We start from the raw sequence: 72,089 nt of genomic DNA, 5'->3' as shown, positions 1-72,089 counted from the left end.
ATTGGTGAACATGGATCATTTCTTTCTCCACCCCTGCTGGTTTGTACAAATCTTCCACAAGGATGACTCGAGAAAGACCTTGTGCCGAGGAGATAGCAAGCGTGGCCAGGGAGTCAACATGGGTGTTTCCACTTCTGGCGACATGTAACAAGTTGGAAGATTCGAATCCTGACTGTAGGTGCCCCACCTGACTTAAGTACCTCTGCATTCTTTCGTCCCTCGCCTCAAATTCTCCTTTTACTTCGCCAACGACCACTCTCGAGTCCGAGAACATCTCTATCACTTTCCCGCCCATTTTCTGAACCATGGTCATTCCCATTAGTAGGGCCTCATATTCAACCTCGTTATTTGTGGCCGAGAATCCCAATCTTAGCGATTTCTCAATAGTGATCTTCTTGGGGGATATTAATACTATTCCCACCCCGGACCCCTTTTGGTTTGTTGCGCCATTGACGTATACTTTCCAGGATAGCGGGCCCTGTTGGGAGATCATGCCAACCGATTTTCCATCCATGTGTTGCGCTTCTGTCACTTCTTCCAATGGGGGTTTAGCGAACTCGGCCACCAGGTCCGCGAGGACCTGGCCCTTGACAGAGGTACGAGGCATGTACTTGATATCAAAAGCCCTTAGAATCGTGCCCTATTTAACAATCCTCCCTGTGTAATTAGCACTTCGAAGTATAGCTTTGAGTGGGAGCTGAGTCAGGACGACAACTGTATGCGCTTGGAAGTAATAGGGAAGCTTTCGTGTGCTCAGCACCACCGCCAAGACGGCATTTTCTAGTGGTAGATACCGAACCTTGGCCTCATGTAGTGATTTGCTTACATAGTAAACTGGCCGTTGTACGCCATTGTCAACTCGTAGCAATACCAAACTTACAGCGTAAGGGGCCACGGTGATGTATGCGAATAGGACCTCATCCACCTCAGGACTAGACATGATAGGTGGTCGCGATAGATATTCTTTAAGTTGTTGGAAAGCCAATGCACACTTTTTAGTCCATTCGAATCCTTTCCACCTTTTCATTAAGAGGAAGAAAGGTTTGCACTTATCCGCCGACCAATAAATAAATTGATTCAGGGTGGCAGCCATTCCAGTAAGCTTCTGGACCTTTTTGGGATTCCGAGGTGGTTGTAAATTGTTAATGGCTTTGATTTGATCGGGGTTGATCTCAATACCCCGGTGAGTCACCATGTATCCCAGGAACTTGCCTGATCCGACACCAAATGAACACTTGGAAGCATTTAGGCACAACCTATGTTTCCTCAGGATTTCAAAGATGCTTTCGAGGTCTATAACGTGCTCGGACATCACCTTACTCTTCACCACCATGTTGTCTATGTAGACCTCAATGCTTTTGCCTAACTGGGATTCAAACATTCTTGTCATCATCCTTTGATAGGTTGACCCTGCGTTCTTTAAGCTGAATGACATTACCTTATAGTAGTAGTTTCTAGTGGGAGTGACAAATGCTGTTTTTTCTTGATCGTCCAAGGTGAGTGGTATTTGATGATATCCCTGAAAGGCGTTTAAGAAGCTCATCCAAGGACGGCCTACCGTTGCATCTATCAATTGGTCTATCCGAGGCATAGGGAAGGGGTCTTTTGGGCAAGCCTTATTCAGATCTGTGAAGTCCACACACACTCGCCACTTCCCGCTCTTCTTCTTCACCACTACGGTATTGGCCAACCATTTAGGGTAAAAGACCTCCTTGATAGCCCTTGCCTTTTTGAGCTTCATCACCTCTTCCCTGACAGCTTCTGTATGTTCTTTGGATGGGCGCCGAGGCGATTGCTTCTTGGGAATGATGGATGGGTTAACGTTCAAATGATGGCAGATAAAATCTGGGTCTACCCCCAGAGCTTCATAAGCGTCCCATGCAAACACATCAATGTTCCTTTTGAGGAATACCAACAGCTCCTCCTTCTCTTGTGGGGGTAGTTGAGCCCTAACCTGAAAGAACTTCTCTGGATCACCACCTATGACAATTTTTTCCAAATCCTCGCATTTGGGCTCTTCGGCTGGCCCATGGGATGACGACTCCTGATTTTTTGATTGCTATAAGCCCCTTTCGGTAGTGGATGAGGAGCTAGTTTCGTGTTGTCGTGAGATGGCGGCCACAAGGCATTGTCGAGCCACAGGTTGATTTCCCACAATTTCTTCGACATGGCCCCCCGAGGGGTATTTTACTTTCTGGTGCAGGGTGGATGAAACGGCTTTCAGAGTATGGAGCCAAGGTCTAGCCACAATAGCCGTGTAGGGGGAATAGGCATCCATCATGATGAAGTTTACCTCCACCACTTCCGATCCAATCTGTACGGGTAGTCTGATTTGACTCCTTGGAATAACAGTCTTCCCCTCAAAACTAATCAGAGGGGAATTGTAGGTTGTCAGGTCCTCAGATTTTAATCTCAGCCCCTTGTACAGGTTGGGGTACATGACCTCGACAGCACTACCCTGGTCTACTAACACTCTCTTTACATCATACCCTCCTATCCTAAGTGTGACCACCAGAGCATCGTCGTGGGGTTGAATGGTTCCGATCTTGTCCTCGTCTGAGAAGCCCAGAACTAGTCGGATTTCCACTCTAGTTCTTCTGGGCTTTGGATCATCTCTTGGCGGGAAGTCAAGCTACGGACATTACTCTGGAGGGGCAAGAACCGGTCCTGCCAGGAGTAGCGAAGATAACATGGATAGTTCCCAAGGGCGGTCTTGAAGAATCATCCCTTCTAGGTTCCGAACTTGTTTGGCCCCCTCAGCTACTGGTGTGATGCAACAAATGTTTCAGCTTTCCTTCTTGGACCAGCTGGTCCAAATGGTCCCAAAAATTCCTACAATCCTCTGTAGTGTGCCCTTGGTCCTGATGGTACTGGTAATAAAGGTTCTGGTTTCGTCTCAAGGGGTTTCCAGCCATCTTGTTTGGCCATTTGAAGAACGGTTCGTTCTTAACCTTCTCCAGAACTTGGTGCACCGGTTCTCAGAACACTGCATTGACCGTCTGAGTGTTGGTAGGTCCTGACTGATCACCGAAATCTCTCTGTGGCCGGCTATTATTGTATTGGTTCGACCTGAAATCCCTCCTTTCCTGAGGGATAATCTTATCCTTTCCTTTACCCATTTGCTGGTCTTCCTCGACTCTCTTATACTTGTCAATACGGTCCATGAGTTGGCGCAAATTGGTAATAGGTTTTCCCGTTAGGGACTTCCTTAAGCCATGCTAGATCAGGAGGCCGCTTTTGAAGGTGTTGATGGCGACGTCTTCAAAGTTACTGTCCATCTCATTGTACATCTCCCAATATCTGTCCGAGTATGTTTTCAGGGTCTCTCTCTCTCTCATACTCAGGGATAGTAGGGAAGATAAGGGTCGAGGGACTTTGCTGCAGGTGATGAAGCAAGAACCAAATGCCTGGGTGAGCTCCTTAAAGGAGTTTATGGAATCGGCCTTCAAGCTATCAAACCATCTCATTATTACGGGTCCTAGGCTGGATGGGAAGACCTTGCATATCAGGGCTTCGTCTCTGGAATAGATGGCCATTCTCTAATTGAAGTGGCTCACATGCTTTATGGGGTCCGTCTTGCCATTATACATGGTAAACGCGGGCTGAGTGAACCGCCGGGGGAGTTCTGCTCACTCAATTCTTCGCATGAAAGGCGACTTGGAGATTTGATCCAACGCTTTGCCCATAGTGTCGTTTCCCACACCTTTTCGAAGGGGGCTCTTATGCCTACACTTGTGGTGGTGCTCCTCTTTGTAGGAGAAAGACTTGCTGGGTGGGGTCTTTGACCTTCATCTGTAGCTACCATCCTCTTCACCATTAGGGGAGGTGTCCGGGCTGGAGGAGGCTTGCCTTCGCTGTGCATGGCATAACTTTCTCTTCAGCTGGTCGACTTCCAGCTGCAGCGCTCTGGTATTCTCTTCTTGAAAAGATGACCCTTTCCCTGTTACTAGCTTCTTCCGGTCCGGGCATTATGCACACTCCCCTCTCGATCCCTTCTCTGCTCGAGGTTGACGAAAGGGTTTTGACGTTGGGATTATATGGATTCTGCCTGTCGTAGATTTGAACCTACCATGGTTAAACGTTGAGGTCACGAACACCCAAATATTCCTTCCCACAGATGGCGCAAATTGTAAGGACCAGCTTTAGACTTCTAGCCCAACGGATATATGGACTTAAGCCCAAAACAGCCCAAAACAATAAATTTGTAGAAAATGGGTTGGGAAACTAGGCTTGCGTGAACCAAATAACAAAAAAACAGGTTTAGATGCTAAAAAGAGAAAGATAATAGAAGTTTGTTAAGGAATAATGTTCTCGGATTGGTTCGAGGACGCTGATTCTTAGATATTTTATGCTTAAAGCTCTATTACAGATTTGTTTACAGTTTTTCTCCCCCCCCACCCCCCACCCCATAGAGGGTCTTTCACGTTATATAGCCCTCTTTGAACCATCTTGATCCTACACTTGTTGATCATCTAAGCCCTTACTTGAGTACCTGTTCCATTAGACACCCTCTTTGGCTTTCTGTGAGTTGCGTTCGCCGAGGTAGCACTGTTCAGAGGTCTTCTCCGCATAAATGCAACCAGAAAAGTAGCTATAGTGCATTTAATGCAGCGGTAGTAGTTTTCCCTTAGATACTTTTGAGTTTCCTTCCTTCTTGCACATTCATGAGACACGTTCCTATTGCTGAAACTTCTTGGAGGGTTACCTTAGTTGCTAGAATATGTGCTTGAGCTGTCTTTATCATATCCGAGGAGGAGCCTCTCCTCGGATCACATTCCGTTCATCCCTCATTTATAAGTCTCCCAGTGGGAAACCTTGATAACTACTTGCTTCTCCTCGGATAAAGGCCCAAGGCCCAACATGTCATTCTGGGCTTTTATCCCTGCACTACATATACAATATCAATTCACTATCATTGTTCGTGAAATTCTACTAAATACAACACAAAATAAAAAGAATAAATTAGTTCAATAATATCTCCTAAATTAATTAGGGATAGGTGCATAGGATCATTTAGCTCAATTACAATTTGTTACATTAATGATCTTCACATACGAAATATCTAAATAGAAACAATATAAAAAATATACTCATTGGTTAAAAAAAAAATAGCGAAAATTTGAATAATTTAATTTGTATGAAAGCTAACAAATGCAAAATCTAATTTTGATTCTAATCAAATTTTATTTAAGATTTGGTTTTATAAATATATATATATATATTTATTTATTTATTACCTAGGTTTATTTATATTGGACTCTTCATTTTCTACATTGAATTAACTCACTTGGCACAAAAATTAGAAAAATTTAGATTAGATGGGATACGTGGCACAAAATTAAACTCTAATTGAAATCCAATTTTTACGCTAAATTAATTCACTTGGCATAAAAATTTAAAAACTTAGATTAGATGAGACATATGATGCAAAATTAGACTCAAATTGAATTACAATTTGAAATCTAATTGGATTTTATCTTAACTTTACCTATATATATATATACACATACACACATATAGACTAGTGTGTAACCATTTGCATATGCACGAGTACAATTAAAAACAATCATAATTTTTTTGTTCAAATTATAACTTTTTTTTTTAGAATAGGTTCAAATTATGCATGATATTAGCTTACAATTTTTTTAAACCATACATTTTTAAAATATGTAATGGTTTCTCATTATATATATGATTTAGAATTTAATTAGACTTAGACTCTTCGGCTTTTACACCCAATAATTCACTTACCACAAAAATTAAAAAAAATTAGATGAACACATGGTGGAAAATTAAACTCTAATTGAAATTCAATTTAGAATCTAATTGGATTTGGACTTTTCAATTTTTACACTCAATAATTCACTTTGCATAAAATTAAAAATTAAATGAGACACGTGACGCAAAATTGAGAATTAAATTAAAATCTAATTGAATTTTATCTATGCTTTGGTTATTAATATATATATATATATATATAGATAGATAGATAGATAGATAGATAGATTGACTGATTGATTGATTGATTTTATGAAACAAAAACTTTCATAACAAACCCTAAATTAGTGGGAAAACATTTTTTTGTTATTTGGGCCATTTGGGAGTCTCAAATGGAAAAATAAGCCTCAAGTTTGAAATATACGTGGAATTGAGAAGAAAAGCGGTTAGCTCAAGCTAAAAGAAAGGGAAAAAAGAGAGTAAAAAGACAAGATTTGGTCAACTACGGTGGACAATGGTTGGCTGTTGTGAAACAAAGGTTACTATCGGAAGTTTTTTTTTTCTTTTTTTTAGGTAAAAAATTCTAGAAACGTTTTTTGCTTTCTTCTTTCTGCCGAAACAAAGTTATCATAAAGAATTAGGTAAATTTCACTAACATATCATGAGATTTGGACTAATACTAATTAGATCTATGATTTTTTAAAACTAGCTAATTTAGTCCCTAAATAATTAGTTATTTTTCTCAACTGTTTTAAGAACAAAATTGGTGTTAGAAACTAAACTAGTTAGTTTTGAAAAGACTTAGAGTTCGTTAGCATTAGTCCAAATTTCAAGAGGTGTAAATGAAATTTAACAAATAAATAAACAAAACAAACAATAGTATGTAAAAAAAGCAACCCATTAAAAATTTATATTATTAAAATAAGTAATGTTTAGATTTTATTTTGCAAAAGTTTATATTTACTTTGTGAGTTACTTTGATGCAAGTAATCTTATTTACTCGTAATAAAAAAGTCTGGGGGTTCAAGAAAGACCCAATGGTTCAAGTGCCTCTTGTGGTGCTTGGGTACCAAAGTTTGAAACCCCCACCCTAATTTACCTAGCAAAAACAAACCTCCCAAATGGGAAGATAACTTTGCATTCTATTTGGGAGCTTTGGAATCAAGCACCATGAACCTTGATTTGCGCTTGGATAAAAATGATATATAAACTTTCACATATTATAATAATAAATAAATAAATAAATAAAAAGCTTTAAATTGGGAATCTATTTCGTAACCATCTAAAAAGCTAGATTTTTACAAAATTTTCTGTATTAGTATTCAGTAATATACCAGATTATATACAAACATGAAATTATCAACTACTCCTTGATTAAGATACAATTGTCACTTGCGAAGAATTTAGAACTCAATTGTATTGTGTTGAACTTGAACCTTTCCTCTCCACTTATTGTATAGGAAAACAAAAATATAATTCATTCAGGAAATGGCGTGGGTCATTATGCATTGGACCTGTTAGGATGCGAACACATGTCAAGCACTTGCTATATGTCCACATCCTTATAGATCCAGTGTATGTACAAGAACACTAGATCCAAGCCTTGCCCATTTATCTAATTCCAAAAGGTTTGCGCATATATAACAAAACGTATGTATGAGACCAATCCTTGCCCACCCATCTAAATCTATAAGGCCTTGTAAATAATGATAATGGTGTAAATAGGTGTGGAGTTACTTCGAACTTTCTTGTTGAGCTCTGGGCTCTCAGAGATGGCCTTTGTTGCGTAGACAACGAATTGGATGCTAAGTCTATTGTTGACCTAGTTTCAGGTTAAAAACCCCCTAATAGCCTTGTCTTTTCTCTTGTTAATGATTGAGGCTATTGGCTTTTCCAAATTCCCCAATTGAGGCTAGTGCATTGCTTCAGGAAGGCAAATAGGTGTGTTGACTCTAAGCAAAGCCTTTGAATATGATGCCCTTATTTTGTATGATGCTCCTCTGCCCCAGTTAGAGGATGTTTTTTATTTTGACTTCTCTATATTGTATTCTAACTGGCAGTTCCTTGAATCTATGTTCCCCTTAGTTTTGTTTTATGAAATAAACACGAAAAAACATCCTGTGGCACGAATTACATAAGTTCTTTTTTTATTGGATAAATACGGATTAATATTAAACATAATAAATTAAGTTTCCTACAAAACTTTTAGGGGTTAACGAAGTGGATTACAAATAAATTGAAGGAGAACACCAAAAAATCATATAATTTTTTTTCCTTTAAGTAAGCATGCCCTCATAACGATTACCATTTTGATGGATGTGAGCAGACCCTTCTCCAAGTTATTCACAAGGGATTTATAGTTTTTTATTTTTATTTTTATTGGTTAAAATGTAAAGTATGACTTCTAAGTTTAATTCAGATTTATTTCGGTTATTTAACTTTATTTTTCTTCAATTGAGTCCTTTAAGTTTTAAAGTTATTCAATTTAGATATTTTATCTAATTTTGTCAAAAATTGCTGTTAAGTATGCAGTTAACTAATGGAAAAAAAGTATTTTATACAAAAAATTCTAAGATAAAAAGTCTATAAATATTTTTATTGATTTTATAGATCTTTTTTGTGTGAAAATAATATTTTTATAGGAAATTTTTTAACAAAATTGAATAATACTTGAATTGAATAAATTTGAAATTTAGAAGAATCATTTAAACGAAAGTAAAGTTAAAAAACTAAATTTTTAATTAAACTTAAAAGATACAATTTACATTTAAATTTTTTTTTTGAAGGACTTGGAGTGTACATATTTTCATTAAACCAAAAGAACATAATTATATGGCTTCAAAAAAAAAAAATATATATATATATATATAAATTATATTTTTCACAAGATTCACTAATATTTTAATGATTATCCCTAAGAGAAAATAACTCTCCATGTCACTCAATGGATAAAATAATGAAAATCCATATTTTTTTTTTTCGCACATTAATTGTTGGCTGTTGGTGATCCGAGAAACCCGAATTTTTGGCGCCAAATTCTAAGTGAAGTGAATAAAAATTCCCCCTACCACTTCAGCCTGCCCGCGGTCAGCTAACTTAACGGGCAGCCACTCCTCTCGTCAATCTCTCTCATACCTATCAATCTATCTATATGTGTGCTTATGTCACAGCACAGTCTCCTTTCGCCTCGGGTTCTCTTTCTCTCTCTTTCTCTCATTTGTAATAAAAGAACATTGAACACTGACACGAAATAAAATAGAATTGGTAGGACGGCACTATTTTTACAATAAATTTTAATTGTGAAATTGTTATTTGTTTTTATTGTTCAAGAAATTTGTGAATTTAGATTTAAAAGTCATTACAACGGAACACTTAAGGTCCGTTTGGTGGCTTATTTTAAGTAATTTTTTTGAGCATTTTAAACATGTTTATGTATATTTTTACAATTTTTTTACCCATATATAAAACAAAAATACCGTAAAACTACCCAAATAATATTATTCAAACCCCCTACCAAACATCCCTTATTATTATAGGAATAAAAAATTATTTCTTTTTTTTCCTCCTTTCCACATTTAAAGCGTATCTCACTATTTATTATCTTTTCTCTGTCTCCTCGCTTCTCCAAACTCTCTCTATTCCTATTTTTGATTTTGAGAGTTTCACTCGAATCTAATTCCCAAACCAAAGCAACCCTTTTAATCTTCCTCTCTCACCTTTTATAAAAATTAACCCTTTTTCCCTCTCTCACTACTTTCCCACCCAGTTTCATTATATTCCCTTATTATTATTATTCTTCTTCTATAATACACATCTCCAAAGGTTTTTTTTTGCTTTCTATTAAGTCAATCTTAAGATGGGGTTTTCAGAGCAAGCACTGCAACAAGCTGAAGCAGAAGATAAAAGCTGGGTTATTGCTGGAATTCCATTACGGGCTCCATTGAAGCCCATATATACGAAACCAGTGGAGAATGAATGGGAGGAAAGTGAGGAGTGTTTGAAGACTCCAACTGGGGAAGAATCAAGAATTCCAAAGCCTTTGAAGTGCCCACCTCCTCCGAAGAGGAAGAGAGTTGCTCCCATTACCAAGTGTAATTATCGTGGTGATCAAGTTAGCAAGGTGTACTACTTTGATCCTTCAGAGTTAGAATCTCTGTTTATTCGGAGGGATAGCTAGTTCTTTTGTTTAGGCATGGAAATATTTGGTTCTATGTTTGTTGCTTTCGTTTCTTTTTCTTTAATTTCTCTTGTTTTATTAGGCTTCTTGTAGTGAGTTAGGTTTAGGTAGGACTAGATGTTTATGTACAGGCTCTTATTATTAATAAAAATTGGCTATTTAGGTGATTTATCATTGTGGATCCTTGAAGAAATTCTTTTCTTTGTTCTCAATTTTTTTTTTTTTTTGAAGAAAACCTAAGAGAGAATTTTTTGAGAAGAAGATGATTGAATGACTCCATAAAATTAGATACAACACTTCAATAACATGTGTGCAACGAGGTTTGAATCTAAACACGTTGAGTGGAAGATAATTGAATGACTCATAAATTTATATATGTACTAGCTTCCAATAGCGTGTGTGCAACGCGACATGATTTGAATATAAACATTGAATGAGAAGAATGAATATTTTTATTACTCTTTATGAGCTTCGTGATATATATATATATATATATATGGTAAAATAAGAACAAAGTTCATTTCTTATGTGCTTTAACGTGATACACTGTTAAATTCAAAAAAAAATAAACCTTAATTATCACATCTATCGCGTTTTAAATGGTGAAATGGTGGTGCAAGTTCACATTTGTAAAGTGTGAAAAATGGGTGATGGTGGTGCAAGTTAACATTTGTAAAGAGTGAAAAATTGTAAAGTAAAAAGTACTATTTTTTTTTAATGGTAAAATAGGACTACTTTTGTGTTGTACATGGTGAAGGTATGAGATTTCTTTAAAAAACATTAAAATTTTTTTTTTTTAATATATATATTATTATCCTGTTCTTATTATTCGTCTCTCTCTCTCTATTGGGAACTGTTTATGTTCATGCGTACGAACTATGAATGGAAATGCAAGTCAAAATCAAGCTAAGCAGCTAAAAGTTGTTAAACTCACGCAAGCAAAAAAGTAAATATTTTTCAATAGGGTAATGTAAGAAGATGCTGCACGGATGCTACATAGCCAATTGACAAAGACAATTCCTCACTTGACGTTTATGTATAAGTACCTTTATGCTCTGCCATCATCCCCTCTTTAGACTTAAGAGAGTTTGGTCTTTGAGTGTCCCACACACCTATATGACCCCCCACCCACTTCGGACTCTATATAATTGGTGGGAAGGTTCTCTCTCTCTCTCTAACGCTAACTTTTCTCTGATTTCTCATCATAGAGGACAAAACACAAGTGGTAGGGAAAGATTAGAATCCTATGTAACTTGAATGGTTCTTATTTTGCACTTCCAAGCTCGATTTTTGAAGACCAATAATTGATACATTCACTTAACATAGTTTATTCAAAGTTTAATTTTTTGAAATAAAATATGGAACCCTTTATCATAAAGGTCGTACAAGACCATTTGTTTATGAGTGGATAATCAATAATGGTCACGATTGTCAAGGTGTATCTGTTAAAAGAGTATATGTGTGACTACTGACTAGGGGAAGTTCACCTACTAAACTGAGGTTTATTTTGTAGGTTAGAATAAATGAATTGGGATCGGAGCCATAAATGAGGCGATAAACACGACCTAATTGTACTTGTTATTTAGTGGGTCATTTTTGGATCATATTACTGGCTGGATGGATGTACTAAGTTGATTCCCATTATTGGAGACCACATGGAGGGGAACAAAGCTGTTTGGCAATTACCATGCACTACTGAATGCAAAGAGGGAACATACGAATTTTTAATGTATGTTTATGGTAGAATATACTAGGGGATAAAATTTGTTTTGGGTTGTTTTTTTCATGTGTGAGTTGGCTATGTTTATTTTTATTATCCATAAAGAGTTACATGTCATATTTATGCACTTATGTATTTAGTGGAAGTGATAATCAAACCATGATTATGGTTGAAGATTAAAAAAAAAAAAAAAAAAAAAAAGAAAAAGAAAGAAGACTAAAGTACATTTTTGACCCTTAAAGTTTGAGATTGTTTACATTTTGGTTCTTCATGTTTGATTTCATTTTTCTATATTGGTATTGTTGTCCATTTTCGTTAATAATCTAATGACACTGAAATAGACCCATATAAGTAACCTTCTTAATGGAAGACATTTATCTATCACTTAGCTATAAGATTACTAACAAAAATGGACTGAAAATGGACGGCATAGAAAATATTAAATTGAACTCAAAACATGAAACGTCAAAATAAAAATTTTGAAACCAACAAAACCAAAATGAAAACAACTTTTTAATTTTTATTAAGTGTGCTAGGCATACCAGACTTAGCCGAGAAGATTAAAGTTTAGACAATCACATGCTAAGTGTTCACTTTATGATCAGCATCACCAATTCATCTACAGCTTTCCCAGTGTCCACAAAATAATGGAAAGAAAGCTTAAAAGTGGAATCATCTTTGTATATATATATATTTTCTATCCTACACCATCATGTAGCCTGTAGGGGAGGATAAGATTTACTATGAAAGTTTTATTTTATCACGTAAAATATTAGTGCACTGGAATAAAAAGCTGGTGTGCAAACATCACTTCTCAAGTACAAAATCCTTTTAATAAAAGAAAAGGTACAGGATCTTTATTCTTTAGTGCTCAGCTTAAAAAAGAAGTACAAAATCTTTAGTGGGGTAAAAATAATATTGAGCAAGCATAAATATTTTACCTAAAAATTGACAACATTTCGGTGCAGTGCATGAGAATAACTGAATGGCTGTCAGCAGGGCTCTGATTAATTAGCCATGAGGAACTCATTTTGATTGATTTGCTTGTTGGGGGGGCCATTCACGCATTCATAGAATCATACTGGAACAATTTCTATGATACAATGCGGTTGATGCTATATTCTTCAAAGGCTAAAACACATATAGGCTATGGCATAGTATCTTGCCGCACAAGAAGTTTTGAATTTATGCTCTGTTTGTACTAAAAATTGACTGATATATTAATATGATAATGAGAATAATTATTACAATCAAAATGCACTTATGACGTGATGATAATTCCATAAATATAAGTTTTTATGAAAGAAGCAAAGACCGGATTCAAATCCTCAAGATAAAATTTCATGGTACATATATACTTAAATTAAATTAGTCTAAAATTTTTATCTAAAAAATAAATAAATAATAAAAGAAATTATATACCATAACTTGAATTTCATATTATATATATATATATATATATATATAACCAGCTAACCCAGTTTCTAGTGGGCCTGACAGTCAAAAAGGATTAACAAATGAAACAAAAACAAAGTGACGTGAGCCGTGACCACTAGCATCCACCGGCTTGCTTGACTGATTTATACGTTAATTCCAATTTTGTCAATGATAGAACTCCCAACAGTGGGCGCCTCTGATTCCTTAAGTAAGTGCGTGAAATTAGCCTCCCTTAACTTCAATACTAATGATCTATTTGGATGGAAGATGAAGGAGGAAAAGTAGAGGGGAGTAAAGTAAAATTAGCTAAAAATAAGTTAATTTTATGTTAAATATATTCTACTCTACTCTCCCTCTCTCTTCTTCAATTCAAACGGACCATAAGGGTCTATTTGGGATGTGCTTATTTTGTTGAAATTAAAAATTTTTGCTGAAAGTATTGTAGATAAAGATTAAAGTTAGCTGAAATAGTACAGAGTACAGTAGGACCCATGAATAGTACCAAAAAGTGCAATTGGACTAATGAATAGTAACAAAAATAAACTAAATAGTAAAATAAGTTGGCAAAATTAATCACGCCAAACGGATACTAAGGGTTTGTTTGGAATCCGTTTATTTTGCTAAAATTGAAAACTTTTTATTGAAAGTACGGTAGATAAAGACAAAAGTTAGTTGAAATAGTACAGCAGGACCCATGAATATTACCAAAAAGTGCAGTGGAGCTCATAAATAATAGCAAAAATAAGCTGAATAGTAAAATAAGCTGACTTTTTAAGCTGAGCCAAACAGACACTAAGGGTCTGTTTGAGATCTGCTTATTTTGCTGAAACTGAAAACTTTTTACTGAAAGTACGGTAAATAAAAGTAAAAGTTAGCTAAAATAGTACAGTGAGACTCATAAATAGTACCAAAAAGTGTAGTAGGGCCCATGAATAGTAGAAAAAAAGTGTAATAGGGCCCATGAATAGTAGGAAAAATAAACTGAATAGTACAATAAACTGACTTTTTAAGATAGAGCCAGCACACTAAATACAAATCTATTATTAAAAAAAAAAACTCAAAATCATTTAATTTTATCACATATTTTTACTAAAATTGTCTTTAACTTCTTTTAAAACTTTTAATTGTTTAAAATTTCTGTGAAGAAGTTAGAGAAAATTTTCTAATAGATAGGATAAATTTTTTATTTATTAAATAAGTATAAGATAATTGTTTTCTATCATTAGATTTTTTTTTCTTAAAAAACACACACACACACACACACACATAAGCAAAAGGGAAAGAAGTTCTAAGTTTTAAGTTTTAACACAAAATCACACCACAAACTCTACTAAAAAATTATAATAACTTTTAAGGGATTATGCAGTAAATTATACTACAGGAAAAAGTTTAATGTTCCCCTTTTTTCTCCAATTTTTTCCCTAATTTGGGGAGATTACATTTTGGTGGGTTTGAGAGAACACACTTGGGCCCACAATTTTCCCTCACATTTTCTCTTCTAACCAAATGCCCAAAAATACCATTTTCTCTTCACTTTTCTCATCCCCTAAAATCACCCCAACCAAACAAAACTTTAAGATAAATAAGAGGGACAAAACTTTAAGATAAATAAGAGGGACAAAACTTTAAGATAAATAAGAGGGAAAATTGTGATTTATACATATTCATTATGGGGGTAAAAAACAACCTATGAAGAATAGTGCTTGAGTTCTTGATCAACACAACTGATTTCTAAATAAGAAGGGATAGAAATCCACAATGGAAAAGATTGGACAGATGATTGAAGGTAAGGAAAGATAGAAATAGACACTTTGATTGAGAAAAGCTATTTCCCTAGGTACAAAGAACGGATCAAAGGAGAATACAAGTTCTTGCTCTCTCTCTCTCTCTCTTTCTTTGTCTCTTTTGATTTTTTTGGATCCCCCCCTCTTGTTTGCCATCTCCTCCTTTTATCCTCCCCTTCTTCTTCCTTTTCAGCTGGATATCTCTTAGCTGGATTTGGAGAGATACTTGTCCCATCAGACACTTCCCTGCCATTTCTTGATCATGAAAGCAGGCTTTTGGGGCATTTTTACTATTCAAACCAAATGAGGCTGACATTAGGTAGGAACCACTAATTAATGAGGAGGTGACTAATACATTGGTTCTGCTCTGCGTTATCTTCTTCATGTTCATCAGGGATAGGAATTGAAGTCGAGTCCTTGGTGAATTAGTTGACTGCTTCTTAGTTAGGTTATCATATCTCAGGATAAATTTGTTCCTCAGATTACCTTGGTAACAGGTCTATATGGTCTATATTATTTTGGATTTAGGCTTTTTTATGTTTAGATTTGGGTTGAGCCCTTACATCAGGAGTGACTCTTCTGTCTTTCCTCTTCGACCTAAAGTCCATAGGGCAGCTATGTTCCAATCCCCCAACATTTACTATTATGTATTTGTTTTATAAGAATAATTTTGTTCATAGTACTTGAAGATTTATATAATAATATAAGGGTCATGCTAATAGGTGCCCTTAGGGGAATGGTTAACAATCTAAATTAGGAAAGTTTCGACATTACTTTTATAGGAAATGGAAAAAGCTATCAAAACATTAATTGTTTTTTTTTTTCCTGTAAAAAACTTTCTTTAAATGGATTATTAACTATTGTCCTAAGGGCATCTATTAGCATTTCCCATAAATATATAACATATTACATGATTACATCAAAAGAAATGGATTCTTGAAAGCTAATTTCTTGAATCACTTCCAATGATATGCTTCAGGTTCATTTGGATTATGAAGATTAGATTCTAGGTTAATAAATGAGGTTTAATACACATAAAAAAAGAAGAAGAAGAGAGTCTTAATATACATGTTTCATATATATTAGGGATAATTATATTTTACCATCCTAAATTATACTCCAAATTAACAATACAATTGACAATAGGTGCAAAGTGAAACACGAGTTATAATTTAGGGTTGTAGCTATGCATTCTGAAAGTTTATAGCGCAAAGTGTAATTAAGAGTATAGTTTAGGGTGGTAAAGTGTAATTTTCCCTTATATATTATGGTCAATTGTAAATCCAATTGAAATAGTTACCATTTTAGATTATAATTACTATCATAATTATCAACAACAACAAAAAATACTATCATATCCTGGTATTAAAAAAAAAAAAAAATTTAAAATGACAAGTAAACGTTTTTCCTCCTGGTTATTGATTGATTTCATAGCTCAAAATTTGGCTGCATTTTATTAATCTATATTATTATTTACTTTTTAAAACTATTTACATTAAAACATCACATTTTATTTGCACATTGTTGTAAATATATTGAGATTGTCTCAATCAAGCTCTTTGTAAGTAGATATTTTTCATTTATATTAGTATATGCTTGGAAATGCATGACTTAATCAAGAATCATATGTAAACTAAAGAAAATATTTTTTTAATTTAATTAAAATTATATATTAAAATAGATAATGAAAAAAAGTAATTTTTTACTGTATATTTTTTTTAGCTATTTAAACTTTTACTTTAAGTTACATAATTAATGAATGTTATGTAAGACTAAGTTTTTATATAAAAAATCATATATAAGTCCAAGATTAATTAAATATATATATATATATATAAGTCCAAAATTAATTGAATGGGAGATGATAGATAACTATGAAACTAATATAAAAAATGAGATTTTATCATATATATAAATATATATAAAGAGACTTTGCATAGTAATATATTAAGCTTTAAAGCTTAAGTGATCACCACCGCATATTTAAATGAAAAAACCTTAAATTCAATAGTTTAAAAAAATCCAAAAAAATAATTGAAAGCATATTTAAGTGATATCCTCAATTGATTTCTCCAAAAAAAAAAAAAAAGTGATATTCTCAATTGAATAGTTAAAACAATCCAAATCACTAAATATTAAAAAACAAAAAGTAGAGTAACTAACATAAGAATTGATTTTTTTTTTCTTTTTTTGGAAACCAAGGGAGGAAACTACGACCGAAACTTAGGTGAATTTCAACCTACAAAAAGGAAAAGAAACAATAGAGGATATATATATATATATATATAACATCAAGAATTTTTTGTAAAAAAAAAAAAACTAATAGTTAAGACCTTGATAATAAGTTTGCATCAATAATTGAAAATAACTTCATTAGCATTGAGATATGATGAGAATTGAGAAGTAATACCATTTGGTGAGGTCTTGTACACCCAAAGCTTGCGTATCCTTCCTGGGCTATTCTTTGCATTGATGCTCTGAGTTGGAATTCCCCATCTCAATTTGAAAGTATCAATTCATCTTTTTAGTTATGACTATTTTTCATGTTTATCTCTAATAAAATTACTAATGGTATTCCTTTTTTTTTTGGGAAAGTATTTCTACGTTACTCCTAATCAAAATTAGGTGTTTCAAATTTCAATAAATATACACTACAAAAAACACGGCTATAGCTAACCTATAGCCGCATTCCTAAGTGTTTTTAGCCGCACTTTTTTGGATAGGACCCATTGCCACGTTCAAAAAATGTGGCTATAAGTCCAGCCGATTAATATATATATAAATATATATATATATATATATATATAGAGAGAGAGAGAGAGAGAGAGAGAGAGAGAGAGAGAGTCCTATAACAGTGTTTAAAAAACGCGGCAATAGCTAACCTATAGCCGCATTCCAAAAATGAAACATTTTGATAAGAAAAATTTAATAAATACATAAAAATATATAAGAACAAAAGATATTGATTATCAAATTGTTAATAAATAGAATAGTTAATTGTAAAACTATTCTTAATTTTTTTCACCTGGTTAGTATTTTAAATATTTTATTTCTTTTAAAAAAAAATTATATAACAAAAGGTTAAAATCAAAGACAAATTGAATTACCAAAAAAAAAAAAAAAAGTTGATATCAACAAAATAACAAAATGTAAAAAAAAAAAAGGAAAGAAAAGTTGATATCAACAATAAAACTTTTGTATTTATTCAAAAATTTGATAAAATTAATAAGAATAATTAAGATTGTGTGTTTATCTAAAAATTCTGCATTTGCAATAATCATTTGGCTCAACCAATTATATAGTATATGATATATATTTTGTAAGTGTCAACAAAATTTCAAAGAAAAGAAAAATTCAAAACACTTAAAAACCAAAATACAAAAAGGAAGGAATATATATATATATATATATATATTAACCATAGCAGTTAAATAGTAGTTTTAGACTTTTGGTGTAACTTTTCTCCCATTTTCCTACCAAAATGGGTGGATGGTTTTTCGTGGGATAAGTGAAAAATCTTCACCCAGCCCTCTCCTTCCTTCCCGATTTCTATCATAACAAATGGAGTAAAACTTCAATTCCTCCCCATTGTTCCATCTTCACTTTTCACTCATTTATATTTTCTTTCCAACCAAACATAGTCCAAGTTTTATCGACCAAAAAAAAAAGCCTAAGCTTTTAAATACACAAAATTTTCACATAATTATATCTTTTTGTTTGTAATGTCAAGTTACACCTATTGATATTGTTATACAATTTATATTGATATTGTTATACCATTTGATAGTTTTCTATTTAATATTTACTTTTAATGAATCTACTACGTACAGGATTATATATTGGAATGTTATTGTCACGGTTTCTCGCGAGATGATCATCGAGTTGATCCGGTAAAAACAATTGCTCAATTAAGTTTCTGTGACAATGCTTTGGGTCAAAATTTGTCTGCTATCATGTGTGGAATTGAATTCCTGCAAATCCTCGTAAACTTCAGAAATTTAATATTTGATAAATCTACTGATTAAATAATACTATTCATGGTATGGTTATCAACTGGTATTTGCTAGAGAATTGGAGGGATTATAATAGTGAGCATTAATTTGTATCTTCTTTTTTTTTTTTTACTTTGTCTTTCATTATTTTTTTTACAAAACCAGCAACACCATTTTTTTTTTTTTATAATTATAATGAAATCTGTGATCACTTTGCCAATTTCGAATAGTTTTATTTATTGAAGAAATCGGCAATGTTATTCAGTTATTGCCACTTTCTAACCAACGATGGGTCACAAAGTCTGTTAAATAATATTATTTTACCAAAAGACTAAATTAATAAAATAAATTAAACATTTAGAGGTGGCTTGAAATATAGACGGCTTATAGTCTTTTTTTTCTTGTTATTGTTGTAATAAGTAAATCAAGTAGGAACAGAGTTTGCATATCACCTAGTTTAGAGACTCTAACTAGGTTATGTGGCACCTTCTAAAACAGATATATGTCTTAAACTCATAATCCGAATTATCTAACTCACTTAACCATCATTAGCACACTTAAGTGTGTTAGGTAAAGTTGGATCAAGATACATGTTAGTTTTTTAAGGTGCCACCTAACCCGGTTGCATATAAACTTTTTTTTTGGGGTAAACTGGAAATTGTATTGAAAACTAACAATGATTACAAAGGCTGGGGTAAACAATACCCCAAGAGTCTGCCATAAGTTGGTACATAATACATGCCGGGGGATGGGGGTGAATAACAAAATCAAAATGGGAACGATGCCCTTCTTTCGCCAAAAGATCTGCGCAGTGGTTTCCCTCACGGTGGATGTGCGTGATGTGAACTTCCTCAAAAAGTAGGAGGAGGGACTTGCAATCAATGATGATGGCACTAAAGGGGTGAGTGGTGTCATGCACAGAACTTTCGGTGGAAAAAAAATTTGCCACAACGCTAGCGTCAACTTCAACTAGAAGTTTGCGGATATTAAGATTTCTAGCAAGAGTGAGCCCATCACGAAGGCCCCATAGTTCTGTCACCATGGAGTGGGTGCGGCCAATCTTCTTGGTGCAACTACTGATCCAGCGTCCGTGGGAGTCTCGAATGATTCCACCCGCACAAGCATCACCAGGATTGTTTCGGACCGAGCCATTGATATTAAGCTTGAAGAAGCCATGAGGTGGTGGGGTCCAGCCAATGTGCATGGTGGTTTTTGTGATGATATCATGCTTAGCAGGGAGGACAAAATGGAGGTCAGTGGAAATGGCGTTGATTTTTTTGAGGATGGTGTGACTGTCAAACTAGGAAGCCTCCATGACCGACTTGTTTCTTGCGGACTAGATGGACCAAGCAGCTACGGGGAAAAGGACGGGCCAAGGGATGATACCCTAGGGCTGTAAGTTGTTGATGGGGCGCGGTCATGCTTCATATCCAGTCCAAGGTGGAGCTGTATTGGAAGCAAGAGGGGATGGGATTGGCGCCGAAGAGAGTAGTCCATAAGGGGGTAACTTGAGGGCAATCTCTGAGAATATGGAGCGTGGTTTCTAGTCTCGTGAGGTAAAGGGGGCAATAATCATCATGCAGAATGTGCCTGGAGCGGAGATGAAATTTGGTAGGGAGTCTATCATGGCAAGTTAGCCAAAGGAAGGTAATGATCCTAGGAAGCGTGGGAATCTTCCAGAGCCATTTCGACGAACGAGTTGCATGGGTGACAGCGGAGTTTGGGGAAATGGTGTACACTGAAAGGGGCTTGGGAGTGCCATGGATGGTGTCCATAACGTGTTGGGGTAAAACGAAAGGAAAGGTGTGAAGGGACCACTTCCCCTGGTGGTCCCATACCTCCCTAACCCTTAAGGTGTCACCATCCCGGTTTAGAGGTCCATGAATGAAACCTCTAAGAGGTCTATAGCCCATCTAGTTGTCATGCCAGAAGCTAATGGACTCACCGTTACGGATTAGCCACCTTACACCTTTATCACATATGGCTTTGGCTTGGCAAAGACTAGCCTAAGTGGGGGAAGCTCGTTTGTGGGGAGTCATGTAAGAATATATTTTTTCCTAAACATTAAAGCATGCAAGCTTTCTGGATGAGTTCGAATATCCCAAAGACGTTTGGCAAGAAGGGCTTTGTTCCTGTGGATGCTTGTTTTGATGCCTAGACCACCCACGGCTTTGGGAAGGGTGACAGAATTCCAACTAATGAGGTGGATCCTTCTTTTAGTCGTGGAGTCTCCCCATAAGAAATTTTTGTTTATTTTGTCGATCTCTTTGCAAACTTTGGAGGGGAGCATTGATGTAAAATGAAAGAAGAAAGTGATTAACTCAAACAAAAGGAAACAAAGTTGGACTGAAACTCTACTACTCCATTTGATTATGAAATGGCCATAATATAGGCTGAAAACAAACGGTTACAAACACAAAAATAGGCGCCACTAACATCATGCTAAACAACTCCTACAAAATAGGAAACAAATAGAAACAAACTACTGAACTTCCTAAAGACTAGGACAACCCAAATCCATTCTAACGTGTGCTGCACTACTTTATTTAACAATCCCTCCCTTAAACTGATGTTCAACACATAACATCAATTTAATAAGACTCAAACTTTGAAGTGCTATCCCTCAGATAAAGTCTTTTGAACTGCAAACACCAAGTAGCTCCCTAAGCTTCTGAAATGCTGGAAATTTGAGAGGCTTTGTTAGAATATCAGCAATCTGATCTTCACTTCTGCAGTAAACCAGATTAATAACTCCATCATTTGTGAGATCCCTCAAGAAATGATACTTCACATTTATATGCTTGCTTCGACCATGTAGAACAGGATTCTTTGAGAGCTTTATTGCTGAACTATTGTCACAGTAAATAAGAGTAGGTCCATCTTCTTTGAACTGTAGCTCTTCAAGAATCTTCTTCAGCCAAATAGCTTGACAAGCACAAGCTGTTGCTGCAACAAATTCAGCTTCAGTGGTTGACATTGTGACGATTGGCTGCTTCTTTGATGACCATGAAACAGCTCCTGTTCCCAACATGAAAACATACCCAGATGTGCTTTTTCGATCATCAGAATCTCCTGCATAATCACTATCTGTAAAGCCAAACAAATCTGACTTTTCTCCCTACTTGAAGAACAGCCCAAACTCCTTAGTACCTTGCAAGTACCTAAGAATCCTTTTTGCAGCCAAAAGATGAATCTCTATTGGACACTCCATGTATCTACTAATGACACTTACAGCATGCATTATATCAGGCCTTGTTGCAGTTAAATACATTAAGCTCCCCACAATCTGCTTGTAAAGAGTACTGTTAACCTTCTTTCCTCCATCATCCTTGTTTAGCTTCAAACCAAACTCAGACGGTGTATTCACAGGATTACAATCCTTCATCTGAAACTTGTCCAAGATTTCTCCCACATACTTCTTTTGAGAAATAAGAATACCAACAGAGGACTGCAACACTTCTATGCCAAGAAAGTAATGCATCATGCCAAGATCAGACATTTCAAATTCAGCCATCATGGATTTCTTAAAGCTTTCAAACATGGCTGTATTACTTCCAGTATAGATTAGATCATCTACATATAAGCAAACAATGAGCATTTTCCCTCCATCATCAACTTTTATGAAAAGTGTATGTTCATAAGGACATTTTTGAAATCCTTCAAAAAATAAGTTTCTATACGATTATACCAAGCCCGTGGGGCTTGTTTTAATCCATATAGAGCTTTCTTTAACTTATACACTTTATGCTCATTGCCAAGTTTTACATAACCAGGAGGTTGATCGATAAATACCTCTTCTTTCAAATCTCCATGGAGGAATGCTGATTTCACGTCCAACTGGAAGATAGGCCATGAGTTTTGAGCTGCCATAGCAATCACCAATCTGATTGTATCATGCCTTGCAATTGGAGCGAAGACTTCTTTATAATCAATACCAAACTCCTGCTTGTAGCCCTTAGCTACCAAGCGTGCCTTGTGCTTGTCAACCTCACCATTTTCCTTCAGCTTTGTCTTGTAAACCCACTTTACACCAATTGTCTTCTACTCTTTTGGAAGATCACATAGCTCCCATGTATCATTTTTTTCAATGGCTGTAATTTCAGCATCCATAGCCTTTCTCCATTTTGGTTCTGTGACAGCCACTTCAAAACTAGTAGGATCACAATCTGAAAACAGAGCAAAGTGAGTGAGTGGGTCTTCAGATTGATCAATTCTGGTTACCTCATAATCTGACATCCATGCTGGCCTCCTTCGAACACGATGAGAACGTGATTCAGCTGCCGCTTCTGGTACTGTTGGAGTGACTTCAGAGGCTACAGGAGTTTCATTTTGAGGATTCTCAAATGCATCAGTTGTTGGAGCAAGATGTTGCTGTGGTTGGTTTACTTCATCACCATCTTCTCCATCAAAACTAGTTGGAATTGGCTCTCCAACTACATTTTTGCTCCATTCCCAGATTTGATCTTCATCAAAAACAATGTCTCGACTGATAAGTATTTTCTTAGTGTTACGATTGTAAAGCTTGTAAGCTTTTGACTGATCACTAACACCAAGAAAAATACATTTTTCTCCCTTGTCATCCAGCTTCTTCCTCCTTTGATCTGGAATATGGGCATATGCAACACACCCAAAAATTCTGAAGTGATCAACAGCTGGTTTTCGTCCGCTCCATGCTTCCTCTGGTGTCATATTTTTAACAACAAGTGTGAGACTTCTATTCAATATATGAATGCTCCAGTTAACTGCTTCAGGCCAAAAATTCTTTGGAATACAGCTCCTTATTAAAAGACTTCGCACCATATTTAGAATAGTGCGATTCTTCCTTTCACAAACGCCATTCTGTTGGGGCGTATAAGCTGCTGTAAGCTGCCTCTTTATTCCATGAGTCTCACAGAAACTTGCAAATTCATGTGAGTTATATTCTCCACCACGATCTGTGCGAAGAATTTTTATGGGACTGCCAACTTCTTTCTCAACCAGCACTTTATAGTTTTTAAAGGCTAGAAAGGCTTCAGACTTCTCTTGCAAAAAATAAACCCAGCTTTTGCGACTAAAATCATCAATGAAGGTAAGTATATATCTCTTACCTCCATTAGAGCATGGAGTTATTGGCTTGCAAATGTCGGAATGAACAAACTCCAGTACAGCCTTCGCCCTCCATGATTTCCCTTGTGGGAATTGATTACGGTGTTGTTTGCTAACAACACATTCTTCACAAACTTTAGTAGGAGCTGTAATTTGAGGAAGACCAGTCACCATATTCTTCTGTTGTAAATTTTTCAACCCGCCAAAGCTAAGATGCCCATAGCGAAAATGCCATAGCCATTCCTTCTCTCCCAATCTTGTAGAAAGACATGAGTGAACGGTGTCATGAAGATACAATGGAAACATTATGTTGGCTGTCATGTTGACTTGAGCTATCAAGCCCAACTTCTCATCTTCAATTCTGCAGACTCCATTTTTGATAGAGATTCCATATCCCTTTTCTTGTAGCTGACCAACACTTAGTAAATTTGTTCTCAAATCTGGAACAAAGAGAACGTTAGAAATAGTTTGAATAGAATTTCTGTTGGTTTGAATTGCTACCTTTCCTTTTCCCATAACAGAGACCGTAGAGCCATCACCGAATTTCACAACATCACGAAAAGCTTCATCCAATTCAGAGAATACAGACTTCTCTCCACTCATATGGTTGCTGCAGCCAGTGTCTAAGTACCACAAGAATTTCTTGTGGGTTTCCTCCTTGCCGTGACAAGCCATCAACAAAGACACTTCTTCTTCCTTCTCAACAAAATTGGATTGCTTTCCACCATCTCTCCTTAGATTAGTACGGCACTCTGACTTGTAGTGGCCAAACTTGTGACACCTATAGCATTCAATTCTTGATTTGTCTACTGACTTTGACTTGTAAGGCGTTGAATGATTGTTGTTGTTGTTGTCATGGCCTTTTCCTCTCCCTTGAGAATCAAAATCTTCAGATTTCTGATTTGAGTATCTACCATCATTTCGGCCTCTGCCTCTTCCTCGTCCTTGACCTCCTCCTTTTGATGCCGAGGCTTGTAATGCTTGCTCCTCTTTGTCTTGCCGATTCATTTTCTGCTCATGAACCAACAAAGAACTCTGCAATTCATCAATGGACATACTGTCAGTGTCTTTAGATTCCTCAATCGAACAAACGACATAGTTGAATTTTGTTGTCATTGAACGAAGAATCTTCTCAATGATAGTGACATCTGCCATTTTGTCGCCATGGATTCTCATCTTATTTGCAATTGCCATTGTCCTGGAGAAGTAATCTAACACCGATTCTCCAGACTTCATGTGTAAAGTTTCGAAATCGCCTCGAAGTGCTTGAAGCTGTGCCCTCTTTGCCTTTGCTGTTCCCTCATACTTCTTCTTCATAGAGTCCCAGATCTGCTTGGAAGTTTCTTTACAAAGAATGGTTTCCAGGATGGAACGATCAATTGCCTGGAAGAGATAATTCTTTGCTTTGAGATCCTTCAACTTCTTCCCTTCAAGCTCCACCTTCTGTGCATCTGTCAGCACAACACCTGTTGCTGGTTCTTCTACTCCAGAAACAACAACTGTCCAATATTCTTTGGACCTCAAAAAATTCTCCATGAGCATGCTCCAATGGTCATAGTGACCATCAAAGTGTGGAATGGCTGGCTGCACAAAAGTTTCAGAAGCCATTGTGGAACTCTAACCAAGCTCTGATACCACTGATGTAAAATGAAAGAAGAAAGTGATTAACTAAAACAAAAGGAAACAAAGTTGGACTGAAACTCTACTACTCCATTTGATAATGAAATGGCCATAATATAGGCTGAAAACAAACGGTTACAAACACAAAAATAGGCGCCACTAACATCATGCTAAACAACTCCTACAAACTAGGAAACAAATAGAAACAAACTACTGAACTTCCTAAAGACTAGGACAACCCAAATCCATTCTAACGTGTGCTGCACTACTTTATTCAACAAGCATGGTATTGTGCATGATATGCGTGGGAATGGCAATGGTGACAGCCGTGATAAGGGTAAGGCGACCAGCAAGGGATAAGGCCGAAGCTTTCCAATTAGCTAGTCCCAAGCGAAGCTTATCAATGAGGAAATTAAAGGCCCTGGTGTTTCGCTTACTTGTGAGGATGGGAACGCCAAGATATTTCCCAAAGTCGTTGCATGCTCTAATACTAAGCTCTCTTTCAGCAGTGCTAATATTATCCGGTGAGGTATGAGGAGAGAAGTAAATCCTAGATTTTGAGAAATTGATTTTCTATCCGGAAAGAGAGCAGAAGTTATTAAGGGTGCTTTTAATGGTCTGGTAGTTCCATTTGGTGGCCTTGGCAAAAAGAATGAGGTCGTCCGCAAAAAAGAGATGCAAGAAGGTTGGGCTGTCTCTCGAAGTTCTAATCCCCGACCATGAACACGAGTCAACTTCATTAAGGATGAGCCGGACAAGATATTCCATGCAAAGGATGAAGTGTAAGGGGAGAGGGGGTCCCCTTGTCTAATGCCTCTTGAAGGAAGGAAGTAGTTCAGTCTTTCCCTGTTAATTACTAGGACCGAAAGGCTAGAGGTGGAAATGCAGGACATAATAAGCTCGACCCAATTCGTAGGGAAGTTGAAGAAGCATAGGATATGCCTTATGAAACCCCATTCAATTCTGTCAAAGGCTTTTTTAAGGTCGATTTTGAGCGCCATGAGGCCTTGCTTGCTCTTTGAAATGGACATGGTGTGTATGAGCTCCTGAGCGATAATAATGTTGTCGCTAGCCTTTTGGCTAGGGATAAAGCTGGCTTGGAAGGGGTGGATGAGGTTGTCCAGGTGAGGTTTTAATCTCTGAACAAGGACTTTAGTGATCGTCTTGTAGATGTTGTTGTAAAGACCGATGGGGCGAAATTGGTGAACGGTTTCAGGCTTGCCAACTTTTGGAATAAGGCAAATGAGGATGGTGTTTAGGTCGGGTGGGATTTTTCTAGCCAAGAAAATATCTTTTATGCGAGCAATGACGGAATGACCAACAATGTTCCAAAACCTTTGGGAAAAGCTGGGGTGGAAGCCTTCTGGGCCAGGGGCTTTCTACGATTGAAAAGAAAAAATTGCCCTCTTAATTTCACAGTCAATGACCTCTATTTTAAGTCATATATTGACCAAAGAAAAGCAAACACCACATTTTCTTTGAGAACCCCTCAAAGTAGAGTTGAACCATGGTAGGCATAGAAGAGATTGAGATGTTTCCACTAAGATTACAAATAGAAGTCCACCTAGCCAGAGAGTTAGAGCCTTGTTTTTTTTTCTTCTTCTTTTCATAAGTTAGAGGCTCTTAATACATGATTTGCATTTCAAAAGGAGATAGAATTCAAAACAAATAAAATTTCTTCTAAATAAGAGCAATGGAACAATATATGTGGGGGTGAGGAGGAGCATCTAATTGGATAAATAATGTTAAGAGGCTAAGAGCGTCTTCCTCAAGAACAAACTTTGAAAAGCCAACTACTTTCATATTGTGGCAAGCAAGTAGAGTAGCTACGCCTCAACCCACAAAGCATCACCTAAAAGGTTGAAACCAGTAACTGAAATGTTAAGGATATTTAACTCCTAATTGGTGCCTTAAAGTCATGTACTCATGTTGCACTAGTAATGATATGATGATGAATTGAGACTACCTTCTAATTAATTAAGAAGGTGAATCTCCTATCTTAAATTTTTAATAAATTCTTTACTTGAACTCCTTGAGTTATTTGATTTTCTTGACATTAAATTATTTTTTATCATATTACTTTTAAAAAATAGAATAAAGTGGAAAAAATCAACTAGTGGCAGTATCAATTTTGGAAACTCTTACGGTTCGTTTAGTGGGAAGGTGGAAAAGTGGCAGAATAGAAAATAGAAAGAGATTGGAAACGTAGAGGGATAGAAATTTTTTTAATTTTCCTTCAATGTGTTGGGTTGTAGAAGTGGAAAAGTGAGAGAATAGAAAATATAATTTGTTTGGTTGAGTAGAAAGTGAGAGGATAGAAAATGTTGTTTGTATGAATTTATTCTCATGCCCTTAGTACATTAAAAACAATTTTTTAATAACTTATACAATTTTTTTTTTAATTACGTACTACAACTTAGAAACTAACCCAACTAATAAAACATCTAGCAAAAGAAATAATAATAATAATAATAATAATAAATTTGCCGTTTGAAATGAAAAAAAAAAAGAAAAAAAAAAAGAAAAAGAAAGAAGAAGCAAAACAACGTCTTAATGTAGTTGAACCAAAAAAGAGCTTGACAGTTTGATCAACGTGCACAGTTTGCTACGAAGGAACATTGTTCGAACTATATAGTGCCCAAATTGTAACTCTGATTGTGAAGACACAAGTACATGCTCTTTGGGGTTGCCAGAGGTTGTTTGTTATATGGGAAGCTGATGATGAATTGAAGAAGTGTACTAGACAAAAATTCAACCTCTTTGTAGATTTTTTGGAAGTGGTGTTGAGTATCATCAAATTCGAGCTAAAGCTGAGTCTCTCTTGCTGGATTATCAGTCTGATCATGTGCAGGAGCAACGGGTTTCATCAGAAAGGACCAGAGCTGTTAGGTGGATCCCCCCCATCTCCCCACTCTACAAAATTAACTTTGATGGGGCTTTCTTCAGTGATCTGGGTGTTGCAGGACTAAGAGTAGTAATCCATGACTCCTGTCAGAATGCATCTCTATCCCTACCTCTACTGCAACTGTTGAAGCTCTAGCTTGTCGAAGGGCGTTAATCTTTGCAAAAGAGTTAAGCATCTGCGAGACAGTGTTTGAAGGTGATGCAAAAGTCATTATTAAAGCATTGTTGGCTAGAGAGGTAGATCAACTAGAGAGTGAGCATAAGCATTGTAGGCTTTTATATATAAATATATAAATAAATAAATATATATATATATATATATATTATATTTTTGTTGGATAATAAGAGTTTGAGGCTCTTAATACATGATTTGCATTTCAAAAGGAGATAGAATTCAAAACAAATAAAATTTATTATAATATAAGAGGAATTGAACAACTTGGGGGGTGAGGACCAGCATCTAATTGGTTTAGTAACGTTAAGAGGATAAGAGGGGCATCCTCAAGAATAAACTTTGAAAACCAACCGCTTTCATATTGTGGCAATCGAGTAAAGTGGCTGGGCCTCAACCCACAAAGCATCACTTGAAAGGCTGAAACTAGTAACCAAAATGTTAAAAACCTCTAACGGGCCGAAATGGTCAAATATCACTGTTTGAGAACTATTTGGTAATTTATCACATTTTTAAATTTTGAGTTTATGAAATTCAAGTTTGACGTAGAACTCGAGTTTCAAAACTACGTTGAAATGTGTTACTAGAGTTTTATACACCCGCGTACCATGTAAGTGTTCTTAGTCTGTGCTTGATATAAATTATTTGCTAACTTCACTATATTCAAAACTAATGGCCTGTTTGGATCGATGTTAAAAAAAGGAGGGGAAGTAGAGTAGAGGGAAGGAGAGTAATTCAATTACCTTATTTGAAAGTTTTTTAAGGAAGAAGGGGGAGGGGTTTAGAGGAGTTTCAACTACCTCCAACCCCTCATTTTTAATTCCCCCAAATTGGAGAAATTTGGAGGAAATGTAGAGCACATAAATTATTGAATATGTAAATTACCTAATTTACCCTTATTATATTAAAAATATTACAAGGTATTTTAAAGTAAAAAAAAAAAACTGTAACCCACAAGCTCTCTCAGCCACAAATTTCTCTCAAGCTCTCTCAGTTCTCTTAGCTCTGTAACCCACAAATTTTTCTCAAGCTCTCTTAGCGCTCTCAGCTCACGTTGGTGCTCTCTCTCTCACGACTTCTTCACTCTTGGACTGTCTTTCACTCCTCTCTCACGCCTAGCATTCTCTCGCAAAGGTAAACTCTGTTTTAATTTCTGTTTCATGGGTTTCTTTTGAGTTGAATCAAATAGCTATGTTCTTAAAATTGTGATTTTATTGGGTAATTTCTTATTAATTGTGATTTTATGGGGTAATAACATGTTATTTGTGGGTGGGTTTCGGATCTAAGGGCTTTTTTTTCCTTAAATTTTAAAGTTTCAAAGTATTGCTCATAACGTGTTTGATAAAGTGCTTAAGTGAGTCTAGATTGTGAACTTGCATAAATTTGTATATTGTAGCTATATATGGATCTGTGTTTTTTGTTTATTTTTATCTAAACATTTACAATCCTTTTAGTTCATGATATATGGATGAACTATGGTTAAACCTAGGCTTTGTGATTGTTTATTCTGTGTAAGTTTGATTTTATGGTCAGGTTTCTGATTATTGGTTTGTGTTTGTGATTTTTATTGGGTAATTTCTTGTTTTTTGTGAATGGGTTTCTGATTTGGGTTTTTTTTTTTTTTTTTTTAACTAGAATTTTAAAGTTTCAAAGAGTTGCTCACAATGTGTTTGATAAATTGCTTGTTTGATTGTGTATGATCAAACTCACATGATTTGTGTAGCATCTCACTGTGTAGTTGTCTCTCTCTTTGCTTTTTTTATTTTTATATGTCATCGTGAAGGAATCTAATGATTGAAACTAAACAATGAGTTGTCGGGAGTAACTCAACATCATGAAAGATTTTCATATGATTATATTGTGCCCTGCTCTATATATTAATGACATATAAAACACAACCTGAGAGAGGGAATGGGTAGAGTAGCAACCACTGGCACAAGTATGTAGTAAATTAGACAACGCTTTAAAGTATAAAGGAAACTAGCATTTCAAGTTTTAGAAACTCGAGATCTACATTAAAAAGTGAGTTTTAAAGACTCGCTTTCAGAATATTTGTGCTGTTGAGTTGGCAATTTGAAACACTTGGATCTCGAGTCTTAAAGACTCGTTTTCCACAAAACAGAAATCGAGTCTTTAAGACTTGATTTTCTTAGAGAAAATCTTCGTAACTAAAATAATTGGTGGTGAAGATTTTCCAAGGAACTCGAGTCTCAAAGACTCGAGTTCCACTGGGTAAAAAAAAAATTTACACTCTTACAATTAGAACTAAAGAAATATGATGATGAATTTCAAGGAACTCGAGTCTTAAAGACTCGAGTTCCACTAGGCAAAATTATAAAAACTACACTCTTCACTCAGCCCGTATAACACAAGTGCTCACAGACTCACCCAGCCTTCTCACCCCAAAAACAGAGCATCCTCACTAAGTCTCTCAGCCTCACTAGCTCTCAGCCTCACTAACTCTCTCACTCACCCATAACTCTCACACCACATTGCCTCTCACTCCCACTCACCACACTGCCTCTCTCACTGCTCTTCCCTCTTAAAAAATTCATATCTCAGGTAAGGGTTTGCTTATTTGATTGTCATTGTAGTTGGGTATTAGTTGTCTATGGGTGTGGGTTGAGTTTGACTATTTATTTTATAGATAGTTGACATAACTTAGTTAATTTTCCAATATTGTGAATCATAGAACTTTGGTTTGTTAGTGTTAATTTTTGAGTATTTATTTGCCCATTTTGTTATCAAAATTTTATTCATCATTTCTAGGCTTTTATTTTTATCATGATCTTACAAGTTTTTTTGACTTTATTCATCATTATTTTGGGTATGAAATGGGTAGTGAATGAATGTAATGAATGGATATCATAAAGCTTGAACAAGCCATTACTTGCCATTAATCAGTTAATGCTTTGGATAAAACTAGATGTGAGTAATAGCATCACATGTATGGTGTCAAGTAACATTAATTGATGCTCTTGGGGTTGCTCCAGTAGATATGTTTCAAATTTTCTTCTGAAGCCAAACTTAGAAACCATGGGTACCACAAGTTACATAATGGCTATAAAACTAGTAATTACTTATGAAAATTCTGGCTTGAATATGTTCAGCCTTAAGATCACATTACTTTTTTTTCCCCCACTTTACGACTATGTGATTTAACTAACATAGTAACTTGACTTGAACAGGTACACAATGCCTGAAATTGATATAATCCTATACTACGGCGGTCCACTTAAGAATGCCAATGCGAACAAAGGATTGCCATTTGAAGGGCCGGGTTTAAAGACCTATTATACCCAAATTGATCGTAGGTTGAAGACCCTTGACGAATTGAAGAAGATTGTCCTGGAAGAATTGTGTGAGAATCCTGCTGTGCACAACATACAAATTACTTATCGTATGCCAAATGAAATCCTGAAACACCGGATTAATTACAAGTATATGGCGATAGAAACAGATAAACATGTAAAGATTATGTTTGACAAGTTGGAGAGAATAGCTGAAGTAACTAACATTGAGTTGTACATACAGTTGGAGTCACGTGCAGTCTGGCAAGAGGATATCCAACAAACAACCACAAGCTTACAGGTTACGGTTCTGGATGCTCAATATGAGTATTCTACACATGTAGAGGATGATGATGTTCATGCCGATGGTGATGTTCATGCCGATGGTGATGATGATGACGACGATGATGATGATGATGACGACGATGATGATGATGACGACGACCATGTTGATGAGACTACTACCATTAACAATGATGATGACGATGATGATGACGACTATGTTGATGAGAATATTGTCATTAACGGTGAAGATTTTGTGGATAGAGATGAGTATGAAGACATGATTGGTAGAGACCTTGGGGACTTTGAGAGGGACATTGATGACGATGAGACATTGGATGGTAGTGAACCTTATGCAGACAATGTTATTAGTGTCCAAAACATTACGAACACAATCCCTGCCTATGCACCTCCTACATTGTCATTCTCTGCAAATACTTGGGAAAATATGGTTGATCCTTCACATATTGATATGCCATTTGTGTCTACTTGGAGAAAGGGGATGAATTTGTGCAAAGGGTTGACTTTTGCCAATAAAGAGGAGGTGAAGTGCGTATTAACAACTTGTGCCCTCAAGGAAAACAAACATTTTACGATCATTAGGTCGACGACGAAAAAACTTTGTGCGAAATGCGTGCATGAGTCATGCAAGTGGTATGTCTGCGCAGTTATGAAACCCGATCTCCACCAACTATAGATGGTCACCATGTATGTGGGTCCTCACACGTGTATACTGACTGGGGTGCGAAATGATGGTAGAATGATGAGTTGTAATTTTATTACATCAGACATCCATCAGAAGTTATGTGAGGATCACACTACCCCAATTAAACATCTCAGATCTATGATAGAGACGAAATATAATGGCTAGAAGCCTTCTTACTACAAGGTATGGGATGCGAAACAAAAGGCGATTGCGAAAATGTTTGGGAATTGGGAAGAGTCTTACCAAAGGTTGCAAAAATTGCTAATGACATATATTGATCAGGACCCGACTACCCAAGTGTTCTATCGTATCACATCCACCGATGAAGATGATGCCGTATTGTTGCATTATGTGTTTTGGTCTTTCGGTCCATGCATATCAGGATTCAAATACTACAAGCCGGTTATCAGTATTGATGGGACCCATCTGTATGGTAAATATCAAGGAAATTTTTTGGTCGCAATGACAACCGACGCTAACAACAAGGTATTCCCTCTTGCCTTTGCTGTTGTGGATTGTGAGTCAGGGTCCATTTGGAGGTGGTTTTTACAGTGCCTCAGAGATACAATTGGCCACGTGATACCTAACGAAGGCATTTGCATAATTTCTAACTGACATCTCAGTATCAAAAACGCAATTGCAAACTGGCCTAGAAGGGATGATGGAAGTACACCGGTATTTCATAGATATTGCCTTCGACATGTTGTTAGCAACTTCAACACCCATTTTTAGAACTCAACTCTAAAGTCAGTGGCGTTGAAAGCGGGATATGCTAGTTAGGTAGTGAAATTTGATGTCATAATGGAGTCCATTAAGTAGGTGGAAATTGAGGCCATTAGAAATAAGAAGAAGGTGACGGGGAAGGATGGCAAGGAAAAGAATCAAGATTATCTTCCATACACATACCTAATGGGCGAGTCTGTGGATATGTGGAGCTAGTCACATGATGGTGGGAGACGTTTTGGGGCAATGACAACCAATATATCAGAGTGGTTCAATGGTGTACTGAAAGGTGCACGGGGCCTTCCTATTGCCGCGTTGGTTGAGTTCACTTGGAACAAACTTGTTCAATATTTCCACAACCGGCGCAAAGAATACCATTTTGAGTTCTCAGAGGGTAAGAAATGGAGTGAATATGCCTTCTCCATGTGGGACGGAAATAAGCGTAAATTTGAGAAATACTATCTCAAGCCATTTAGCAATGAAGAGATGATATTTCAAGTAGTTACCCAACTTAACACATGTAGCGCAGGAGGGGGAAACCACAGTTATGAAGTTCGGTTACAGGAAAAAACATGCAGTTGTGGGAAATGGCAAAACATGGGGATCTCGTGTTCACATGCAATCAGAGTATGTGACTATTTACATATTGATTCGACCACATATATTCACCCATGTTATGGTTTGAACAATGCCCTTAACACTTATGAGCATGCATTTGTGGTTCCTAAGTCGTAGTCGTTGTGGAGGGATCCCATGGGGCCAAAGTGGTTGCCTAATCCAGCATTGTTGCGGGCCAAAGGTCGACCAGTGAAGTCGAGAATAAGGAATGAGATGGATGGAGTGAGTAATAAGGATTGAGAACCAGGATGGCGGAGGGAGGACACAGATTTGATAGAGAGTTAACCTAAGTAGACATGTGGACTGTGTCATGCTTCCGGGCATAACCGCAGAAAATGTCCGCAGTCCCGTGGCGCTTCCACAAGCGGTCATGTTCCACAGTAGGTAGGTAGATGGCAAAAAGTTATGCATCGGTTAAATAATTGTTGTTCATTACATGTTTACCTAATGTTTACTATCTTGTCTCCTAACGTGATTACTCTATGTTTTTCAGGCATGCTTCCATGGATGACGTTTTTGTCGTGCGGACTGGCAATCTTAGGAAAAGTGACTACGTTGTATTGGCTCTATATGAACTTTTTGGTTTTTGTTGAATGTACTTGTAATTCTCTATCCAATGTACCTCTATGAAGATTGTGATTTAAGTAGTATGGTTAGAACTACAAATTAAGCGTGGTTGGGCATGTTTAGAATGTTGATATTAAGAATGCCTTTTGCTGTGATGTAAGTGCATTTGCATTGTAAAACCATGTTTATGAAGAGAGCTTAAAAATTTCTATAGTTTGGTGCCTATTGAGAGTGCCTTTTGATGTAATTTAAGTGCATTTACATTCTCGGCTTCTCTACCTCTCAATGAGTGTTTATGGATTACATTCTCAGCAATTTCCCAGTTTCTGGTTTACCTATTGAGTAGTTTTGTATGTCCAGGGGAGTAAAAAAATAAAAATTTTCCCCAGTGGAACTCGAGTCTTTAAAACTTGAGTTCCACTGAGAAAAACAGAGCAACATGGATTGGACTCTCAGCCTAAACAGAGCATTGAGGGAAAAAAATTTTCCCCAGTGGGACTCAAGTCTTTGAAAAAGTTTATATCATAATAGGCTTCATTTTCTCAGTTCCCATTTAAGCATTATCGATAGGTTCTAATGAAAAGATTATCTCAAGAATCCAAGCATAACAAGAAGCATAGCTTCACTGATCTTCAAGAGACATCTACTTTCCAGTTCCATAACATTCCCTTCACTACTAAAAATAGAGATTGGAAACTTTGCACAAGACTTTCAACACTGCCATCTAAAAGCAGTGACAGTTTTTTTAATTCAAAACTAGGTGAAAATTTTAATGCTAACATATATCATTTCGGGCCAAATTTTTGTATTGCAACACAAATTGCTTTTGGGCTAGCTTTTAAGATTTATGCCATAAGCAACAATACACAAAAAGGATGAATTTATAAAAGAGCAATTACTGAAGCATAAAGATTGATTAATCTCTAATCTTAGAAAGGGCAGTTCCATCCATCAATTAAAAGAATGCACTAGTGCATATTGAGAAGTCGATATTATGGTCCAATTCCATGACTTTAGCACTTACTCAAGGTTCACCAATTTTGCGTTTTTTAGCCCTCGTGTAATGTTTGGACGAGGGAGGAGGAGGCTGCGGGGCATCATCCTTAGGCTCATCATCATGTTGCAAATTCCATTAGATGCATGCAATCAATATTCGGTATAATGATAAGAATAAAGTGAACTACAACATATATCATTATATTCTAATTAATGTTATCATACCATAGAACTGCCTCGGTGTCCTATTTTGTGTCCACCTGTCCCACAAGTGGGTGCTCTTCTAGTGCGCTGCGGTCTACCTCGTGGGGGTGAGGGTTGATGAGGGGAATGCTCGTCCGGTACATTAGTATGTGGCTGTAGAGTGTCAATCTCAACTGGAGGTCCTAGAGGGTCAGATGAGGATGCGGTAGGTGGGTAATGATGCTCTATGTAGAGGCCAGGAGTGGGTGCAGTAGAGCTGGTGGGTGGGTAAGAGGGTGTCTCGGGGAGTATAGGAGGGGTCAAATTTTGATCAATACTGAGATCAAAATTGTGCTGCGAAGGTGGGCTGGGTGAAGGGACCTCGGGCTGAGGAGATGCATCTGGGATGGGTAGAGGGACCTCAGGCTGAGGAGATGAGTGCGGGATGGGTGGAGGCATCTCAGGACTAGTTACAACCCGAGGGATTGTTGCACGCCGACCACAGCCCCTGGTTGCACTTGTGCTTGGGCCTACTATAGCAGGGATACTACGGCCACTGGCTGCACTTGTGCTTGGGCTTGTTGTAGCAGGCCGACCACAACCCCTAGCTGCGCTTGTGCTTGGGCTTGCAGTAACACGCTGACCACGGGTCCGTGTACTTACGGGTGCTGCGCTTGTGCTTGGGGTTGCAGTAGTTGCTGGTTCAGTCTTATGTCTATTGTTTGCCTGCCCATTTGCTGCAGGACCACCACCAAGGCCAGCCACATTATTTAGGACACGTCGGACATGGTTGTGAGCTTGGTTGCCTTCAGGAAGCATCTCCAACAGCGCTAAATGGCTTTAAATCTGAAACGAAGAAAGAACCAGTATAATCATATTTGAGACAGTTATGTATCAATTAATGAATGGATAATATAGTACTTATTAATCTACTCAAATACTCAACTAAAAACTAACAGTTTTATTAGAATACTATATGTAACAGAAACTCTTTAATTGGATGTCAGTCAACTCAAACCAGATTTGCTGAAAGATTCATAGAAATTGATTCTACGTTCATACATGTACTCAAGTAAAACGAAATAGGCAATAAAATCTAATTAGAACACATTACCATTATATCTAATTTAGCGCTTTTACGGTCGACATACTTTCAAGTGACCGGACGGTACCAGAGGTAATAGGCATGATCGCGAGGCATCTCACCAATCTGAGGAGATTCATGACAAACTTGTTGTCATCTCATTTCCCATAAAATGATATACGATCCATGCTCCTCCCTCTAATTTTTTTCCACCTTCCCACATAAGTCTATTTTATGCAGTCTATCATCGTAGACAACATCGTCAAGCCAATGCTGTGCCAACCCAAACTGTTGAAGGACACGGTCCGGGTGGTGTCTCTCTACTATGCAAAAACACACAAGCGGCACCCTTGTTGTCCACGTATCCCTCCTTGCAACGCAGAACTCAGGAAGGTGGCCGAAGTCTGCCTCGTATGGCTGCCACACAATCTACAATAGAAACAAAAAACAATTATCATAGCATCTTAAAATGTGAAACAGGGGAGAATACATAGATAAAGGGAAAAACAAAAATTATAACAAAAGATATGTTAAAGGATGAAGCAATCATATTCTTAAGGAAAAGTATCATAACCAAACAGAATTTTTGAATATTATTACCTAGTCTGGCTGCATTGTCACTAATTGCTCGCGATAATGGACCAAGGCCGTGTTAGATGGCCTACTCTTCGGGCTTGGCACCCGCACCCACCTATAGTTATGAGCGAATAACATAAGAACGATAATACAATTTAGTTATTAAGAAGAGTACATTGCATAACACACTAAATATTAGGAAAAGACTTACTTAAATGCAAGTGGAGCATATGGCCATGGGCCATAATCACATCCAGGTGGGGGCTCTATCCTTGGGCACAAGAACCTTGCCCATGCCCAATACTGGACCAAGGTGCATGCCCCACCAATTTGTGATGCCCCTTTCTCGCTTTCCCGACACAACTCCTTGTACAACCAGGCCAGACAACCACTACCCTAACTATACTGTCGCGGATCACGAAGGTTGCGCGTGAAGTCCAGGAACATCAGATGCACCCTATCTCCTGACTTGTCCATGAAAAGTTTATCCCCTACTGGCGCTAAAATATAGCACCGGGTATACTGGTATATCTGAATCTCCGTTGCGTCATGAGGCAGTGGTGCTGTAATGGCCTCAACAAGTCGGCTGATGAGAATTCTTTGCCCCACCAAAGTTTTATTGTCATTCGGTGGAGTAAAACCAAGCAACTCCTTGCACAGTTGACTCCAATCCCCATCCACCACAGCAGTCGGCCCAACCAAGACCTCACTGTCTATAGGAAGTTCGAAAATAACCTCCACATCTTGTAGGGTGATTGACATCTCACCATGTGGAAGATGAAACGTATGAGTCTCCGGCCGCCATCGCTTAACTAGGGCCGATATTAGGCAATGATCTATCTCTCTGGAAGGGGCTCTAAACAATCCTTCTAGCCTTAGCAATTTGATAATGTCAATCACCCGATTATCTTGCATCTGAACGTTTGCCATCTCCTTAGTGCGACCACGGCACGTAAGTGGGCCCAGGTCCTACAAAAACGATAAAAATTATAGCGGTTGTTAGAACTAGAAATACAACTTTGAAAGAACTTGCTAACTAAAAGTCAAAGACAACGTAAAAATTAAAGCGGTTGTTAGAACTATAAATTTCACCTCACCATTCCAAATGGCCTTTGATCGATGATATAGTTGTTGCGTCAACAATGATCTCTGAAGCGAACTAGGGTGCAAGATCTCTAGCTCCTCATCGATCTGAGACTCCATATTGCAAAGAGTGTTACTGTGAGATCATCAATAGCGTAAGGGCAAAGGAATGTTATTCTACATGCAAGGAAAATCTATACTGAAGAGCAGCTTATTGGCATTATTTAAAAAATGATGCTAAAAGAATGGAAAGCAAGAACAAGTGCATCTATAACTCGTGATTAAATAGAGTACTTTGCTGTAATTGGGGATTCAATCCAGCCTTGATTTTTGCTGTTCCTATGTAATTGCTAAGTTATTTTTAAAAATAATACCTCAATCCAAGTGGAATCCTTTATTTCTCTAGCCTTTTCTGACACACATATACACATGTAATATGCTTTAATGGATTTGACCAAGAGTCTTTATATATCTCTCACACACACACATACATATACACATAAAAATATCTACATGAGAGATGGATTTGAAATTTCACAGCTCAATCATGAAGAAAAAGCATTTAAAATAGTAAAAAAAAGAAAACAAAAGAAAAAAAAAATCATAAGAATAATAATTTCCAAAGAATTCAAGAAATCAGCTGATCTTACATAAAGCACATTATCTAAAATTTTACTAGGGAGATGAATGCATTGTATAACATGGGTACTATGGCAGTAGAAAAGTTTACCAGTGAAATTCTTGATGCCATTGAAAAAAAGAATTTGGCTTTCCAACTTGACAACTTCAGATGTTATCCGCTATATACTTACATGTTTTTATAATTTATATCCCTCCCATCACTAGTACTGTTAGTGTTACCAAAGGATAGGATGTAAGTTAATGTCAGCCTGCACCCACCAGGTTGTCATGGAGGTTGAAAAGACTTAAGTGTGAAATTTATGAGAAAGAATAAAGGCTTTAGATTGGTAGCAATCTTAATACAGTTGATGCTCTAGTAATGTTAGTTTTCTATTTGGGTAATCTGGGTGTCTAAGCTCTAAAACTCTTAAAACAATTGAATATATCCTCAAGTCTATGTAATATCTCGGCCAACACACATTAGGTAATTAGAGTAATGAATCTCTTGGAGGTGGCCTTAATTGATTAGGAGTTTTGAACCTAAGACCCCATGGGAGTATGAGACATTGGGACATGGAGATATAACAGCTAGTAGTCATTTGAAAATGGAGATTTAATAGTTGGTGTTGTTGCAAATATTTGAAAATTAAAAACAGCCAATACTCTCACTGAAAAATACTACAAAAACTATGACATTTGCAGTGGTATATAATATCATTTCATATGACAAATTCAGTGGGATATGATTATGCATAGTTCTGTTTAGTATATAACATTTACTTGAGCCAATATTAAACACTCTTTTGTTTATAATAGAATGGTGGACAACCAGATAACCATACTTATTAGAAGTACTAAATAAATAAGATTTAGGGGACTAGCAGATTTTCCTCTCCAGGAGATAAGAGCTACGGCAATCAAGCTCCTCCATGACCAATCAACAAGCCGTTCATTAAGTTAGAAATTCAGAAAGTTATTAAATCCAACCATCTATTTAAGCCTAATTTTCTTCCAACCAAAAAGATGTAACTGGTGTTTCTCCTCAGTTTATCCCCAAAAAAAAGAACTCTTACACATTTTTATATGGAAGGAATCAAGGATTCTCCCCTATTGTATTTATATTTGATTACTTTATACAAAGGTGATTAGGTATATCCGTATACATGGTTTCTTCATATTGGGCACATATTAATTCATAGATATGTTAAAATTAAGACTATGTTGGAGGTATAGTGAATTTATTAAATGATGAAACTCATTGACCAGCTAAGCATATATCCCCCCTCCCTCTCCCACTGGTTGTCACAATTGAATTATCACACACACACATATATATATATATATGGCAAATCATAACATGTGAGAATCAGGTTAAAATCTAAGCACAAAATGGGGAGGTTGTTTTAGACAATTAGGGTAAACTTGACTAAACGAAACTTAGCTAGTTCATCAGCACACTGTTAAGATCTTATGCTTTACTACCTAAAAAAAAAAAAAAAAAAAAAAAGATCTTATGCTATACTACAATATTTAATAACTAGCAAATGGTTGACAGCTTTTCAACAACTGTGAAATCCTCACCCAAATTACCACTAAAAGTGATGTTCCATTGATAAAATATCAAAATTTGACAATTTGATAATCTCAGCCCCAAAATAGATGCGAGTTTGCAAATGGCTTGCATTTTTAATGAAACAAAATAACATTTCTATCTTCCTAAAATGCCCTTGGGGGGGGGGGGGGGGGGGGCAAGACAGGTAGCTCAAATTTAAGGATAGAAAGCTAAATGGATAAATGCTTTCATTTTTTAAAACTCACATATATTTTGGACAGCCCAAAAAGGAAAGGATCCTATCTTTTTTTTGGAAAAAGAAAGATAGTGTAATTTAAAGTTTAAACCTCTGGTTTCTAGAAGTCCCTCCCCCTCTCTCTCTCTCCCCCTATCCGTGTATTTGTTTTTGTGTGTGTGTGTGTGTGTGTGTGGGTGTTGTTGGGGGGAGGGGGTTGGGGAAGGGGAATAAGTCTGCATCAGATCATTGTTATAAAAATGTGCTTCCATTTTTGTATAGGTATCATTTGGTTGCATCATGTGTAGTCACTTTAAACAAATTGATATGTCAGAAATTTTATTTTACTTGGTTTAGATAACATGCCTTGCATGGTTGCTGAATAAGGATACATTTAATGGCTGAACCAAAATTAATCTAATTGGTTATCTCTTTTGGTTATGGCCACTGAACTCTCTCTCTCTTCACTAAAGTTTTGTATTTTACCATATGTCATCTTATGTGATGTATAACAGGATGAGAAGTATTGGCCACTAATGCCTCCTTTGCCTTCATATGGTTATGGGAGAGAGCATCCTGGACCTCGGTATGGGAGTTTGGTTCATGGTCAAAATCTCAAAGATGTTGTTATTACAGGTCATATTTTTCATCCTCTCATTTGGTGAAGCTATTATAAATTTTATATTCATGGCAAAGACATTGACTTAAGAGGTGACTAAAATAATATGCAAATATGCCTTGATTTTAGAAAAGATACCGAGTGTAAGATCCACTCAAGTTCCTTGAGTCAATTTAAATATTGCATGACCTTTTGAGCAAGTTTCCTTGTGAAAACCCATGCAAGTATCCCTATTTACATTTTGCAATTTACAGTTTGAGAAATTTTTAACCAACCAACCATGACATTAACTAAATTATGGTGGATTTATGGAGACTGTATATGAAACCTACAAGGCTACAATTGTTCAAATTTTTTTTTTTGGATGATGAGGGGCCTCTTTAAGGTAGGGCCAGGTCACTTCATGTACCCACCCCTATTAAGTAAACCCTGGATACATAACTCCGCTTGCAAGAACCGTGTATCGGATAATCTTGGGACTCGAATTGAGCGAACCTTTGCGGGTTACAAATGTCCAATTTATCATAGATGGAACTTACAATCCCTTAATTTTCATAGATGGAACTTACTTCTTAAGGACTCATAACAGAAACTAATTGGTAAAGCAACCAAGTTGTCAGGAAGTGGGGCAAGGATGTATATCAAGCACTCACACACACATGTAGATGCCTTACCTCACCCCCAAATGTGCTGCCACAGAAAGATATTGTTCAGAACAAATGTTACACATTAACCTGGTGATCACTGTGGGGACTCCATGTGTTACTTAACACACACACACACACACACACAAAACAATGTTCTTTTGGGTGGAATTGGCCACTAATCAATGATAGTGATTTAATCATAAATATTCAGTTATGATATTGTTTCTTGGACAACTGAGTGGGGTTCAAATGCCTTCATTGTTATAACTATCGAATTAATCGAATATGTCTTGGCATCATCCAATGTAATTGGTATTATGTTTTCCAAAGACAATTAAATTTAGCATTATTGGCCAATGTAATCACAAGTGAATTTGATTTAACTGAGGAAATGTTTTACTCCTTATTGTTAATTTTCAAATTCATCATGCATACAATTAAACAAAAAGTTCCAAATCCTAAATAGGAACAACATTTTATTAAATTGGGAACCCATCCAAAAAGGATCATATATATCTTTTCTATGATACCCATTTACAAAAATTACAACCCCACCATACCAAAACCCTAAACCCTCTCATACTCACAACACCACCACTAATACAAAAGAAAAGCAAAATCAGAATCAGCAGAAGCTCAAAGAGCAGAGCCACAAAAGGGGCAAAAACTGAACTCGACCTCCACCGGCCGGTCACAGAAACGGTAGCGGTCGACCTCCGCAACAACAGAGTCGGTAGTCGGCCGTGGCGGCTAATGTCATTGCCAAAACAAAACCATATTCTCAGAACACCAACAAAAAAAACACACAAACAAAAAAAAAACCCAAAAAGATCCGAAAAACCCTAGGTCACGGTGGAATTCCAAAATCTAAAATTGGAGAAAGAGAGGGAGACAGAGGAATCTAAGAAGCAAAAACGACAAAGTATTGAGAAGAAACAGAGAGTACCTTCAGCACGGTGGGCTACGAACGGCAACAATGAGCTATGATTGCTTGGGAGACTACCTTCGTGACAGTGGGCAACGAATTTGCTTCAGAACTGGCTACAGATTTGCTTTATGAATGAGTGACTAAGTGAGTGAATGAGTGAGTGAGTTTGAGAGTGAGTTTCAGAGGGCGGTGCGAATGGGTGTTCAACTCAGTCAGTGTTTGAAATTTCAGATTTTGAAATAAGCCGTTTGTTGAAACTGTGGAAGTTTATATGTTTTGCAGAAATCGAGTCTTATAAACTCGATTTCCACGTGGCTCCACATGGCAATTTTATCTAGCTAAGGGTGGCAAAAAAACATGAACTTGAGCTTTAAAAACTCGAGTTCTAATTGAATCTTGAGTTTCTAAAACTCGAGATGCTAATATCACAAATCCTTTTAAAACCGGGCAACTAACGAAAATGTTAAAATGTTATTGTTATTTGGCAAGGGTGTTCCAACCTGAGATGCTGTTGCATATTCACATGTGTCTTTCTGTGTGTGTCTCACTCTTCATTCCAAAGTTCCAAATATTACTTGATAAAGTATCAAAGTTGTATTTTTTTTCTCTGTTCTTTGTCTTAGATGTGCTGTTGTTTACTTAACTCTGATTTTTCTAGCTTTTGTATGTCATTTTATAATCTGATACTATGCTATCTCAACCATGATTCCTTCCTGAGCAGTGTGTAATCTATCATCAGGATATTATTTACTGTGTCACTTGCATAATCTTCCCCTTGTTGGACTTAAGCTATATAGTGCAAGTTGGATAAATGAGTTGTTGGGAACTGGTATACGAAAGTGCCTGTGCTTCACTTTTTTTAACATATTTGAATTTCTGGGTTTTGATGGAGTTTGTTGTTTTTGTTGTGAAATGGATAAATATGTGTAGAAATTGTGGATCAAGATGGGAAGTCATCTCTGCTTTCGCTTGTCAAAGCATTTGACTCTGTTTTTGACGTCTATGAAGGTTTCTGCAACCTCAAACAGGTTCGGTTTCCTTCAAAATTATTTCTGGGTTCTGTGCTATTTATTCATGGAATTTTGCTAGTATATAATTGCTTTGCTTTTGGTTGCTTAGAAAGAAGAAAACTAAGTTAAACAAAGTAAAACTTGAGTTGCATGTGTATTTAATTTTGTTATTTGTATCAAGAATCAAAATTTGTACTTCTAGCGTTTTTGTTTTAGCTAACAAAATTTTGAAAAGTAGAGGATTTGGTTGAAATGCTGCAGGTGGATCTCAAGCTTAAGATTTGCAGAGGTACATCAAATAAGAAAATTTTAGTTCGGGAAGCACAATCATATTCTGCTGCTACTGTTATTGTTGGAACTGGTCATAACCACATTAAATTGCGGCCATCGACCTCGCTGGCTAAGTACTGTGCTAAAAAATTGTCCAAGGATTGTTGGGTTCTTGCGGTTAATAATGGGAAAGTTGTGTTCAAGAGAGAAGGCTCTCCAACAAGTGCAAGCTAATCCAAAGGTTTTGGATTTTTTTATAATTGATTTGTTGTTTTCTGGAATGAATTATAATACAAGTTTCTTATTTTATTACTTAATACAGGAACTGAAGATCATCATCGAAACGGGTTGCTTAGAATGATTCAAGAGACACTGAAGAAGAACACAAAAGTACCGAACGAAGGCAATGCTAGTGTGAGTTTAAAGGAGAGATTTGAGAATGGTACTTAAGAATTTGAGGTGAATATGCATCTTGTGTACAACCTTTGGGTTATGTCGTTTATGCAAACTGGAACGATCGATGTATTGAGCAGGGAGTGATGGAATGATGATTGATTGCGATTTCATGCTAATAAACCCTTTGTTTGTCTCTTTACATGGCTTTGTTGGTAGTTTTTAAGAAAAGGTCAGTTAGGCCTGCACCATGAAATTTATTGTGTCCAATCTTTGGGTTATGTCATTTATGCAAACCGGAAAGAACAATGTATTGGGCAGGGAATGATGGAACAATGACTGATCGCAATTTCATGCTAATAAACCCTTTGTTTGTCTCATTACATGGCTTTGTAGGTAGTTTTAACTTTTAAGAAAAGGCCAGTTAGGCCTGCACCATGAAATTTATTTGTGGAAATGCATTTTTACTTATATCCATGTCCAATCTTTTTATTTTTCTTCTTAAAAGGAGAATTTAGAACTTGGAAGTAGAGAATGCTTGTTGTCCAATTTATTTTTGTTTTTGTTTTTGTTTTTGGTTTTTTTTTTTGTTTTTTGTTTTATTTATTTATTTATTTTTATGAGTTTGTTGTCCGATTATTTATTGAAACTAGTTTGACAATTAACTAAGAAGAAATTCATCAATCTTCTGGTAAATGGAATTAGTATGGAAGGATCATTTATCTACATGATATCCATATGGGTTTATGAGCAGACTACCACGGGATCATAAATTTTATCAACTGGCCAATCTGTTGAAGCAGCGTCTAGTTCAATTTCTGTGTTGATAAAAGAATTACCAGAATCAAAACCGGGCTGGCCATTACTTCGTCGTTCTATTCTGCCATATAAAAAAGAATCTGAGAGGTCTTTGGTGCGGCAGATCTCTGTGGTTCAATGGGCATTGCGGTTGCCTAGTAGAAAGTATTTGTATATTACATTTTTTTTTTTCTTATTTTAATTATTATCAATTAAGGATGGTTTTTTTTTAGTATAATAAAAAATTAGAAAAAATATTTAATCATAGAACAATGTTAATTATTTAATTCACATCAGGAAAAAAAAATTATCAAAAAAAATATTGCATGCTATAGTCATAATTATTTAATCTAACAAATTAATCATAGACCGATGTTGCTAGTCCATTTAAATTTGTCTATTTAAATCATTCCTTCTCATTCCCATACTAATTTTTAAAACATCTAAATAAGAGGAATGACTAATTACTCCCTTCCCCCTTACTAATTTTAAAAACATCCAAACAAGTTGGAGGATAACCATTCCTCTCTACTCTCCTCTCCACTACTTCCCTCTACTCTTCTCCCTCTCTAAACTTCCAAACAGGCCATAAAGTCGCATCATGTTGGGAGCAAAATTCCAAAAGGTGCTCTCTTGGTAGGCCCCCTAGGTACAGGAAAGACTCTTCAAATCTGGTGTGCCTTTTCTCTTTATTTCTGGTTCAGATCTCTTGGAGATGTTTGTTGATGTTGGACCGTCCAAGGTGAGAAACTTGTTTCAAGAAGCAAGGCAGCGTGCTACTAGTATAGTTCAAATTTGTAAATAACTCGAGCTTAGAGAGGTGGAGTTTTGTTTACAAGTACCAATACTCAAGTTCCACGTAGCCTTTTTTAATTAAAAAAATTTAGCTTAGTGGGTGACACGGTGGCTATTTTCATGGAACTCAAATTCCTGAAACTCGAATTATATGCCAAACTCGAGTTCTAAAAAATTGATAGATTGCTAATTATTTCGCAAACAATGGTACATTGCTAAAAATTTGTTCAACAATGGTATTTGGCCATTTTGGCCACCTCTAACTCCTAAAGTCATGTTGCGGTCTTGGTAACCAAAATATAATAGCAAGGAAACCCTAGTAATGATATGATGATGAACACGGACTACCTTATAAGTAAGAACATGCATCTTCAATCTTAAATTTTTAATAAAATGCTTTACATGAGCTCCTTGAGTTATTTGATTGTTTTGACATTAAATTATTTTTTATCATATTATTTTTTTAAAATGGAAAAAATTAGCTAGTGTTAGTATAAGTTTGACCTTGGATTCAGTTAAAAACACCAAAATGTACTAACTAGTTAAGTTACAAGGTGCCATTTTAGGGTTTCATGAAATAAAAGAAAAAAAGAAAGAAAAAAAAGGGTATAAAGTCCATAAAAAAAGGAAAAAAGAAAAAGAAAAAAAAGGGTTTAATATATATTTACCAAATGGTAGAAGGTTGGTTTAACATTTAAAAGCTAACAAGTAGGAATTATCGTTTCTCTACCTTGAAAAAATGGGAGGCAATGAGCTAAAGGCAACAAAGTGAACCAACAATTGGCAAAGTTCATCCTTAATCAAGAAAATGTGTCTCTATTATCTACTAGAAATTTGGAATAGTCAAGCTAATTATGGGCTTGAATCGTTTAATTTTAAAGCTTTTAGTCCGGATTATAGTTTCCATGGATATATGTAACAACAAATTTTGATTCATGAGAATCCCGAATAATTTGAGGTCACTTCACTTGTCAAGCATCAAATAGTAAAAAGGAAGTTGCTCAAGCGTGGATGATTGTATGAGGTAGAAATCACTATATAATAAAATAATGTTCTAACTTTTAGCTAAATTATTGCAACAACTCATAAACTCTATAGACTAATAATATGGCAGATGAAATTTAAGATCTCTTGACGTCTTTCAAGTTCATTGAACCTACCCCTTTAGTTTTCGTGAATTGAACAAATAAAATGGTTTCTTAAAACACAATTTTAATGAAGATAATATGTCAGTATCACCGTAATTTTAACATAGATTAAACGTCAACTTAGCACCATAATGATTTATTATTATATTAGCGTATTCACCTCAAGAAAAAAAAGAAAAGAAAAGAAAACTCTGGAATTCAAGGCTAAAGTTGCGTGCCCAAGACTCCACATTAAGGTTTTTTTTTTTTTTTTTTTTAAAGATTTTTAATAATTTTTTTTTTGAAAGGTAGAAAAGTTATTTTACTAATAAATAATTTTGTAATAGTGTCAAAAAAATTATCAAAAAAAAATTATTTTGCAAAATCTCCGGCCCCTAAGATTAGGTTTGGTAGCAGTTTTTGTTTTTTATTTTCAAAAACTTGTTTTTGGGAATATAAAGAAAAATGATTTTCTTATATTTTTGAAATAAAAAACATATTTGGTTAGTTGAAATTAAAAAGATAGTTTTTTGAAGAAAAAAAATAGAAAATACTAAAATATGTTGTTACTAAGATTTGAACTCTAATGCTAACTCATTAAATATGACAGATTCATTAAATTAAATACATATTTTCATTGACCTTTGAAAATTAGAAATTGAAAATAACTTTTTGCATGTTTTTACTTTCCTTACCAAATTAAATTTTAAAAACAGTTTTTATTTTCTGTCTATTTTTAGTTTTTAAACAAGGTTTTTAATTCAAAAAATAGAAAAAATAATTAATTTTAAAAATAAAAAATTATTTTTTGAAACAGAAAATAAGGTAAAAACAGATACCATACATACGCTAAAGTTTAAGTTGGCAGCAACAGAACGTTACGAATCGACCTCCTCTGAAGTAGCGAAATCGAAGCGATGAATAAAACAAACGAGCGGCTGAGATTGCTTAAAACTCTATAAGAGTATCCATTTCCACCGTCGCTCCATTGTTCATTAGTTAGGTACACGCAAAATCAAAAACACAGAGAGAGTGTGAGAGAGTCCAAAGATGATGAAGCAGAAAACTTGGCCAGCTCGATCCGACGGTTCTCGCTTCCTCTCCCTTCCACTATCAAAAATCAAGGGTCCGAAATTCCCCACCCGAACTTCGACCCATCAGATCCCATTCTACAACACAAGACCATCCGACGGCCACGATTTCTCGGCGCTCCCGTACGACGTGTTGACGAAAATCGCGGCGTCGTTTAGCCTCCAAAACCTTCGAGCCGCGTCGCTGGTGTGCAAGTCGTGGAGCGAGGCGCTTAAGCCCTTGAGAGAGGCGATGCTGTTGTTGCATTGGGGGAAGCGGTTCAAGCACGGTCACGGTGGAGTCCGCCCTAACTTGGACAAGGCTCTGGACTCGTTCTTGAAAGGCGCGGCTCGTGGTTCTGCTCTGGCTATGGTGGATGCTGGTTTGATTTACTGGGAATTAGGTCACAAGGACAAGGCTGTTGCTTTGTATCACAAAGCTGCGGGGCTTGGTGACCCTGCTGGACAGTGCAATTTGGCCATTTCTTTTTTGCAAGGTACTTTTGCTCAATTCAACTTTACGAATCGTTAAGATTATAGGTTCTTTGTGTCTCTTCGTTAGGAATATTGTTTTCAAATGTGGATATCAATAGAGAAAAATGTGGACGTTGTGCTTGAAATTAGGGATGTTGTGTGTATAATAATGAGTGTGTTTTGGATATAAATAGAAAATCTAGTAGCATTGGGATTCACGAGTCGGCAAAGCTAAAAACAGAAACATACAAAGTATGATGAGAGCATCGTTATTAATGCTTAGCAGTTAGCTATGGACAAAGTTTTGGCTCCGAGTATGTTTTGAGCTATCTTTTCTAATTATAAGACTACAGTCACTACGCACTTCAATTACCAAATAGTAGATTTGGAGCTAATCTTTTTTCCATTAGGTATTTGAAAACTTGCGTTTTGAAAAAAAATATATATATATATATATTTATATATATATATATATATATAGAGTTTAGTTACAAAATTGGTTGTAACCTTAGGCTACAAACTCACTCAATAAAATAAATATTACTACATATTTTGAAAATCTAACCGTTGAATTGTATGTTCTTTATACTCTTAATATATATGTCAAATTTTGTGTCAATTGAATATTATTTACTATATGGTGTATAAGCTTATATTTTATACATAATTTTAAATTACAAAAATTTGCAATTTAAAAAATTTATTGATGACATAGCTATTGATTTTTAATTTTTTTGAAATTTTACAAGCATGAAGGATATAAGAAGAAGATGTAATCCGATGGTGAATTTCTAAAAAATCATCTCCAATAAAAAGATATTGAGTAAAGTTGTAGTTTGAGGCTACAACCAATTTTGTAGTTAAATTTTGTCTTTTTTTTTTTTTTTTTTTTTTTTTTTTTTTCCAATTTTGTAGCTAAACTTCAAAAGTTGCTATTTTTAATTTTTAATTTTATATAAATGCAATTATTGATAAAATCTTTGAGAAGTGTTCTTGATGTGAAAAACTACACTAGGAAAACAAAATTTTCTCCCTGAGCTGTGATTTGGAAATGCGTTTTCCCCCTCATTTGAAAAACACATTATCTAAAAAACGCAAAGCCAAATGGATCCTTGACATGTTTAAGTGCAGAGTTCTGAATTGCTGGACTTTGATTATATTTTTTTCATTATTTACACAATCTTGTGCTTATGGAAATTGTAATAATGCTTGTAGCTGAACCTCCAAATCTGAAGGAAGCTGTAACATGGTTATATCGAGCTTCCATTGCTGGCCATGTCCGTTCTCAATACCAACTTGCACTTTGTCTGCATCAAGGTCGAGGGGTTAATTGCAATATAAAAGATGCTGTATGTTATTCTTCACTTACTCATTTTATTCTTAATCTATGAGTGAACTTTTTTGGGGAAGAAATGCTCTGATATTGATTTAACTTTCCACATTTTCCAATACTGGATTATTGACTTTTAATAGTACACTAAGGATGCTATGTATTTTGTATATCTCGGATATTCCTAGATTTTGTATATCAACAATTTCTTGTCGTCTTTATGTTGACTCTAATGCAATTTTAGCAACAAATGACCTGCCATGGTTGCATTACCAATTTTCTCTCTTAAATTCAGCTGTTTTCTATGAGAATATCTGAGATTATTAGGCACTTTCTGTTCCTTTTTTGGTGCATCATATTCAAGGTTTTGCTTGTGATAGGTTTCTCCTGAAACAGGCTAGATGGTATCTAAAAGCTGCAGAAGGTGGGTATGTGCGTGCTATGTACAATGTCTCGCTATGCTACTCATCTGGTGAAGGTTTGGTGCGTAGTCATCAACTAGCAAGAAAGTGGATGAAGCGGGCAGCTGATCGTGGTCACACTAAAGCACAATTTGAGCATGGACTTGCTCTCTTTTCTGTATGTAACATGTCTACACTATTCTTATTGTACTTGAAGCAAAATATGTGCACAAAGTAGATAATTGACCCAAAGTTATTATTTTTATATTTTTATAGGAATAACTATATTTTTGTGTTAAGTGAGTAGCTGATGAGCTTTGGTTCAAATGGTACTTCCTCCCCAAGAGTGGATGGAGTATTAAGTTGTGGGTTCAAAACCCACAGGCGCATGTGTTGCTTGCTTACTAATAAAAAAAAATAAAAAAGTAAAGTGAGTAGGATTCTTTTTTTGATAAGTTGAATGATGTTGTGAAGGAAAAAAGTGAGTAGGATTCTTTTTGCTAAGACTGATGTCATTGAATCTTTTCTAGGTAAGTCTTGACATTGAATCTTGTAATAAGAATGAAATGCTGAAAGATCAAAAGAAGATGAGATCAGACAATATTATGAGATCATAATATGGTTAGGCATGAAGCTTAGATGTATATAAGTTGTGATTTTTGTTCAACACATTCTTGTCTTTCTACGTTTCCCTCTTCCTGGTGGTATAATAACTTTCTAAATTTAAGATTAAGTGAGTCTAATGTAATCAAGCTTAATGCTTAGCTATAAAACTTACAACATTTCTTTCACCACATTCGCTGTCTTCCCATTATAAAAAGTTAAGGTTATGATTAGAAAAGACAGCTATTTGCCTTCTTCTTGTGGGGCTTTTTTTTTGTTTTTTTTGGGGGTGGGAGGGGAGGGGTTTCAAATATGGTGTTTAAAGATTTACATTGTAGTGAGGTTCTACTTGTTCCGAATGCCTTTGCTTGCCGCAGTTCATTAGCACTCTTGAATGTCTCCTCTAGCCAATTATGTAGTTTTTCCTGTTGATTGAAATAAATGGAAACTTTATATTAATTGAATAATTTGTTGGTGGTTCTGATGATTACACTTGGGCAGGAAGGGGACATGATGAAAGCTGTGGTGTACCTGGAACTTGCCACCCGTGCTGGAGAAAGAGCCGCAGCTCGTGTGAAGAATGTAATCCTCCAACAACTCTCAGCAACTTCCCGTGATCGAGTCATGCTTCTTGCTGACAATTGGAAAGCTTTGCCTTCATCTCGCTGAGCTATATTATAAATGGTTTGTAAACCTGTACATATCCCTGTCCTCTCCTTTTGGCAGCCTTTCCTTTAGTTATATTCTTCCTGATGAGTGATGGAACTTCGTAGTTTAGAGTATAGAATCTATAGATGAAGAACTTATGTCCCTATCCTTTTCTACACTTGGCATATTTTAGCCTTATCCTAGGCAAAGTAGTTTTTTTAGCCCAAACTAATGATTCTAATTGCACATTTAGTTGTGTTGAATTTGGGATTGGGCAGTTTGAAATTTCTTGACCAATTACCTTGTATGAGTTCTCAGTTGCCTCGTTGAGGAATCTGCCAGCTGTCCTGTATCTTCTAAACAAAGCCCAGGTGTGCTGTTCATGTAATCTGATGGATCCAGGACCTGCAACCTTAATTACAAATTGCTTGCAGTATAATTGGATTGAGCAAATGACCAGTGAATAGCCCTGAAGGTATCCTTATCCATGAAAGTAAATTCACTTACTACTTCCACTCCCAGGGTGTTAATGTCCCATAGACAATTGAACTTAGTGATTGAGCTTCTGATATCTTTCTTATGATCTGGACATGTTGGAGATTCATTGGATAATAAATGATTTACTTGATGCCTGTCAACTGTTATTTTGATAAGATTTTATTGTTGTATATAATATGTGGATTTTTTTTCTTATTATATAAGTATTGTTGTATTATATGGAATTGGAAGGAGAAATTACTGGATATATTGTCTCCGTTACGTGGATGATTCAGTTGAGATTTTACTGTTGTATATAATATATGAAATTCTTAAAAATAATTATTGTTGTATTATATGGAATTGGAAGGTAAAATCACTCGATCTATTGTCCCCGTTACTTGGATAATTCATTATCAATTCAACTATAATATTATATATTGCACAACCTTCATATTCGAATTCATCTTCCATAGGAAATGTAGTCACCTGCTGCACCAGTTGCATTCACACAAAACTATTGTAGAATTTGGTAGCATTTTTATGAGCCTCCATTCGCCATTAGTCATGCCATTTTTATTGGGAAAATTTTGAACCAAATGGTCAATAGCACTTGACTTTTTTTATTTTTTATTTTTTATTTTATGAATTGAAAAGAAAAAAAAAATGTTGGCATGAAAACTTTAGGGCCCGTTTGGTAATGTTGCTTTAATAATGTTTAAGTGTTGTGAAAATACGTGTGGGTGAAAAAATGTTATGGAAATATTTGTTGTGTTGTTTAAACAACACAACCAAACAAACTCTTATTTTCTTCTTGGCTAGTAAGTTAAAAAAAAAAAAAAAAAGGGTTGGGATTGGAATTCCAAGTTCGTGCATAGAAGTCCTTCATTATATTCAAGGCTTCAAGTATATGATTTAAGTGCTGGATTTAATGGTCCACATCTCATCTCATCACAACTCTGGTTTTGTATTGGTATCATCAGGGTGAAAGATTTTAGATTTTAACTTATTAATTAATTCTGAGAGAAGTGTTTAAAAGTTGTTAAGATATGAAGTAAATTGCGGGGCATCATATAATATCGGATGATGTACATCCAAGGTTTAGATTCATCTGATTAAGAACAACAAATAAGGATTACATTTTTTTAAGAAAAAAATAATGATTACATTAATCTGCTTGTTTTTCCGTATTCGAAATGATCTTGGATGGGATTAAAAATTAGGAAATCCTTAGTGGAAATCGTGTATATATATATATATATATATATATATATTTTTTTTTTTTTTTGACTGAAGTGATAGAAGTGGAAATCATATTGAAATAAGTTAGGAAATAGAAATCAAATAAGTGGTACCAATAATGCATATCAAATTATGAAATTCAAGATCTTATTCAAGGTGGAAATCACGTGTGGATGTAAAGGATCGAAAGGAGGTTGGTCATCCTTATGCTAGAAAGTTTAGGAATTGTGGAAGTTATTATTTTTGGCATTATGTCAAAGAATCTTGTAACCCAGTGACCAATTAGTCTCTATTACGAGGAAATCAAAGTTTCAAGTTTCTCCTCATCTAGTTATATTGTAACAATTAAATTATCAAAAATCTCATTTAAAATTTAAAAACAAATAAATGATTTTCCATAAATAAAAAAGAGGATCAGTCATGTCCAAATTGTGTTATGAGTCTTATGTCTATGTCTATGACTTTGATGTGTCTATGACGTGTCTTAGTTATTATTATTTTTGGTCGAAAACTCCTCTAACAGACATACATTCACACTTGTGATTAACACAGGCATGTGACACATTTTTGTCGAATTTGTTGCTTCTTAGGTTAGCATTGTCCTAGTGGATTCCAATTAGTTCAATTGGTAAAATCTCTTGAAATTGAATAAGAGAATTAGGGTTCAAACTCAGCATACACTAAAAACCAATTAATATCTTAGCTTGATGATAAAAAGCAATTATCATATAATGAACTACATAAATTTGAAATTCTTTCCTATCATTAAAAAAAAAATGTTAGAATTTTCCTGCATGGGCAAGAATTGTAGAAAATTGTGTACCATAAAAAAGTTCTATAAAGTATAGTGAAAAATGAGTGGCTTAAACCCAAAGTTTAAAACACCCTTGTATCTAGCCCGCGTGTGGACAGTGTGGATGCCCATACAATATTGTAGAAGATTTTGTCTTCTATCCTTCAACCTTTTTTTTTAATTTTTATTCTTACCAAAAAAAAAGGAAAAAAAAAAAAGAAAAAAAAAGAAAAAGATTATCTTTCTGTCTGGGCCTAATATTGGATTATCTTTCTTTGGGCCGCTGAAGTGGTTCAAAACGATTCAAAGGAACTATTGTCAAGGAACACATATTCTTTACGTTTCCAACCGCCAAAACTCTCTCTCTAAAACAGAAGTGTGTTTCCGAAACCATTTTCTTACTTTGTAATTGTTTTGCTAGAACCAAAGCAAAACTAAAACCAAGAAATGAATAAGAGAGCGTTGCTTGGAGTACGCAAGAAAGAGCCCATCAAACATAGCAAGAAAAACTTGCTCAAGAATAGATGTGTCGGAGGCAGAAATCACTGAATATAACAGTACTATTTTTCTTAGGACTTGGGAGGATTTATGAGCCCTTTGGTTTCTTCACATCTTCTCTCTTTTATATGGGACAAGAATTGGTATTATTCAATGGCCAAAGCTTATTAGGATTATGAAAAAAAATTCTCAACAATTTCATCATGACAACATCCAATTTGTCTACTGAGTTAGAAAAAATCTAAATTGCAGATAATGGTGAGCTAGGTGTGAGTTGGTTGGCAAATTAAAGAGGTGTAGTGAAATTATAATGAATTTTTGTTGTGACTCACTTTATTGAAGGGAGTCTCAGGAATAGAATAGGAAAACAACAATGCTATAGGTACAACCAATTTCACAACCTTTTTCACAATTTGTTGAGATTAATTATTGTGATTGGTGTAATATCACTTTCATTTGATTTGTACTATTATTAACATTATTTTTATTGTACACCAATCACAACCTACCACCTCAGTGGTGGTGAAAAATGTTGTTATTATTATTATTTTCTCTTTTAGACTTACTTTAAGAAGAAACAGCAAGATATATTTCAATGATATTTCCTTTTTCTCTTTTCCCATTCCAGGTCTCCTTTCACTTTCTCTTTCACTTGCATTTCCTACTTCATCATCATCAATATGCCTTTTTTTTTTTTCCTTTTTTGATCTCTTGAAGTCATTCACTTTACATTTGTTTCGGGTATTTCCTCAACATTACACCTAGGTCCATAACTCAAAGGGAGGTTGAAATCTACTTTTGAGTGAGGCTCAAACCTGAGGGATACAACTCTGGGTGAACTTTAGAAAAATAACTTGAGGAAGTTAGTTTGCACATCAGGATTGAAATTTTCCTTGTCCCTCAAGTATTTGTTGGGCAAACACCGGGTGAAGAGAATTCAGGAAATTAACCATAAGGATGAACAGACGTGAGTTCTTCAAAGTATATAAGGTTTTCGATAATAAAATCGACATTATTTTTTCTAGGGTGGCACTTCTCTTCTTTGTAAGGTTTCTTATAAAGATTCGAATCGATTTGGGGGAAAAAAAAATGAGATCGAGGTTATTGAACTTCAACACTCCCTATCCTGTATTTCTAAGACTATTCTGGTAAGGTCTCAATCAAAGTACCCATTGGATAGGATTTTGCATAGTGCATGGGACATGCAAGTGTCTTTCATCACCTGTACCCATATTGGTCTGGAGTTAATCCTTGCTAAATATGGTCATTTGCTTTTTATCACCCATACTTAGGTTGGAGTCATCATTTTGGAGTGCAGCTAAGGATTTATGAAATTCTTTGAGATTAGATGTTATTTCAAATTCGAGATATTCAAGGTTTAAAATCCTCGTTGGATTTGGTATTAAAACATCACTATCACTAAAAATAAAAAATTAAATGACAGTTATGGGCTTTCCACGTATCTTTGATAGCGTAAGAGCATTGAAGACACGATTTAAAAAGTAGCATTTCGCATCTTCAAGAACTATTCTTGATTAAGACTTAATTGTATGTAGTCGATGTCAAACTTCAACAAGGGAACTCAATTTAATAATTGAAGCTAGAACAGACAAGGAGGTTAAGAACCATCCAATAGTCTGCCAATACCTTTCAAAATATAGCTGTTCTCCATAATAATTTAAGTTTATTGGATGGTCATCAACTCAATAAAAGATGTCTAGAAACACCAAACTATGATTCTAGGTATTAGTAGTATGGTAGGCTTCCAACCACTTTATACAATTAAACACATACAAACACAATTGAAAACAGGCATCGAACTCGTACAAAAAAGCAAGTACCAGAATGTAACATCTCACATAAGTCTGAAACAACACAAAATCAAACCGAAATGATCAAGTTCACCAAGTACAGACATATATTGTGAAAATCAAAGGTGCAGTCTATCAAACTAAACCAAAATAGACGAGAACAAAAAGCATGAATCCAAGAGACAGTGCTTTTCTTATAAAAAAGAAGAAGCAAGAGTGTGCTTTTAGTCTAAAATTATCCTGGCCTTGCCTTACCATGCTCTAGAACAGAGTTGGTATAGCTCTTATTTGAGACATTTGGAATGAATTGAATTAAATAATTTTGCAAATAGGAAGGCATGGTGAAGAAATGTGAACAAGTTAAGAACTAAAAACCTCCCACAGACTTTGATCCATGTGATTGCTTTTCCCCCATAACTAGCAACGTTTGTAGAATCAATCGAAGCAAAGATGTTAAAGTTTGCTATGTAAAACTAAACAAAGTGATGGTTAGCCATAAAAATATGAAAACTTAGCTATGATGAAATTCGGTGAAGTAGATCCTCTCAAGGATGGGATTTTTAATAATACTACTAGTGTATCATATGTACTGTATTGTGAATTGTCAGAAGGAATGCCCTGTATTTACTGGTACAGTCATAGGACTAATTTTTCCCCCTCTCAAGATCCTTCTTTAAATAATCCCTCTAGCTGTAACACAATCTAAATGAACTTGACAGTTGGAACTCTTTGTTTCTTGTTGGGCTATAAGGGATTTAAAATATTTCCCCCAAATGGATGTGTGATTTGTAAGCTTGTCAGTCTTTCTCCACCTCATTGCTGCAGTTGCCAAAGTTGTGACTCCCCTTCTAAAGAAAGACCTATTTTCTTTCAATCTTTCTTTCTAAATTAAATATCATCGCATACAGCATACTACTGGAGTTTCATCCTCAATGTGTGTCAGTGATGCATGATAAGAATATATTCCTCAAAGCACTGCATTTATCAAGAATATATGACCGTAATTTCTATTTTTAATCTAACATATCATAATCATATTTGTTGTCTTGAAAGTCTAAATTTTAGTTTACATGCATGAAGCATTTACACAACTAAATTTAGAATACTGACATATATGTTAATCACAAATCTGTAGCCAAAATATCTCTAACAAATAGAACTTTAGCACTTCTGGAATCATACCTCTGATAATCCAAGACACTGAACATATTTTAATTCATAGACTCCTTACTGATCAAAATGCTCTGTCCTCAAAAGCCAATTAATGCTAATCAAGAGAACGAGTCTCTGCAGGTCATAAAAAGAGAGAAAAACCCAAAAAACATAGAGCAATCACACGACAAAGAAAGCATGCAAGATAGGAAGAACAGTAAGATCAGTCCGCTTCAAAATGTGAAGATGCACCAACCGGGGATGGTTGCTTGAAAATTCTGTCTCATTTTACTTAAGAAAACCATAATTCAAATGCATCAGGAAAAACATAGCATAGTTTAAGGGGACATAATTTCAGGGAAGTCAGCACTGACCAAGAAAGTAGCAGGTGAAAAGAGTCAAAACAGTATCATTACCTGCACCAGTGCATTATAGGTATTAATCAAATGCATTACTGTTTTGGCTATGCCGTATCTTTAACTGATATAACGAAAATTTTCAAGGGAAAGCATTTAAATGCGATGGGAGAATGGGGAGAGAGAGAGAGAGAGAAGGGGGGGGGGGGGCATGAATTTTAACCAGTTCCTAAAAACAACAGATCTACAAAACCAATCTGCTTTAAACTGTGCATAATTTCATTTCCACAAGACAATCTAATTTGATAAACTATTGTATTTCCTTATTAAGCAACTGTATATGTTTCTATAACCCCTGTTTTCATCTAATCAAAAAGCATTAACCCCATTCAAGAGTACTGAACAGCATAGTAATGCCCCTACAAAAACATTGGGTTCACTACTCTAAAGTTTTGTATTCAAGGAACAAATGAATGCATTTGAGATTGAACACCAACTTGATACAGATTCAGATGGTCTATTGCCTTGGAAACCAATTCTCTCAACTCAGGATGCTGTGCAACTACAGTACGGTCTGCCCCCTCGAGGGCAGTCAAAACCCTAGCTTGTTCCAAAGCCTCACTGTTACCAGCATGTATTGCAAGGTAGCAAAGGAGAATCAAACCGTGCAACTGTGCCCGTTCATTGGCCCTTAGCATTCTCATCAACTGCGGCACACCATTATACTCAATTATTGTCTTGGAATGCTCCACGCAGAGAAAATTATCCGGACAAGCAAACTTCCCCAGTGAAATGGCAGCTTCGGCAGCCATGTCTGGGTTTCTATGACTAAGTTGAGTCACCAGCGGATTAATAACCCAGGTCTCTCTAGCCGGAAAAGTCCTAGCCAATGAACCAATCGACTTTATGGCAGGAACTTGCAATACCGGGTTGTCCAACTCTCTAATCACCCTCAACAGCTGTTCCACAACTGCCTTGGCAGCCGGTGAATTAATCCTAAACGAGGAACGCCTAAGGTCAGCATTATACTCAGCTGCAGCCGTTATCTCCATTATAGTCATCAAGCAATTGTATTGCAACTCACCCTCTTCTTTCTCAACCAATTTCGCCAAACAAAGCAACCCTTTTGTCTCCGTTATCCTCCTACTATTCAACACACTCCCTTTCGCCAGCATCCACAATGCCTCGGCACAACTAATTTTCAAACTAAGCTTCACTTCCGGCTTCTCATTCTCCCTCTCTCTCCTATGCTGCCCGGCCCGACTACTCCCCTCGTTATTATGATAATAATAATGATAGTAATTTGAATTTGAATTAGAATTCGAATTCGAATAAGGTCTGCTACTATTCGGTCTAGTCAATGTTTTCTTCTCCATTTGCTTATTAATTTGAACAATTGAATGAAAGCTTTGCTTACTCAATTGGTCCTTATGATCATCCACAAAGGTCTCGAACGATAACAGCGTCACGAGCGGCCTAATCACGTGCTCTCTCGCGAAATCCTCTTGAGCAACCGGGTCATACTCCGCCATTCGAGCCACCAGTCTCGCGGCCTGAGTTTGAACCACCATCGGCGAGTCCGAGAGCACTTGCACTATAATCTGAACTCCGAGCTCGTTCACAATCGCTCGCACTCGCTCTTGGTCATTCGCCAGGTTGTAAATGGCCGTCGTGGCCGCAATTTGCGCCTCGAGAGACGCGCCGTCTTTGAGAAGCTTCAGCAATGGCGGAACTCCGCCTTCTTCGACGATGATCTTCTTGTTCCGATCGTTGTCTCGCGCGAACGAAGCGAGTTCGTTCGCGGCTTCGATTTTCTCGGGCAGCTGGGACATTTGGAGCGTGGCGACGAAAGACCAAACCCAAGAGAGAATCGGATCGTTGCTGGCGATCGGAGGGAGCGAGAGGTTGATACCGCCGCCGCCGCCGGAGCCGCCGTTTTCGGTGTCGAAGATACTGAGAAGCCACCGCATGTCGCCGACGGAAGACTCTAGAAAGCTCTGAACTTTGCGAAAGTCGGCGGCGCTCACGATCGTTACGACGCGCCGGAGAACGCTCCGGCGCTTGCACTTCCGGACTAGGGTTAGGGCACGCTCTAAGTTCTTCGACACCTCGGCGGTCACTCGCCGAATCGGACGGTCGTAAAGAAACTGTGCCGTGGAAGCGAACCGGGTCATGGTTCGGAGCATCTGGGAGACCCGGTCCACTTGCTTGCCCACTTCAGAACACTCAAGTTTGAACCAATTGGCTTCGTCCACCGCGGCCCGAACTTGCTCCGAGAGCCGAATCGGGTACCCGAGTTCTTCTTCTATCAACTTCTCTTCCAACTCTGTGGCCATTTTTTTGGAGAGTGCCGTTTGACTGACTCGGCAGTTTTGCTTTGTGTACGCAGGGAGAGAGAGGAAGCGGTTTCAGTTAAATATAAATAAAGTTGTCTGTTTGGGTTGTGAATGTTTTTTTTTTCTTTTTTTTTTGGGTTTCTGGGAAATGGTAGTGAAATGCGATGAGCGCGTGGGGACTAGGCGGAGTCCAATCGGTCAATTTACTTTAGTGTGAGTGTGACTGTAACCGTTGTTTGTACGTTAGGGTACCAGGGAGACTTGACGAAGAAACGAAGGCAAGTGGAAGAGTGCTTGGTACTTGCACGGATAGAGCGTGGATGTAAGAATTGGCAATTTAGGATATCACCTCCAATTTTATCATAAGAATATAGGAGAGAGTACAACTTAAATAAATTTTTTCAAGATAATTTTTAGAATATTATGAAGTGAAATATTTTATATTTTTTAAGATAACAACTTTTATTTATTTATTTTTCTATTTAAAGCCGGTAGATTAGTTTTTATAACATCTTTAATGATTTAAGTAAATATCAAAATTGTGCTAATAATTTTTTTCTAATATTAATTATGTCACAAAAATCCAATTCACGCATTTAGATATTGAATAGATGACATTATAAAGAACCTTTTGCCAGAAGGGAAATTAAGAGAATCTTAATTTTTTTTTTTTTTGGAGAAACAATCTTAATACAAATTTAGTAAGGGTAATGTTAGAAATACTACAAGTTTTTTTTTTTTTCCAAACTAATATGTCACAAATTATCACAAAAAAAAAAAAAAAATCAGACATTTATTATTATTTTTAAAATCCACCAATCTCACTTATTTTTCACATCATTTTAAAGCAATGTTAATTGAAATATAGAAGCTTTCCTAAAATTATATTTTTGCTTTTCATAAATCAATTGAGACGATTTACCACTACGCATCTTTGGTACAATAGTCACTCCACAAGTATAAGTGTTTGTGAGATGTGGGAGAAGGGGGCCAAGGACCAGAGTTTAAGTCTCCAAAAGGAAACTTCACACACATATACACTTAGATTATAATAAAGTATAATTTTTATCTTATATAAAAAAAAATGTTTAATTTCCTAAAAAAAAAAAAAAAAAAAAAAACTAAGAAGGTTTAATTGCTAAAGAAATACATATTAATATCAACTCCATGGATTGGTCAAGTGGTCTCCAAAACCTCATAATATCCCTAAGTTCTTGGATTCAAAACTATAGACAGCATCCTTGAGTCACCCTCACCCTTAAAGGATTCCTCTTTGTGTTTGTTTTTTTTTTTTTTTTGAAACTGAACTTGGAAATTTCATTAACCTGAAAATGGCTTACAACAGAGGCCCAAAGAGAGGCAGATACATGGAAGACAAAAACAAAATTAGCATTTAGCCCTATCCACTAGAAGAACCCCCTGGATCATTGGGGGCTCTAAACCTCTCCACTGTTGAGATATTCCAGTTGCCTTAGCAGCTTGTGCCAAAACATGTGCTGCCTTGTTGTATTCCCTTTTCAGGTGCCTCACTTTCCAGCTGTTAAAGGAACGCAGCAACTCTAGAGAGCCTTGAATGATCGGACCTAGCTCTCCATTACAATTGCCTGTGCTAATGGCTTCAACCACCACAACTGAATCGGACTGTATAATCACTTCGAGAAGCTCCAACTCCTTTGCCAAGCGGATTCCTTCCTCTGCAGCAAGTGCTTCCGTGACATCTGCAGCAAAAGCTCCATTTAAGACTTTGCTCCCTGCAGCAATCACCAAGCCCCTACTATCTCGGATAACCACACCCACACAGGACATACTCCTTTCCCCTGTAGTAGCACCATCAACATTTATTTTATAGTATTCAGGCGGGGGAGCCACCCAACCCACATCAGGTGGTTGTTGTTTCAAAATGCAACACGCAACAGCATCTTTATAATCCTCACAGGTGCGCCTAGCAATGTTCCAAATCTGGGAGGGAGAAGAGCCACCTGACTCATGAACCACCTTATTCCGGTTATGCCAAGCAGACCAGGCAGTTGCAAAGAATGTTTCCAGGTCCTGTGGGGTACCTGCATCCAGAATTTCCAATGCTAAATCCACCATGTTGATATTCCTCCCCAATAGATTCACCAGGTAAGTATGCCAATTCCACCAAACATCCCTAAGCTTATCACAGTGAATTAGAGCATGGCTAGTACTTTCAAAAGCTTTCCCACAAAGGGGACACTTGGCATCAATATTCAGTCCACGCTTAGCCAAATTGAGCCTAGTATGCAGTCCGTCCATGCAAGCTTTCCAGGAAAAAACTCTGATCTTGACAGGGAGCCTTAGCTGCCACATTTTCTTCCACAAACGAGTCCTGCAATCACTGGTTGAGCACTCCCTAACCTCAGATTTTTCTACAAGGGGAAGAGCAACATAGTATGCACTCTTGACAGTGAAGACACCACGCTTATTCCCCATCCACATGATACTATCTTCCGGTAGACTGTAGCTAAGGGGAATGTTCAGAATGGTTTCAGCTTCAAAGGGGAGGAAAAACCTCCTAACTTTTTCCACCTTCCAGCACCTTAAATCCTTGTCAATTAGGGATGAAACCATTGGAAAATCTTCAATATCTAGCTGGAGGGAGCAGATTTTGTGGGTGGTTGGGGTAGACAGCCACCTATCTTCCCATATGTGAATCATTTTACCATTGCCTACCCGCCATCTTGTACCCCTCTTAATTACTGCTAAGCTACTGTAAATGCTCCGCCACGCATAAGAAGGATTGCACCCAAGCTTTGCTCCTAAGATATCACTCTAGGGAAAGTACTTAGCTTTGTATATTCTTGCGATCAGGGAATGGGGATTCACGAGGATTCGCCATGCTTGCTTAGATAACATTGCTAGATTGAATGCTTATAGGTTACAAAAGCCCATACCCCCTTGTGCTTTTGGTTTACACATTTTTCCCCAACTAACCATAGCCATTTTAGCTTCTTGATCTCTTTGCCCCCACCAAAAATTCCTTTCCATCCTTTCCAAGTCCTCACATAACCCTTTTGGGAGTTGAAAACAACTCATGGTATAAGTAGGTATAGCCTATGTAACCGCTTTGATCAAAATCTCCTTCCCTCCCATTGAGAGCATTTTTTCCTTCCATCCGGAGAGTTTTTTCCCCACCTTCTCTTTTATTTTTGCAAAGACTTGATTCTTCGACTTGTCAATTACTGATGGGAGGCCGAGGTACTTCCCTCGCCTTGAGTCTTGCATTGGTCCCAAGGTGCCTAGGACCTCATTTCTGGTTTCAAGAGAGGTATTATGGCTAAAGGTCACCGAGGACTTCTCTGTGTTGATTTTTTGCCCTAAGGCTGCCTCATAGAGCTCAAGGATTTCCAAAAGCTTGCTAACTTCCCCCCTATCAGCCTTGCAAAAAAGCAGGTTGTCATCTGCAAAAAATAAATGTGTGACACTAGGGCAGCCCCTGCATATGGAGACACCATTGAGCTTTTGTCTGTTACTAGCATCATCTATAAGAGCAGAGAAGGCTTCCGTACAGAGGAGAAACAAATAGGGGGAGAGGGGATCCCCCTGTCTTAGTCCCTTGGTTGGAGATATGTTGCCATGAGCCTCCCCATTAATTAGAATAGAATATGAGACAGTTGTAATACATTTCAGCACCCATCCAACCCATTTTTCATGAAAACCCATCCTCCTCATTACCTTTTCTATAAAATCCCATTCGACTCGATCGTAGGCCTTGCTCATATCTAGCTTGACCGCCATATAGCCCTTATTTCCACTCTTTTTATTCTCCAAGTGATGCATTAGCTCGAAAGCGACAAGCACGTTGTCAGTGATTAGTCTCTCTGAGAGGAAGGCACTTTGATTTTCAGAAATTATTTGGGGCAGCACAGTTTTGAGGCGATTGGCCAGCACTTTGGATAACAGTTTGTAAGCTACATTACAGAGACTAATGGGACGAAAATATTTCATTCTATTAGGCATGTTCACTTTAGGGACAAGAGTAATATAAGTGTTATTGATATCAGATATAGATGCATTCGAATTAAGCACATTTAACACCATATTAGCAACATCAAGGCCTACAATATCCCAATATTTCTGATAAAATAAAGCTGACATACCATCTGGGCCAGGCGGTTTGGTCGGGTGCATTTGTCCTAAAGCTGTTCTGACTTCCTCGACAGTGAACTCTTGAGTAAGTGCAACATTCATTTCTGCAGTCACTTTGGTAGGGATTAGGTCCGTTACCTCCTCCATACGTGTCGAGTGAGTGGAAGTGTAGATATCTTCAAAGTAGTTAATTGCTGTCCTGATTATACTTTCCTTGCTTTCACACCATGCACCTTCATCATTCCACAAACCGACAACTGTATTCTTGCGCCTTCTCTCTGAAGCACGATGATGGAAGTAATTCGCATTACGATCACCTTCCCCCAACCATTGCACCCTTGACCTTTGTTGCCACCACAACTCCTCATCATCCAACAAGGTATTAATTTCCTTCCTTAACCTATTGATTTCAGCCCCATTTTGCCCTGCCGTATCCGTCTTGGTTAGCTCACTTAAAGTAGTTTGCTTCTCTTTTATCTTTCTCAGAATCTGACCAAAGGCAGACTTACCCCACTTAGACAAAGAGTTTGCACAAATCTTAAGACCAGTACTGAAACTACTTGGATCATGGAGGTTCGTATTTGCCCTCCAAACCTCTTCAATCAACTCCTTACAATTAGACCGTTTAGCCCAAATAGCTTCAAAAAAGAATCTACGTTTTCCATGCCCATGAGAGTTGTTTGAATCGGTAAGAAGGATAGGACAATGATCAGACGTTGTATCATCTAAATGCTACACTCTAACTCTTGGGAAGTGCTCTAACTAATCCTGAGTAGCTAAAGCCCTGTCTAGCCTCAAATAAATTCTGTTATCCCCCTCTTGTTGGTTACACCAGGTAAAATAAAAACCAGAATAACCCAAATCAATAAATTTGCACTTACCGACAATGTCTCTGAAAGCTTCTATCTGATGTTGTGGCCTTGAAGCTCCTCCCAAATTTTCTTCCTGGGAGAGGATTTCATTGAAGTCACCAAAACAAAGCCATGGCAGCCGAAATTGCCTGTTCAGCGTGTTCAAGAACCGCCAAGATTCTTTCCTCCGATGCGTTTCAGGATGACCATAAAAACCCGTTATCCTCCATTTGAAACCAGAAACTTCCTCTGTTACTACTGCATCGATATGGTACTTCGAATAACTCTTAATCTCTAGATTGACTTCTTTCCTCCAAAACATAGCCAATCTGCCTCCTCTCCCATGTCTTTGAACATAAAAACTATTAACAAAACCCAATTTCAGCTTTACCTTCTTCATACCAGCAATCTTCTTTTTTGTTTCCGTCAAGAAGATCACCTCGGGATCCCAGCGCCGCACCAGATTGCACAGTGCTCCAACTGACCGAGGGGTCCCAAGCCCCCGGCAGTTCCAGCATAAGGCCATCATGGCTCTCGGCGGTGTTGCTCAGCAGCCACCGCCGTTTCTTTAGTGTTTTGCTCATACTTCTTCTTAGTCTTCCTGTTTTCCTCCACTTCTAATTTCTCCAGCTCTCCAACTCTCTTAATACCGACTATTCTTTCCTGGCCCGTCATAATCACATCAGCTGGACCTTTCTCCCTTGCAAGCTTTTTTAAATTTCCTTCGGCCTTGGGTTTTATATTTTTCTTAGAGCCCACATCCAAGTAGCCCTCCTCTTCATGCGCCAAAACTTCTATAATAGGCTTGACTGGGCTTGTAACTTCAGGCTCCTCAAGCCCATTTCTTGCTTTAAAGCCCACCACTGAATGCCCATCCTTTGACATGTCATTCTCATTGTGAAGTTTTTTAAAATTCAAACTCTTCCTAGTGAGACGTGAAGCTTCTTCCTTCTCTGTAATTGCCGGGCTTGCCTCAGTGTTGTCACATCCACTCAGGCGACTAGCTGTCTGACTCCCTAATCTGTCATCATCACCTACGTCACCCCAGGACCCCTGCTTTTCTGCTGCCTTACCCCTTTCATGCTTTTTGCTTCCGTCACCTTCCTCAAACCTTGCTTTCTCCGCCGTCGCTGGTGGAATATTGGTTCGTCCACTCTCATTGCTCGACGGTTGGCACTCTTCCCTTCCCGGTTTTGTTATATTCTGACCTCCCTTATATCCTCCAGCAGCTCTAATCCAGTCACCATATTGATGTTCCGTCACCTGCCTCATCTCCGTGGCCACGCAGTGCCTATCATCATGGCCGAGTCTACCATAAATGTAGCACACCGTAGGAAGCCTTTCGTATTTGAAAATAACCCATAACTTTTCCCCTTCCATACCCATCAGATAGCCTCCTCTGCGAAGAGGTTTGTCCAGAGGTAACTCAGCCCTGACCCTCATGTACTTTGCTTGATCGGCTTGCCAAGATCTTTTGTCTACCTCCAGAAAAATGCCTATCCTATTCCCAATATCTCTTGCAATATCCTCTGTCATCAGCTCAAATGGGACACCCCATACTTGAACCCAAAAAGGTGAGTGTGAGAACACTATGTTTGCAGCTGACATACCTTTTTTTCATCTGCACAGCAAGAGAAGATTGTTATCAAAATTCCACGGACCGTTCTTCTCCACCCACTCCATCTGATATCTGGAACTGAACTTGAACTGGAGAATATCATTCCCAACATCTACTATCCTTAAATCAGATCCTATTTTCCAAGCAGATCTTAAGGTGCTTTTTAGAGCACGTTGATTTTGCTGTCGGCTTGATAAAAGCTTACCAAACAGACTAAGATGACACTCCTCTAGCCGATCGACTCTACTATAAGCTAAAATCTGGATGCTCTCTTCTTCTTCTTTGGTTAACTGCAAATTCTGTAAACCATCTAATATAGCTTGTTCCATGACTAACGCTCAGTACTTGAACATATTCAAAAAAAATATTCCTGAATAGCCAAAGAGAAACCCACAACTTAAAAGCTATGGGAGAAAGACGCACTCACAGGAGAGAGGTAAAGCTCCTATAGGGGAGAGATTCTCTTTGTGTTTGTTTGGTGTTTGTGAAATCGGGTGTGTGTATATATAAAGAAGAATATGATTTTTTTAACATAGTTTTTATACTCTTAAATTAAGGACACTTTTTTCTAGATTATTATTTTTAAACAAAATTTGGGCACTTTAACTATGAATTTCAGAAAAAGTACAATATATGAATTGCAATATATTATTATTATTATTATTATTATTATTATTAAAGTTAAAGGAACTGCATTTTATGAATTTTTCTTTCCATGACTAAAAATTCCACAACGTTTTTTATTATTATTCCTTTGTTATAAAAAGTACAATATATATATATATAAGGATGGAAAAGTGGAGGGCTAATTTAGTAATCTTCCCAATTTGGATGAAAAAAAATGGTACACCCCCAAATGAAAACTCCAACAAACCCACGTTTTTTTTTTTTACCTCAACTAAATAATGGAAAATCACATTTTCCTTTATTGCTCTTCCTCTTCCTCTTCTTCTTCTTCTTCTTTTTTTTTTTTTTTTTTTTTTTTTTTTTTGTGATAAATATAGCTGTTTCCTTTCCTTTCCCTGGTTTCCATAGTCTCCTTTTCCACTCCAATCATACATAGAGCATAAATTACAAAGAGCATTGATCATAAATGGAGGAATTTTTATTTATTTTGGATGTGAAATATATTATGTAATCTATAATATATCTAAAATTGAAGAGTTTTGACTTTTGGTTGATCTCATAATATTTTGCCGGATCAGTTTTTTAAGCCTCACAATTTTACATATCAATATTATATATATATAAAAGATGGGTTCAAGTTACACCTAGTATAACTCTAAAGAGTTACACATTTTTTAAACCATTGGATTTAAATAGATTCAGTGGTAAAAAAAAAAAAAAAAAAAAAAAAAAAAAAAAAAAACCAATTAATGCTAATATTCTAATTGATCTCATTTATTATCCCTTATTTAATAACTTATTTCTAAACCCAAAAAAATTTGTAGTTCTCTCTCCGCTGCATGTCTCTCTCTCTTTCTCTTTGCACGGCTCTTCCTCTATCTCCTCCACGGCCAAGTCGCTGGCAGCAATAAAATAAAAAATCCACAACCTGCCGTACTTTGTTAAATAAAAAAAATATTGCTGCCATGTTGTTCTCTATCTCCACATTTCTAACCAAATTAAATCAATGCGGTTTGATGCTTGAGAGAAAAGGGAAGGGAAAGGGGAGGAGTTCAAATTGGTAGTGAAAAGGAATATGGTTTAATTTCAATCTAATTTGAACATGGATTTGATAAGTTTTGTTCAAATGCACAATCTCCATGTGAAAAGCCAATAAATTACAACTATACATAATATAGAGACAGAAACAACAGAACTCTAAATCCTAAAAAGCAACGCCATAATGGCTTTCAATCCTCCTCCTAGCCATTATCCTTATGCAGTAATTATCGCTAAGACCCAAGTTGTGGAAATTCCATCTAAAAGTTGATGATCTAGTTACTCCTACATCATTGGACAATGCTTAGGGGAAATAATGGAAAGGCAATTTGAAAGCAGGTTTCGCTTTTCTGAGGTAGGGTAGGAAGGAAATTACATGACTATTGTGAGTGTAAAAAATGAGCAGGTCAAATAAACATTATATGTTTTTTATATTTCTCATTCAATTAAAATTTTGCTATATAGTTTGCAAATGAAAATTTTGTTACATTTCTCATATATAAGATTTAGAACAATTGAGTTCAAAAGCAACACATAACCGTTCATCAAAAAAAAAAAAAAAAAAGAAAAAAAAAAAAAATAACCGTTCATCAGCAACAAAAAAAAAAAAAAAAAAAAAAAAAAAACAGCACACAACCTATTATAATTTTAAAAGTATGGTTGATCAAAAAAAAAAAAAAAAAAGAAAAAAAAAAAAAGGAAAAAAAAAAAAAACAGCACACAACCTATTATAATTTTAAAAGTATGGTTGAATTGAATCTCTTAGAATCAGTGGTAGAGTCAGGATTTGAGTTGAGGGGGGACAAATTTTATATATGATACACGCACTTACACACATTATGTGAATATATAATGTGGGGCCCAAATAATTTATGGGCCAGACCCATTTACCCGTGGGGAGTCCAAAGGCCCAAGCCGAGGAGGACTATGGCCCAAGCTTGATAATATAAAGCACAAGATAGCCTTGGGATACAGCCGAGGACAGTTTAGTCCTTAGCAGGCCCAAAGTCCCGTCGGGAAGAGGGGTAAAAACGGTATAGGACCAAAACTTGGAAGAAAAATCTAAAATATCCAGGGAAAGCTGCCCTTACTGCCATTTAATACTCTGAACCTGACAGAGCCGTATTCTTCGACTTTTACAACCACCCCCAACGACTTTGGGTATGGGCTGATGGGACAAGTATCAGTCTTGGAAAGGTTGACTTTATACGTGGACGAAGGACAGTGAACGCAGGCTAGTATAAAAGGAAAAATAAGTAATCTAAAGAAGAGGCTGGGAAAAATGGCCAAAAACCAGAGCCTCCTAGCCCACCTCCAGGAGAAAGACTCCAGGGGTGAAGAAAACTTAGCCATGCATGAACACCACGAGAAATCCATCGCCTGGTGACCAAGGCCTAGCCTTTCAAACCCACGCTCTACAAATGATATTGTTTGGGCCATTTCTCGTACGAACCCAACACTGTTACGGTTCGTCACGAATCGTGTCCTTACATATAATATTTGAGATCAATTTGAAAAATTAAAAGCTATTCATTTAAATACTAAGTGACATTTAATGTAATTATACCAAAAAAAAAAAAACTCTACAAAAAAATGTTTATTCATAATATTGTATTTATCTATTGAGATATTTCTCACATGAATGATCTATTTTTTATTTTTTTTGAGCCAAAACTCAAGTTATGAATGAAACTATTAGTAGTTAGATAAATACGAAGGGTAATATATGTGAATTTCTCTTATTTTGGTTAATGTGAACCCATAAAAGGTTCAAATTATAATACGGTAAGGACAAACTAATAAATTTAGTGCAAAACATACTAGTGGAGAATTTAAGGCTCCTCAATGGTTCGTTTAGAAGTTGTGCTCTATTTCAAAACCAAAGAAACAAAGTGACATTTAATAAACCCAAAAACAAAAAGTAGGCAGGAGTATTTAATAAGTAGAGAGATGCTACATCTACAACATTTTTACAACAAATCACAAGAGGTTAGTTGTTATTGGTTCAAATTTGAAACTAATAATAAGATTACTTTTTTGCTCCAACAATAACAACCAGTAACAACCTGCCACTTAGGATTTGTTGTAAAAATATTGTAGACATATCATTTCTTTAATAAGTATTAGCTATAATAACTAAGGGTATTTTTTGGACGGGTGGGGAGGGTAGCTGCCTCCCCCCCCCCCCCCCTCGACCCCCTTAGCTCTGCCCATGCTTAGAATTAAAGAGAACCAAGGACCAGAAACGTGGAGATAGAGAACACACGGTAGCAATATTTGTGTTATTCAACAAAGTATGACAGACTATGGTTTTTTTATTATTATTATTGCTACTGGTGACTTGGCCGTGGACGTGGAGGAGATAGAGGAAGAACCGTGCAAAGAGAAAGAGAGAGAGAGAAGTAGAGAGAGAACGTATAAATTTTTTTGGGTTTAGAAATAAGTATGGAATGTATTAAATAAAGGAAAATAAATAAGATCAATTAGAATATTAGCATTAATGAGGGGTCTTATTTTTTTAATTAAGTTTAAATTCAATTAGAATCTTGTCATGTCATTTTTTTTTCCTAATAAAACATATATTTCCATGTTCAAACACAATCATAAATAAATATCTATTAATGATTACCATAATTATATAGTACTCCCTTCGTCCCAGTTTGTTTGTCTTCTATTCCATTTTGGGATGTCCCAAAATATTGTCTTATTTCTAAAAATAAGAGTCATTAATTTACTAATATTCCTATTATACCTCTACTTTATTTTCAAAACTATTGGAAAAGAAAACTAACAAATATTTTTAAAAATCTATCTAATTGGTACACCTTTTTAGTTGCCTCATTAAGAATAACTCTTTTATAAAAAAAGATGAAAAATTTATTTAATGGTAGTTTTGTAAACTTAGGGTACGTTTGGTACACTGAATGTAGATTACATTAGGG

At 36.4% G+C, this 72,089-nt stretch overlaps 4 protein-coding genes and 2 long non-coding RNA genes across 7 annotated transcripts; 3 read left to right on the top strand and 3 right to left on the bottom strand.

Annotated features, from left to right (window-relative positions):
* The first annotated feature begins 9,318 nt into the window (after positions 1 to 9,318).
* Positions 9,319 to 10,069, top strand: LOC115982112 (cyclin-dependent protein kinase inhibitor SMR6-like). Its single transcript, XM_031104631.1, has one exon. It carries the CDS (start codon positions 9,575 to 9,577, stop codon positions 9,893 to 9,895), a length of 321 nt encoding a protein of 106 aa, XP_030960491.1. The 5' UTR covers positions 9,319 to 9,574; the 3' UTR covers positions 9,896 to 10,069.
* Positions 10,070 to 30,364: 20,295 nt separating this feature from the next.
* On the bottom strand, positions 30,365 to 44,080 carry LOC115979338. The gene is made up of 2 exons (XR_004089032.1): positions 43,820 to 44,080; positions 30,365 to 30,508 (listed from the first exon to the last, which is right to left on the bottom strand). It is a non-coding gene; the product is annotated as an uncharacterized LOC115979338 (long non-coding RNA).
* On the bottom strand, positions 37,920 to 38,810 carry LOC115979336 (serine/threonine-protein phosphatase 7 long form homolog). The gene is made up of 2 exons (XM_031101359.1): positions 38,732 to 38,810; positions 37,920 to 38,603 (listed from the first exon to the last, which is right to left on the bottom strand). Exons 1-2 carry the CDS (start codon positions 38,732 to 38,734, stop codon positions 38,031 to 38,033), a joined length of 576 nt encoding a protein of 191 aa, XP_030957219.1. The 5' UTR covers positions 38,735 to 38,810; the 3' UTR covers positions 37,920 to 38,030.
* A 151-nt stretch (positions 44,081 to 44,231) lies between the features above and the next one.
* LOC115979337 lies at positions 44,232 to 45,258 on the top strand. Its single transcript, XR_004089031.1, has 3 exons — positions 44,232 to 44,347; positions 44,591 to 44,840; positions 44,922 to 45,258. It is a non-coding gene; the product is annotated as an uncharacterized LOC115979337 (long non-coding RNA).
* A 3,325-nt stretch (positions 45,259 to 48,583) lies between these two features.
* Positions 48,584 to 52,870, top strand: LOC115982620 (F-box protein At1g70590). 2 transcript variants are annotated; one of them, XM_031105266.1, is made up of 5 exons: positions 48,584 to 49,279; positions 50,472 to 50,605; positions 50,983 to 51,165; positions 52,092 to 52,274; positions 52,557 to 52,870. In XM_031105266.1, the coding sequence occupies exons 1-4, from the start codon at positions 48,763 to 48,765 to the stop codon at positions 52,257 to 52,259; spliced, it is 1,002 nt and encodes a 333-aa protein (XP_030961126.1). In that variant the 5' UTR covers positions 48,584 to 48,762; the 3' UTR covers positions 52,260 to 52,274; positions 52,557 to 52,870. The 2 variants fall into 2 exon arrangements, with proteins under 2 accessions (XP_030961126.1, XP_030961125.1); XM_031105265.1 differs by having other exon boundaries at positions 52,092 to 52,870.
* Positions 52,871 to 58,825: 5,955 nt separating this feature from the next.
* LOC115982681 lies at positions 58,826 to 61,028 on the bottom strand. The gene has a single exon (XM_031105356.1). It carries the CDS (start codon positions 60,901 to 60,903, stop codon positions 59,026 to 59,028), a length of 1,878 nt encoding a protein of 625 aa, XP_030961216.1. The 5' UTR covers positions 60,904 to 61,028; the 3' UTR covers positions 58,826 to 59,025.
* Between the last annotated feature and the right edge of the window lie 11,061 nt (positions 61,029 to 72,089).

This window comes from Quercus lobata, chromosome 3 (genome assembly GCF_001633185.2).
Source record: "Quercus lobata isolate SW786 chromosome 3, ValleyOak3.0 Primary Assembly, whole genome shotgun sequence".
Lineage (NCBI taxonomy): Eukaryota > Viridiplantae > Streptophyta > Magnoliopsida > Fagales > Fagaceae > Quercus > Quercus lobata.
Note: the sequence above shows the minus strand (reverse complement) of the source record. Positions and strands in the feature narration are given on the sequence as shown.

What these genes read in the sequence shown, in the direction of transcription:
- LOC115982620 (XM_031105266.1), top strand. Translation starts at nt 48,763, where the DNA reads ATGATGAAGCAGAAAACTTGGCCAGCTCGATCCGACGGTTCTCGCTTC. An exon ending in GGCCATTTCTTTTTTGCAAG is followed by an intron (nt 49,280 to 50,471) that starts GTACTTTTGCTC and finishes TAATGCTTGTAG; the next exon opens with CTGAACCTCCAAATCTGAAG. An exon ending in ATTGCAATATAAAAGATGCT is followed by an intron (nt 50,606 to 50,982) that starts GTATGTTATTCT and finishes CTCCTGAAACAG; the next exon opens with GCTAGATGGTATCTAAAAGC.
- LOC115982681 (XM_031105356.1), bottom strand. Translation starts at nt 60,903, where the DNA reads ATGGCCACAGAGTTGGAAGAGAAGTTGATAGAAGAAGAACTCGGGTAC.
- LOC115982112 (XM_031104631.1), top strand. Translation starts at nt 9,575, where the DNA reads ATGGGGTTTTCAGAGCAAGCACTGCAACAAGCTGAAGCAGAAGATAAA.